The sequence below is a fragment of the Pelophylax lessonae genome, assembly GCF_965119305.1.
Source record: "Pelophylax lessonae genome assembly, chromosome: 11".
Classification (NCBI taxonomy): Eukaryota; Metazoa; Chordata; class Amphibia; order Anura; family Ranidae; genus Pelophylax; species Pelophylax lessonae.
Genome location: NC_138778.1, coordinates 67,736,839 through 67,808,927, shown reverse-complemented (window position 1 = coordinate 67,808,927; position 72,089 = coordinate 67,736,839). Strand labels below are relative to the sequence as shown.

The 72,089-nt window shown below is 44.4% G+C and overlaps 2 protein-coding genes across 5 annotated transcripts in view; both read right to left on the bottom strand.

The window, feature by feature from the left end:
• Positions 1 to 16,451, bottom strand: part of PRPSAP1 (phosphoribosyl pyrophosphate synthetase associated protein 1) — a 68,062-nt gene extending 51,611 nt beyond the window's left edge. The window contains exon 1 of one of the 2 annotated variants that reach the window (XM_082272956.1): positions 16,368 to 16,451. The gene's annotated coding sequence lies outside the window, so the exon portion shown is untranslated. The remainder of the gene's footprint in view (positions 1 to 16,367) is intronic. The other variant, XM_082272955.1, reaches the window with a different exon arrangement.
• A 23,100-nt stretch (positions 16,452 to 39,551) lies between these two features.
• Positions 39,552 to 66,604, bottom strand: LOC309566691 (uncharacterized protein). 3 transcript variants are annotated; one of them, XM_082271954.1, is made up of 4 exons: positions 66,511 to 66,604; positions 66,058 to 66,331; positions 46,074 to 46,270; positions 39,552 to 40,162 (listed from the first exon to the last, which is right to left on the bottom strand). In XM_082271954.1, the coding sequence occupies exons 1-4, from the start codon at positions 66,512 to 66,514 to the stop codon at positions 39,855 to 39,857; spliced, it is 783 nt and encodes a 260-aa protein (XP_082128080.1). In that variant the 5' UTR covers positions 66,515 to 66,604; the 3' UTR covers positions 39,552 to 39,854. The 3 variants fall into 3 exon arrangements, with proteins under 3 accessions (XP_082128080.1, XP_082128078.1, XP_082128079.1); XM_082271952.1 differs by having other exon boundaries at positions 66,531 to 66,593; XM_082271953.1 differs by having other exon boundaries at positions 46,074 to 46,258; positions 66,531 to 66,593.
• Between the last annotated feature and the right edge of the window lie 5,485 nt (positions 66,605 to 72,089).

The window sequence follows — 72,089 nt, the reverse complement described above, 5'->3', positions numbered from 1 at the left end:
CTCACATCCCCTCCGGATGTCTCCACAGTTCAAACAACGGAATCACCTATTAGATTCAAGTACAAGTTGGAACTAGCGGTACCAACCGCCACTGCAATTTCTATGTGTTTTTTCCATATATACTGAATATACTGCATTGTATGAAACTTGTAAAATAAATATAATTGTTTTAATATATGCTTTGCCTATATAATCCCATTTTTTGGCTTGAGGAACCAACACAACATTGTTCTATTATTTAGGGATGACGGCAACCACCCATACTCCTAGTAGTTCCTTAGACCACCTATATATTACCATGCCTATGGGGCTGTCTACTTTTTCAACCCCCCCTTGTTCTAGGTTTGGTGATGACATTTGATCTATGGACATTTGGGACATGTTTACCTCTCCTAGCCCTTTTCAGTGACTTTGGATACCTCTGGGGGCTCACTGGATGGATGAGTATAGCTCACCTTTGCTTTTCAATCAAACTTTGGAGATATTTTAGATATCCAGTTAGTGTTTGCATATACATTTTTTTCTACTTATTTTAAGTGGGTGGTATAGAGTATCAAACCACTTCCTTTTATTTCAGTAATTTCTCATTCGTTTTCCACTGGTATAATCCCCCCTTCATTGTGGCAAAGTTTTCTTTTTACGCCCTTTACACCCATTTTTCACGTGTTTGAGGGACACGTCTTGGAGGGCCTACCGTTTTCACAGCTGTCCCTGCAGGCATACACCCACACACTCTGCTATAGGCTTCAGTTTCGTTTTAAGCAGTGTTTAGAGGAAAAACCCCAACCCACTCAAGATAGAGGGGCGGGTGCTGTGTCTGTCAATTAACTTCAGAGAAAAGGATTTTATGGTAAGACAAAAATCCAGTTCTCTCTTATTCATTGACAGACGCAGCTCCATATAATTCTTGACCATTGGGACGTCCCAAAGCAGTATTTGCGTGAGGGGTGGGAAAAATCGCAGAAAAAGAACATAATTCCCACCATGGCTAAAACTTTAGCCAACCAAAAAAAATATAGAGCTCAACCAGGAACAACAGGAGCTCCCCTGGACAACACCCTCATAGAGACTAGTCTGTCAAATAGCAACCTGCAAAACCATGCAGCCAAAAGAAGCATCCGAGGATGCCAACACATCTACTTTGTAGACATTTGTGAACGTTTTCACAGACGACCAAGTTGCCGCCTTGCAAACTTGTATCACCGACGCCTGATGGCAAAAAGCCCTTTTCACAGGGAAAGGTGGAACCTGACCCTTCAGCTAATAAGCCTGAGCCACCGTCTGCCTGATCCACCTAGAAATGGTCGCAGCAGACGCAGCCTCAACATCAGGTGTTCCCCACGAGCACACAGGAGGAAACACCTCCAGTCACAGACTCCAGGAAATTGGCCGCCCCCTGCATTCCTATGGAGGAACTACCAAAACATGGCCAGCCGCTCATGCAATTCAATGGGAAAATTTGTTATTTGCAGAACAAAAACTACAGAAAAATGATGGCCCCCCAGAACACGGCCTCCAGAACCCCCTAGGGGGGTCGACAGTGGCATCAGGGGGTCCCCAGGAGGGGCCCCCACCTGGATAAATTCACACTCCCCCCCCCCCCCCAGAACCGCCGCAGCGGCCACAATGTATCTGCCCCCATGAGGTAGGAACCTGCTTATGGGTGGGGGGGGGGGAGCCTAAGGGGGGGCCTGGTATCACAGAGAGGCCAGGGAAACTGAGGGATACCCGAGGGTCTGACTTTCCCAGGGAGAGGCTCATGTCCACCCTGAGACCGCCAGAGAAATGGGGGGGTCACTTTACTCACAATACCAACGGCATCAGACGGGCACCACTCCAAACAGACTACCTCTGCACCCGGGATGGCAGTGATGACGGCCAGGGGGAACACTGACTCAGGGTGACCCATGTCCTATGCTTCCCGGCGAGGTGTTTCACTCGCGGGCCAGCCCCCGTCCATCGGGGCTCTGTCATGGCGAGGCCTAGTGCTGAACTATAACCTGTGCATGCTCGCTGGCTGGCCGAGCTGGGAGAACTTAAGGATATAGCATATCCAGGCCGAAACCCAGCCAGCTGTCGCTTGTAGTTCTCTCAGGAACAAAACTAACTAAAAAATAAAGTCTTACAAAAAGGTTCCCAAAAAAAAAAACAGCCAAGACTGAATTCCCAGCAGGGAACTACGTCCTACTCCTAAACTAGGCAGAAACAAACTGGAGGGCTATAGCAGAGTGTGTGGGTGTATGCCTGCAGGGATGGCCCCATAGGCGTGGTAAAGTTTTTTCCTGCCTAGTGCTCTACTCTTGTAGGGGGCAGCAAAACCCAATGGTCAAGAATTATATAGAGCTGCGTCTGTCAAAGAACGATAGAGAAAGCACCAGACATTTTACACGTCAAGATTCAGAAGCCTATAAATTCCCATGTGCATGGGACATAACAGAAGTTTCAAGAAATGGGGTTCTGGTCAGGAAAAAATAAAAATGTAATAAAAATAAGAATTAACACCAGCTGATGCAGGTAATTGGAGTCCCCTGTCAGGTTTGTTAATACTGACTCTGCCAGCAGACTCACACTCTCCTGGTGGCTATCAGTGTCAGAAAACAAAGTCTTGATGGAAATCTTTCAACGTGGAAAACCATTCCAATGACAATAGTTTTAGATAGGACTTCCCCCCTCATTTTACCGCAATTCAACTTTTAGTGTATTCACACTTCTAGGCTCCCATATATCCATATACTCCTCCACCCCCAGCAAGGGATATACTTGGCTGTCCCTACAGCCCCAATATTTTTGCTTTGCGGAGTGCTGGACACCACAAAGAATCCTCCTGAAGATCTATTTTGTCCGGTCCTGCTCTAATCGTGCATATGAGCTACAATGACCAAACATAATGGAAACCCTGTACTTAATGAAATACACTTTTAAAGGGTTATTTCACTTTGGGGAATAAAATGAGCAAATAAAGGAAATTTAGCGTACATTGCAACAAGTCATATTGTAAGTGAATGTTATTAAAAATGACCTTTCGTTTTTCAATCTACAGCCGCTGTAATGTTCTGAAAATGCAATGCAATATGGCTACCTGGAGTTGTTCTGTACACAGAATGTGTACTAAACATCCCCCAGAAATATTTCCTGCTTGTGCGATTGGCTCCCTGATTTTCCCAGAAGTCTGCCTAAGATAGAAGTCAGATTTCAGGCATCCCCTGCAACAAAAATGTCATTTTGGTGGGATACTCCCAATAGGAATACATCTAAAGGGATGCAGACCCAGCAGCTTTCCTCAGTGCCCTGCAGCTTCACAGCTGATTGATAATTATGAAACCACTCCCATTAGACCCACTCAGCACAAGAGGAACAAACAGGGATTTCTTCAGAACAAAAAAAAGGTAGGAATCTGCAACAACGGTTGTTATAATCCTTGTAATGTACATAGATCACCCAAAGTAGAATTTAAAGTGGAGTTACACTTTAACCACTTGCTGACTGCCCCATAGCAGATTTACTACTACAGGGCGGTCTGGCTGTGCAAAATCACACATGTTGCACACATTGTGCGCGCTGGCTTGCTCCCACCGTGCTTTTACTGTAAAGCAGAAACACCGATCCAGGTCTTCCACTAGTAACAGCACCTCCCCCACAGTAGTAAAGCACTGGTCAGGCACTCAGTTAACCCCTTCCCTGCCAGTGTCCTCAGCACAGTGCATATTTTTAGCACTGATCACTAATGTCACTGGTCCCCCCCCCCCCCAAAATAAAAAAAAAGTGTAAATAGTGTCAGTTGGTATCCGACTTGTCCACCGCAATATCACAGTCCCGCTTATAAGTAGCTGATCGCCGCCATTACTAGTAAAAAAAAAAAAGGAAAAATATCCTATAGCTTGTAGAAGCTATAACTTTTGCGCAAACCAATCAATATATGCTTATTGGGTTCTTTTTTTTTTAAAAAAAAATATGTAGCAGAATACATATTGGCCTAAGTTGATGAAGAAATTTGATTTTTTATTTTTTTTTAATCACAGAAGTAGCTGCACTGAATTGGAAATACTTTGGCAGGTAAATAGAATTGGTCAATGTGCCACGTTACTGTGCTGACCAAGAATCGCTCCTTTTCCCAGGTACCATTTCCAAGAAGAAATAAGGCTCAATGAAGATTCTCAATGGTCATCACGGTCACGTGGCTGCACTGACCATCACCACTCTCCATTGGCTGCATTTTGATACACCACCTCCAACCGGGGATCTGTAGTAAAGATTCCAAGTGTGTGGCTCATTACAGCAACTGGCAGGAGCAGTGAAAAAAGTGGCACAGGACTAGTGGGGTGAGGAGGGTTTTTGTAACTAGCAAAAAAAACCTGATACTCGTTCCAATCCCTCTCCACTCTATCCAAAACTAAATAAAAAAAGTTTTGCCTTTAGTGCCCGTTCACATACAAGCGACGCTACTTCGCACCGCGACCTCCGAGATCGCGGTGCGAGCAGCGCGCCGCGACCTAGGAGCGGCTGCCACGGACTTCATAACATTGAAGTCTATGGTGGTCGCCTCCTGGTCGCCCCAAAGAAGCTCCGGACCCTTTTTCTAAGTCGGAGCGACTTGTGTCGCTCCTATTAGAACGGGTCCGCAGCTTTCCTATGGGAGGCGACCTACGGCGACCAGGTCGCCCTAGTGTGAACCGGGACTTAGTTATAGCAGAGTTCCAACTGTTTTTTTGTTTATTAAAAGCCAGCATCTACAAAAAGTGTAGCTGCTGACTTTTAACACACACTCACCTGTCCCATGCTCCAGCCGGCGGGGGACTGCTCTCTCCCTCTGCTCCCCAGCGGTACCGGCATCTCTAGTGTGGGCATCAGGCTATGACAGCTGGCGGCCTTACAGCCAGGTGCGCACTGCGCGTCCTAAGTGGACGGGCAAACTTCTGGGACCTGCGACATGCTCCAGAAGACTGCAGGGAGGGGGGAGGAGGAGAACTTCTGCTCAAGCCACCTAGGTGGTCCGAGCGGAAGTGGGAGCGGGTACCTCAAATCCAGGTATATGACAAGCCAAATTCTTTAAGATGAGAATATTCATACGAAAAATCTTTGTACATTCACTGAATGTAGTTTGAAAATTTCACTTGCTTTTAACATTCAGTAAAATGAATGTCATTTCTGAGAGAAAACCACATACACTGTCTGAAAATTCCTTTGATCAAGAAGTTTTCTGTTCTTGCTCCTTCAAATTTTCCCATCACTGTGGTTGAAAACAAACGCCGTTTTGACCCCACTAACGATAAGAAAATTGAACTAATGTTCCTAAAATGAAAACTTTTTTGAAGGAAGACAAAAATTTTGCCTTATGTTTGGAAAGTCTGAATCGGATGTCGGAAACTTGTGTACGCACTATATGAAAATTGAACAATCGTGCCTTATACAGATTTTCTCAGTGTGTACCCAGATTTACTGAGAAGTTGGCAACTCATTAAAAGCTTGTCAGCAGCTCAAAACCCTTTAATCAATTGTATGCCGTGAGGAATTAAAAAATGGCATTGACCTACCTCTCTGCAGATTTGGGAATCCTGCTTTTGTGATACTTTGCAGCTGTAGTGAAATTCATAAAACGCAACTGGAAGAATAGACTTTTTTTAGTACTGCATCACAGTGATTTGGATAGCCAGTTAGGACTGCAACCTCCATTAGGGCTTGCCCTGGTGCTGTATATTTGAGGAATAAGCGTTGGGGGGGGGGGGTGCAGACTTTTGCGCATTGTTGGAGGTGATGGGCACACCCCTGCCATAGCACATTAGCTGTAAGTTGCTCCTTGCTGACAAATTGGAGCTCCACAGTTAAAATGAGCACATGTTTTTGGCCAGCATAAGTGACAGCAGGAGCAGGTAGCTTTTATCAAGCCACCTGCATATGACAAGGAAGTCTGTCATACATAGTGTATTATAGTTGTCTGAAAATCGGCAAAACAGTCTTTTTTCTTTAAATAAAAAAAGTTTATCTGAGTCTGATGATATTTACCAGATTCAACCTCTAATAGTATATACAGTATATCTCTTCTGTCTGTTATTCTCAGAGTGGATTAGAGATTTTGCTCTCTAACCATATAGTTGGTTATTTATATTTACCACTGCATATAGATATTTAAAAAACATATTGCCTTTTTTCTTTTAAACTTTACATATTAAGTTATACACCGCACTTTAAGGTTATTACCCAATTAATCATAATAAAATGGGCCAACTAACCGAATATGAAAATAATTGTTAGTTGCAGCCCTAGTTTATTACGTTCTCCAGTGTCACTTCTAACATTAGGAATACTTCTAGACCATAAAGCTAAAACTTTAAAGCGGAGTTCCGGGCACAAAAACGATTTTTTTTTTTGTGCCCCTCCGCTAGGTAGAGCTCACCTGAAAAGGAATTGGATAGTTATTTTTATTTTTTTTGTTTACTCACCTTTTTATTGAAGATCGTAAATACTCACCTCTGACTGCTTCCTCCCTCGGAGCCGCGGCTCACCCCGTCACTTCCTGCCTCGCGATGATTCCTGGGAGCTAAACGTCATAGCTCCCAGGAATCAATGCGACGGCACCGGCCCCGCTCGTCATTTCCGGGCGACGCCGCACCGGAAGTGACGAGAGGGGCCGGTGCAGTGCATTCTGGGACACGAAGACGCGGAAGAAGACAGAAGAGGACCGCGCCGGCTTCAGGTGCCCACAACAGAGATGGAAACGCTGTGGAAGAAATTCTCTAAGTAAGTATTTCTTCTAAAACGTAAGTGCGAACCGGGACAGATCAGAGGCTAGCCATTGTGGAATGTACTAGCCCTGACTGTCCCGGGGGTATGTTCAGCAAAAAATAATTTCTGTGCCCGGAACTCCGCTTTAAGGGAAAAAAAAAAAATGTACTCTATACTTCTCTTTTGATGTTGAATTACAAATACACCAAAAATTCTATGCATGTAAAAATAAAACAAAATGTTAAAGCCATTACATGACTGGCATGTGTTGGTTTTCAGTGCAGTCTTACTTTCTGATGTAAAACTGACCATTTTTCCTTTAGATACAGACACCTGGAATCGGTCTCTGACCAGTCAATGAAGATGCATTGGTCTCAAAAACATGTCCTCATTTTAACTGTGGAGCTCCAATTTGTCAGCAAGGAGCAACTTACAGCTAATGTGCTATGGCAGGGGTGTGCCCATCACCTCCAACAATGCGCAAAAGTCTACACCCCCCCCCCCCCCAACGCTTATTCCTCAAATATACAGCACCAGGACAAGCCCTAATGGAGGTTGCAGTCCTTACTGGCTATCCAAATCACTGATGCAGTACTACCAAAAGTCTATTCTTCCAGTTGCATTTTATGAATTTCACTAAAGCTGCAAAGTATCACAAAAGCAGGATTCCCAAATCTGCAGAGAGGTAGGTCAATGCCATTTTTTTATTCCTCACGGCATACAATTGATTAAAGGGTTTTGAGCTGCTGACAAGCTTTTAATGAGTTGCCAACTTCTCAGTAAATCTGGGTACACACTGAGAAAATCTGAAGAAAATTCCTGTATAAGGCACGATTGTTCGATTTTCATATAGTGCGTACACAAGTTTCCAACATCCGATTCAGACTTTCAAAACATAAGGCAAAATTTTTCTCGCACGTGAACAGAACAAATTTTGTTTATTGTGTACTGTTTTCATACATTAAAAATCAGATAAGACTGTGCATGATCAAAAAAAAAAAAAAACATAAGCCTTTTATACATTCTTTCCTTCCTCGGTTCAGACTTGCTGTGAAGCATTGGGAAAAACCGGACAATCGTTCTCCCGATTTTCTTATAGTGTGTACCCACCCTTACATAAATAACATTCCTGACATGTCACAGTACACACCATCTACTGAAAGGAAAAAAGAAGCAGTACCATGTATCACAGAAAAGGAATCCTGCAGCTCCAAGTGAAGTGTCTCTGCATAGGCTGAGATGATGTCCAGCCTGCAGCTGAAGGAATCTTTCCCTCTGTCTAGCGCCCCCCCCCCCCCTCCTTTTGGATGCAACTTTTCACAGTCAAGGCCTGCATAGACATCAGGATCACACTATCAGAGCAAGCATGTCTATACAAAAAGTAGATGCAGACCCTGGAGGATGCCATGAGCTAAGTTGGCTCTGTCCTTTTGTAGATGAAGGTGTCAGCGGGAGCGCTGTGATATCCGAGGTGTAATAAATACCTGTGTTACACCTACACATTACTCAGCATGCTCTCCCTTAACATGAAGGTTGCACGCACGCTGGACTTTTTACACTGCTCTTAGGGGAGTCAAATTTTTTTTCTGCCTCTAAACACCCCTGCACGCAAGCCAGTTTGTCCATGCACACATAGGCGTTAAAAGGCCAAAAAAAAACCACTGCCGGCATTTTCAGGAGCAGCGATATTTTGGTAGAAAAAAAACACTTGACGGATGTAAAAGCATCTAAATGTGCACCAACGCTAGATTTTGGGCTTGAGTCAATTTCAATGGCTAAATTATTATTGCCAATTAAATAAAGGAACGAGCAACTGACGCACCTAAATGCCTCTTGTTTTCCTGTCAAAGCGCTGCTGGAAAGATGTCTAGGAGAGATGGCCAAAGCGTCTAGGGTGCATGAGGCTGAAAAGATACATCTCATACTTGGTCCTCTGATTCGCCTAAAGCATTAGAGAACACTTAGTGCCGGGTCACACTTGTGCGATGCAGGAATTCGCAGCCTGTTCCCGCATCGCAAACGCACATCTGGCAGTTCATACTGCCATATGCGATACGCAGGGGGTGTCAATTAAATGTTAACGACACCCCCAGTTTGATCGCATATCGCAGTGCGATCTGACAGTTCGCACAGGATCGGATCGCACAAGTGTAAACCACTGTGCGATCCGATCCCGAAGCGGCTAAAAAAAAGGGTCATGTGCGACTTTTGTGCGGGTGCAGTGCGAATTTAGCCATACAAAGCGTATGGCTGAATTCGCACTGCACATCCAATCGCATGTAATGAAGGAGCAGTGCGCTCCAATATTACATGCGATCGCCACACACGCTATAGTGTGAACCGGTGTTCCGTGAGAATTACCTACCCGTGAGAAAAACCTACCCTCGTCACTTCCGGTTGCATGGCACTGTTTGTAATGCGGCGTTTACATTAAAACATCTCGGCTGCAATACGAGTGATCTCCACTCCTACCCCTGTCACTTCCCTCATCTCGGCTAGTAAATATAAAAGCGGCGGCGGGTGTATGAAAAGATAAATCACAGAGCCGCCAGCCGGTTTTATATTTACTAGCCGAGATGAGGGAAGTCACAGGGACAGGAGCGGAGTTGACTCATATTGCAGCCGAGATGTTTTAATGTAAGCGCGGCGTGGGTAGGTTTTTTTCACGGAACAGTGATAATTTCATACTAGTGCGCATGCGCACTACTCAGCTCCTCAGCTGTTCCATTACGTATCCGGGGCTGTGAGCATGCGCAGTGCTGCGCTGCTCAGCTGTTCCTGGCCGGAAGTGACGAAGGTAGGTTTTTCTCACGGGGTAGGTAATTCTCACGTTACACCGGCACTAAGTCTACAATCATTCTTCATGACAAAGATGTGGAACCGCTATCATTTAGCTCCTACCTTATCTAAAGCGGACCATGTGCATTACAATCAGATTGCATGTTCTACTGCAGATTTATTAACAACGCTGCAGTACGGCTCGGTTCACATCTATGCAGGTTGCTTTTGAGCCGTTTCTGCAGTGCTTTCTGCAGAGTGTTTTTTTTGCACACGGATTTTTGATGCATTTGTGTGCTTTTTGCCCAATTTGCAGATTAAAAAAAAAAAAAAAAAAAAAAAAACATGGCAAAAACACACTACATGCTTTTTAGCAGCTTCTCTTCATTCACTGCTAAACAGCTTCTGGGCATGCCCAGAAGCTGTGCAGGGATGCCGTGCCTGCACCGGAAGTGACAAGCGGGGACAGTGCAGTACATTGTGGGACTCCGACATCACGGAAGAGGACACGAAGAGAGACGCTGCAGGTTCAGCTGCCCACACCTGAGATGGCAGCGCTGGAGAAGAAATTTCCAAGGTATGTATTTTTTCTTACAGGTAAGTGCGACCTGGGACAGTACAGAGGCTATCCATTATGGAATGTACTAGCCCTGACTGTCCCGGGGGTATTTTTAGCTCAAATTGACCCCCGAGGCCGGAACTCTGCTTTAAATTAACTGTAGTGTGTTTCTGCAAAAAGCACCAAAAAACGCATAGGAGTGTGCCAGGCGTACCTGAGGCCGACTGGCAATAGTTTTAAATTAATTGTTTAGGCAGGCTTCTGCATATATAGCTTCAGTAGATCTTAAAAAAACTACTATACTACCAGACAATATTATGGATGGACAGATTCAGGGAACAATAATGATCAACTCAAACATTTCAGACACTCTAAGCTCCTCCAAAGATTAAGCAGAATGAGGCCCCATTGACACTTGAGCGTTTTGGAACTTTAAGCACCAAAACCCCAAGGTTTTCAATAGTGCCTGTTCACACCAGAGCGTACAAGCGTACATGAGTTTCTTTTAAACTCCGATAGGCCCCAATAGACTTCAATAGAAGTACCAAAAAAAAAAAGTACACTGTATTTTTTCCCCTTAGTAGCTAACTTTCCATTAGGATTCGCTACAGGATTACTTTTAGAGAAGGCGGGAGAGGTGCCCCCTCCTGGTCATTTCCGGGCTTACCAGACCTTTCGGTTAGCCTGGAGCCGATCGGATCCTCTCTGTGGGTGGGCAGGAAGCCGAGTGAGGGCGAGATAGCCTTGGCTCTATGGCCTTGGAGGAACAGAGCGACGGCCGACGTCACTTCCGCATCCCAGTTTTAAAAAGGGATGAATTTTTTCATCTCTTAACCACCTCCCACCCGGCCACTGTACATATACGGCCGGGTGGGAGTCTTGTACTTCTGATCGGACGTTCCGGAACGATCTCGATGTGCCTGTGTCCCTCGGACACAGAGCAACAAGATGCGTCAGGAGCGCACTGTGATTGGCCAGTGCAGCCCTGGGGGGGGGGGGTGCCACTAGAGCCACCAGGGATGCCCACCATGGCCACCAGGGATGGCAAACAGGGGGTGCCCTCCCTATCACTGCTGCCCACCATTGCCATCTATCAGTGCCACCCACCAGCGCCGCCCATCTGTGCCCACCAGCGCCGCCCATCTGTGCCCACCAGCGCCGCCCATCTGTGCCCACCAGCGCCGCCCATCTGTGCCGCCCATCTGTGCTGCCCATCTGTGCCTGTCAGTGCGGCGTTATCAGTGCAGGAAAAAACGTATCTATTTACAAAATTTTATAACCTAAACAAAAAAAATTTTTTTTTTCAAACTTTTATGTCTTATTTGTGCACCAAAACATAAAAAACATGGCGGTGATCAAATACCACCAAAAGAAAAAGCTCTATTTGTGGGGAAAAAAATGACACAAATTTGGTTTAGGTACAGTGTCACATGACCGCGCAATTGTCATTCAAAATGCACCAGCGCTAAAAGCTGAAAATAGGCCTGGGAAGGAAGGGGGTTTAAGTGCCCAGTATTGGAGGTAGTTAAAGACAAAATTACTTTTTTTTGCTTAGAAGTGTAAATGTGAGATCGGAGGTCTTTTTGACCCTAGATCTCGCAATAAAGAGGTCCTGTCGTGATTTTTTTTTATATTACAAAGGATGTTTACATTCCTTGCAATAGGAATAAAAATTACCAAAAAAAATAAGAAAATTTAAAATGGGACAGTGTAAGAAAAAAAGTAAAATAAATAAAAAAAGTAAAGTGCCTCGTTCCTCCGAGCTTGCGCGCAGAAGCAAAAGCATACGTACGTCACACCCGTATATGTAAACGGTGTTCAAATCACACATGAGGTCTCGCCGAGATCGTTTGAGAGCAATAATTCTAGCACTAGACCTTCTCTAACTCTAAACAGGTAACCTGCAAACATTTTTAAAGCATCGCCTAAGGAGATTTTTTTGGTACAGTAGTTTGTCACCATTCCACAAGCAATTTCAAAACATGACATGTTGTTCAGTATCTATTTACTGGGCGTAACATCTTTCACATTATCCCAGAAAATTGGGCTAACTACGGTTATCTCTTTTTTTATTCAAAAAAGTTATTTTAAAAAAAAAAAATTGCGTTTGTAAGACTGCTGCGCAAATACGGTGCAATATAAAAAATTTCAACAATCTTTAATTTATTCTTTAGGGTCTACTGAAAAAAATATATAATGTTTGGGGGTTCTAAGTAATTTTCTAGCAAAAAAAGACTGATTTTAAATTGTAAACAACAAATATCAGAAATAGGCCTGGTGCATAAGTGGTTGAAAAGAAGAAAAAAAAAAAAAAAAACGCTCAAACCTCAGACACCCGCAAAAACTCTCGAACACACCTGTACAGACAACCAGAGTCGCTGAGTTCAAGCATTAATGCAGACTAAAGAAAGAAAGTGCAGTGAGCAATTAGATATTGATATGTTAAAGCATAAAACATTTTTTATGGCACATTTGCACTTGTGTAGCATGTTTGTTAGTGCCAAGTCACGCATTACCATGCACTGCATTAAAACAGTGGGTTCTGAGGCTGATCCCTGCTGAGCAGGCGGTGAAAGGTCCGTGTCAGCTCTGCTATGCGGACACAGACACAGTCCCGCTCTTCTCTATGGAGCAATCAGATGAAAAAGGACCACCCGTCCCTTTCCATCCATCCCATCCGTGAGAAGGATAAGGAATAAGACCACCACAAGTCTGTTTTTGGTGGACAGGGTCGGATGTGTCCCCTGACATCCACCGCTCCATAGAAGAGGCTGGAGGGTCCGATCAGGTCTGCCTGAAAAACTGACAAGCGGACCTGATCGGATTGCCTGTGGGAAAGGGACCAAGGTGTTTTGCAGTGCATGTGCGTTGGAATGCCATTCAAAATGAATGGCACCACAATGCATGTAGTGTGTACTGCAGTAACATACACATCGTCACAAAACAGATGTAACCTAAACCTTAAAAATAACCTTTTAACCATTTCAATGCCATGGCTGCATAATGTTACTGCCATACTTGTAGGCCATTTGCAGCACCCCCCAAAGTAAATCTTGTATGGTTAGCATACCCCTATACTGCCTTGTTGCCAGGACTCTCTGTACCCCCAGGGCTGGCAGCAGGCATTACAGAAGCGAGTAATCTCTAGTTCAAAGTCACACAGGTCTCTCTCTTTCCCCATGTGATTGGTGCTACAGGTGGAGAGAGAAAGCGCGCATGCGCAGATTTTGAACCAAGGAGAGCGCCCCCCTCCTGTAAAGCCAAGGGCCAGCCCTTAGCGTACAATTAGGCAGGATAAGCAATGCTAACAATATGGGAGTTTTTCAGCCAGGGGCATTGCAAACAGCCTACAGGTAAGACAGTTACAGCAACATTCAAACCTATGCAGTGCAGGCCCAGCTCCGAGAAAAATTCTAAATGATCACTTGGTGGTGATGCCCCTGTACTGCAAGTGTTAATAGCTGGTTTTGTCTAGAAGAGGGAAGAAACAGTTTCACCTACCTAATCTTCTGCTACCCCACACTCTAGCAGTGGAGTGTCCCTCGCTGTCACCACATCCAGTGCAGGGCTATGAATCTTGCTTCTGTCTTGAAGTCATCAGAACCCTAGACCCTAGGGAAGAACAAACTGCGGGGGGAGCTGTAAGAGGCACAATAGAACGGGTACATTTTTCTTTTGTACCCCTAGACAAAAACATGCACTTCTCTCTAGCAGTGTGGGCACAGCCCCATTGCTAAGGATCATTTTTTTAGTTGCCCGGAGTTGGGCTTTAAGGGTCCGTTCACACCAGATGCTCTGGCATCTAATTCTAGCACAGCCCCAACACATAGACAAGGCAAAAAGCCCCACTTTCTATCGTGTCAGTACATATGATAACTAAAAAGTGGTGAAAACAGTACCATGTGCACTACTTTTTTGTGTGAGAGGTTGCGATGCTCACCACTACATCACAACGCCGCCGCGGTGCAGAGAACTGTACTGAAATGTCACTCGTCACATTCCACTAAGGGTCTGCTCGCACCAGAGGCGTTGGCACTTTCTTTTAAAGATTGCCAACACAAATACCTGTAAAAAAAAGTGAATAGGAGAAGTTTACACTGAGGGCCGGCCAGATTGCATACAAATTGAAAGTGTTTAGGTCTGACCTCATATTATATGGTTTTGGTAAGTCTGAAGGAAAAATTCTTCAGAAAATCTTATAGTGTGTATGGCCCATTAGACTGGGTTCACACTAGCTGCGGGTGCGGCTCACAGCAGGGGCGAATCAGGCCCAAATTTTTTCCTGAAAACGGACAGACAACGTACAGGACCCTTTTCTACTGCAAACCGTGGCCGCCCCCGGAGCCCCGGAGGTGTGTGAACCCGCTCAACTCTTCTGTCATGTGAATTAGATGCAGGGGAAACCCAGCCTTACCTGTAGGTACAGACAGGTCACTTCACTGACAGAATAAGGGTCTGTTTGGCGGAAATGTCTGGGCGCGGAACCTTTCCGGCTGGTGGAAATCTATGGGTGCAGGAAGGCTCTGATTGGTACAAAATGTATGGGTGCAGGAAGGCTCTGATAGAAATGTCTGGGTGCAGGGGGGCTCTGATAGAAATGTATGGGTGCAGGGGGGCTCTGATAGAAATGTATGGGTGCAGGGGGGCTCTGATTGGTGGAAATGTATGGGTGCATGGGGGGCTCTGATTGGCGGAAATGTATGGGTGCAGGGGGGCTCTGATTGGTGGAAATGTATGGGTGCATGGGGGGCTCTGATTGGTGGAAATGTATGGGTGCATGGGGGGCTCTGATTGGTGGAAATGTATGGGTGCATGGGGGGCTCCGATTGGTGGAAATGTATGGGTCCATGGGGGGCTCTGATTGGTGGAAATGTATGGGTGCAGGGGCGCTCTGATTGGTGGAAATGTATGGGTGCAGGGGGGCTCTGATAGAAATGTCTGGGTGCAGGGGGGCTCTGATAGAAATGTATGGGTGCAGGGGGGCTCTGATAGAAATGTATGGGTGCAGGGGGGCTCTGATTGGTGGAAATGTATGGGTGCATGGGGGGCTCTGATTGGCGGAAATGTATGGGTGCAGGGGGGCTCTGATTGGTGGAAATGTATGGGTGCATGGGGGGCTCTGATTGGTGGAAATGTATGGGTGCATGGGGGGCTCTGATTGGTGGAAATGTATGGGTCCATGGGGGGCTCTGATTGGTGGAAATGTATGGGTGCAGGGGCGCTCTGATTGGTGGAAATGTATGGGTGCAGGGGGGCTCTGATAGAAATGTCTGGGTGCAGGGGGGCTCTGATAGAAATGTATGGGTGCAGGGGGGCTCTGATAGAAATGTATGGGTGCAGGGGGGCTCTGATTGGTGGAAATGTATGGGTGCATGGGGGGCTCTGATTGGCGGAAATGTATGGGTGCAGGGGGGCTCTGATTGGTGGAAATGTATGGGTGCATGGGGGGCTCTGATTGGTGGAAATGTATGGGTGCATGGGGGGCTCTGATTGGTGGAAATGTATGGGTGCATGGGGGGCTCCGATTGGTGAAAATGTATGGGTCCATGGGGGGCTCTGATTGGTGGAAATGTATGGGTGCAGGGGCGCTCTGATTGGTGGAAATGTATGGGTGCAGGGGGGCTCTGATTCGTGGAAATGTATGGGTGCAGGGGCGCTCTGATTGGTGGAAATGTATGGGTGCAGGGGGGCTCTGATTGGTGGAAATGTATGGGTGCAGGGGGGCTCTGATTCGTGGAAATGTATGGGTGCAGGGGGGGCTCTGATTGGTGGAAATGTATGGGTGCAGGGGGGCTCTGATTGGTGGGTGCAGACACTGATGGTAATGCACCCTTCTAGTTAATCCAATGGCATGCACTGGCTGTGTAGAATTACAGGTCGTACTGTCCTGTAGTCCTGATTTGAGAGTGCTTACACAAAAGGTGACAACGCCAATACTGCATTGCAATCAGGGCTACAAGTGGTGTCACCCTCCTAAAGGAAGTGCTGCTGATAGAATTAGGATGGAAACAAAAGACTGTAAATGAGATGCTAGGAGGAGGATGGGGTTAAAGGCATGGAAACAGATATATGCAGATCTGTGTATACAAACAGCAGAGAGTGTCAGAGACTGAACACCACACAGGGCCCAGGAGAAGACGTCCAATGAGGAACCAGGCTGTGGAGGCTGTTATAGGAGAACTGAGAGGCACAGGGGAGCCCTGTGATAATAACCGGGCAGGAGGACAATGCTGGGAAGGCAGTGGGGTGACAGCGGACTCCTCTGAGGTCCCGGGGGGACGGGACAGCGGGAACGGAGCTTTCTACCTACCGGAGTCTGGAGCGCGAGTCCGCCTTGTTTTTCCTGTACGTCTCGAGCCCTGCAAACTTCTCTCAGCCCCTGCAGCGCGCTCACGTGAGGGGAGTTACGCGCGTGACTCAGCTGCTCCTATGCATGCGCCGCGGTTAACGCTGAAGCTCAAGCGGCCATCTCTGAAGAGGGAACTCGGAGCTTCGCATATGGACGACAAAGCCTGGCAAAAAAGACACGTGACCTCCCTCAGAGCAGCCAGGGAGAGAGGGGCGGGACCTTGTCAGTAGACAGTCAGGGAGGCGTGGCCGGGCCCCGGGGGTCACCGACAGCATCGTAATAACAGCCCTGCCACTTCAGCACCTCATCCTCTAATTAAAATTCTAAAGAAAGCAGACGTGCTGTGCTGATAAACATGGCTAGTGCTGTGCTGCCAGCTGAGCTCTGTGTGAATAGACACAGTCATAGAAATATGCTAATTCTAGCAACATGAGCTAATATAGTTTGTGCTGCTTCTCTGCAGTCTGAAATATAAAAGACAACATTTACCTCACAAATCAAAATATTTCAGGACAGAGCAAGGTGCCATAGCTGGAAATCCTGTCCGCCTGCTTAGTGTGGTTAATGGGTGCATTGAAATACAGTTGACCCCCTTTTGACCTGCAGCTGTCCTCCATGTGACCTGCAGCTGTCCTCTATGTGACCTGCAGCTGTCCCCCATGTGACCTGCAGCTGTCCCCTATGTGACCTGCAACTGTCCCCCATGTGACCTGCAGCTGTCCCCCATGTGACCTGCAGCTGTCCCCTATGTGACCTGCAACTGTCCCCCATGTGACCTGCAGCTGTCCCCTATGTGACCTGCAGCTGTCCTCCATGTGACCTGCAGCTGTCCCCTATGTGACCTGCAACTGTCCCCCATGTGACCTGCAGCTGTCCCCTATGTGACCTGCAACTGTCCCCCATGTGACCTGCAGCTGTCCCCCATGTGACCTGCAGCTGTCCCCTATGTGACCTGCAACTGTCCCCCATGTGACCTGCAGCTGTCCCCCATGTGACCTGCAGCTGTCCCCCATGTGACCTGCAGCTGTCCCCTATGTGACCTGCAACTGTCCCCCATGTGACCTGCAGCTGTCCCCTATGTGACCTGCAACTGTCCCCCATGTGACCTGCAGCTGTCCCCTATGTGACCTGCAACTGTCCTCCATGTGACCTGCAGCTGTCCCCTATGTGACCTGCAACTGTCCCCCATGTGACCTGCAGCTGTCCCCCATGTGACCTGCAGCTGTCCTCTATATGACCTGCAACTGTCCTCTATGTGACTTGCAGCTGTCCCCTATGTGACCTGCAACTGTCCCCCATGTGACCTGCAGCTGTCCCCCATGTGACCTGCAGCTGTCCTCTATATGACCTGCAACTGTCCTCTATGTGACCTGCAGCTGTCCTCTATATGACCTGCAACTGTCCCCCATGTGACCTGCAGCTGTCCCCCATGTGACCTGCAGCTGTCCCCCATGTGACCTGCAGCTGTCCCCCATGTGACCTGCAGCTGTCCCCCATGTAACCTGCAGCTGTCCTCCTGAACTGCCGTTGCCCTTCTTTTAACCGGCAAAGATGCTTTGCATGTTTACACCCTCTGCCGCTAACTTTGCAGCTAAGGGGGGCATGAAAGGCATGGCATAACCGCATGATTTTGCTGCTCCCAACTGCAAGTGTAAGCAAGCCCTTATGTGGACAGCCTGCACACAGCGCTTGGAAATTCAAGCCAGACAAACGGCTGATGAGGACCAGTGTGTGGGCTGTAGTGCCTGTATGGATGAGGCCTAAACACAGGTGAACTTATTCTTGGAAGCATAAATGTTGTTTATATTTTCCAGATAATTTCTGTGCCCTGAAAGCTGAACGTACACATTAAAACTTTACTTGTTAAGGCTCCACAACACAATCAACTATTAATATTTTACCTGGCTTGGAAAAAAATAATTGACCTGTAAAATGCAGAGCATGGTAACTATGAAGATTCCAACGGATACCAATATCCATTCGGTATCAATAGGCGCCTGTTAACTGAGACATCATCAGTGAACATCAATTTCATATGCAGGTTGAAACACAGTCAATAACTGAAACAAAAAAACAGCTGTGTAGGAGGATTAAAACTGGGTGAGGAAGAGCCAAACTCTGCTACTAAGGTGAGGTTGTGGAAGACCATTTCATTTCACAGATCAAACAAACATCATGGCAAGACTCAGCACAGCAACAAGACACAAGAAAGTTATATTGCATCAGCAAGGCCTCTCCTAGGCAGAGATTCTAAAGCAGACTGGGGTTTCAAGATGTGCTTTCAGGTTCTTTTGAAGAAGCACAAAGAAATGGGCAACAAACAGGACTGTAGACACAGTTGTCAGCCAAGGAAACTAAATGCAGCAGGTGAAAGACAGGTCATGCTTACTTCGACATTAGAAGTTGTCCAACAGTGCCATCAGCACAGAACTGGCAGAAACCAATGGGAGCCAGGTACACTCATCTACTGTCCAGAGAAGTCTGCCCAGAAGTGGTCTTCATCAGGGGCGTACCGTGGGGTTGGCCAGAACGGTGCCCGCCAGGGGCGCAGGCCGAGGGGGGCGCAAAAACATTGGCAGTGTAGCAGTGAATTACCGCTCCTCCGCTCAGCTTGTGCCCCCCCCCCCCACTCCAATCCAATGCTCTCTGTGCACTGAGGCAGGTGGCGACAGTCAGTGTAGGAGCTCCATGCAATAGGCAGCAGGGCTCCGCCTCTGCCCACATGACATCATCATCAGTCGACTCCTCTAGGCATGAATGTACTGCAGCAACGGAAGGCCTGGCTGGCCTCTCCGGTACCAGAAGCATTCTCTCCCTGTCATCCCCCTTTCGCCCTGTCATCCCTGTCACCCCCTCTCTCCCTGTCATCCCCCTCTCTCCCTGTCATCCCCCTCTCTCCCTGTCACCCCCCTCTTTCCCTGTCATCCCCCTCTCTCCCTGTCATCCCCCTCTCTCCCTGTCATCCCCCTCTCTCCCTGTCATCCCCCTCTCTCCCTGTCACCCCCTCTCTCCCTGTCCCTCTCCCTGTCGCCCCCCTCTCTCCCTGTCACCCCCCTCTCTCCCTGTCACCCCCCTCTCTTCCTGTCACCCTCCCTGTCACCCCCCTTTCTTCCTGTATATAACACAAAATGAAAATCAAAAAGTGCATAACATGCAAAATGAATAGAGTGATAAACAAATCACAACATGTAATAAAGTGTAATATTATGCACTAAAAACTGATATTTAGAGAAAATAAGTATTGAAAAAGTCCATGAAAGTCCATAAATGGGTGAATCAAAATAGTGAACAGATGACTATTAATCCAAAAAAACGTGAATAGTGATGTCCAATTATAAGAGTGTCACCAGTGCGGAATCCCAACAAACAGTATCCACCATTGAGTGCAATGGCCGCTCACCTTAACTTAGGAGAGATAAAGCGTTTTCATATGCAATTATCCTATTCGTGGGGTTCACTCCGTGGCAACGATCATCAAATTGGTTGGAAGTATAGATATGTAACCATACATGGCAGTTTTAATAACTCCTTGGTAGTCAGCTCATGAAAAGACAGCTGGAAGCTCCATAGTGTAATATGTAAAAGCAATTTTATGAAAAAACATATCGGTTCACAGATACAGGTGCTGGTAATCCCATATAGGGCCGAGGGGTCCTGGCATTAAACAGCGTGTAAAACACCAAACTTGCAGGCTCGGTCGTAGACTGGAAGTGACGTCACCCGTCTCCTCCCGACACGTTGCGTCACACTACACGTGGCTTTATCAAGCCCTTCATAAAATCATGTGAGCTTGTGTCCTCAGTATGTGGAAACAGCAGTTGCCGCCCTCTGTCTCCCAATTGTTTGCCTGGGTGAATGATATTCAGCAAATGGAACATCTCACTGCAATCATGACAGATAGGACTGAGGTGTACGGACTGTGCTGGGCCCCATGGGACTTGTTTCATTTTTCGAATGATTATCTATACTACATACATTGATAGTGGTGTGTTTACAGTGTTTCCAGGATACCTTCCTCGAACCTTCATCTGGCTTCCCCCTTTTTTTTTTTTATCTCTTCCCTTTAAAATATCTACTCACAAACAAAAGATGTAAGCCAGCATATCAGATTCAAATGACAGAGTCCATCGTTATACAGTCCACAGTCTTAGTGGAAATAGCGGCTAACGTGTTTTGAGGCTTCGCCTTTTCATCAGAGCCGGATGGCTCTGTCCAATCACAGCTGATCACATGTAAACAAGGAGATGCTGTTTATCGGCTCTTCTCGCCTCACACTGACAGAGTTTGAGGAGAGGAGAGGCAATTTGTGGCCTTTCTTCACAGGGGAGAAATGTATAGGTAATCAGGGCACTGATTACACCCCAACAGTGCCCATCAGTGATGCCACTCTGTGCCCATCTGTGACGCCAACCTGTACCTATCAGTGACACCAGTTAGTGCCCATCAGTGATGCCAGTTTGTTCCTATCAGTGTGGCTAATCTGTGCCCATCAGTGATGCCAGTCAGTGCCACTCATGAGTACCCATCTGTGCTGCCTATCCGTGACACCTGTCATTGCCCATAAGTGCCGCTTACTAGTGCTCATCAGTGCCAGTTATCAGTGCCGCCTATCAGTGCTGCATATCAGTGCCACCTATCAGTACCCATGAGTGCTGCATATTAGTGCCTCCTCATCAGTGCTCATAAGTGCCGCCTCATCAGTGTCCATCAGTGCAGCCTCATCAGTGAAGGAGAAAAATTACTTATTTACATTTTCTAACAGAAACTAATAAAAACTTTTTTTTTTAATTCAAAATTTTCATTCTTTCTTCATTTTTTTTTAGCAAAAAATAAAAAACCCAGAGGTGAATAAATACCACCAAAAGAAAGCTCTATTTGTGAGAAGAAAATGTGAAAGAAAATTATTTTGGGTACAGCGTTGCATGACCGCGCAATTGACATTCGAAGAGTGACAGCGCTAAAAGCGGAAAATTGGCCTGGGCAGGAAGGGGGTGAAAGTGCCCAGTATGGAGGTAGTTAAGGCTCGTTAGGATGAATCTGGAATTCCATTTAACTACCTGCATCCATTTGTGAATCCAGACATCGGAATCTGCTGGACTGCTACAGCGGGCACTAAAATGCTAAATGAATGAGGCCTTATTCCCACTGCTAACACCTGACCTTTAACCTTTACACTACCACATAATTAACCCTGTAAAATCTAACCTAACCCTAAAGTGGTAGTATATTAAAAAAAAAAAAAAAAAAACTGCAAGACAAAGGCATAATGAGCTAGTATGCATCGTAATTAAATGCTTACCTTAGAATGAAGCCCCGACACGGACCCCCGGACACCGCTGTGGGAGCTGACATGATCCCTCGGCGTCTCTTCCAGGTTCGGCGGCTCCGGCGCTGTGAGTGGCCGGAGCCGCGATGGCGTCACTCCCGCGCATGCGCACGGGAGTCATTTTCCGGCACTTCCCGGCAAGGAACACTGAAGGTCCGTCGGACCTTCAGAGCGCATGCGCCGCTCGCGTCAGTGGCTGCATGCAGTGCAAATATCTCCTAAATCGTGCAGGTTTAGGAGATATTAATTGTAGCTACAGGTAAGCCTTATTATAGGCTTACCTGTAGTTAAAAGTCACAAAAAGCGGTATACTACCGCTTTAATTCTAAGGCCAGTTTAACACTTATACGTGTGTGTTGATGTGTATAAGACAAACACATTGTGGATGTATTTTGGGGCCCACACTTTAATTTATAAAGGGACTCCAATGCACCAAATGCATGAGATGGCAACAAGGGACAAATATTACCAAAAGTATGTAGGCATAGGACACACCCCCCGTCACACCCCCTTAAAGGAGAATTATACAAAAAAAAAAGATTATTTAAACCCACAAGTGTTTTTTTTTTATACCACTCTTATTCCTTTATAATGGCTTTTGACATTTACAAATGCAGCAATTTAGAAATTGGATGAAAGGTTTAGCACTGGGAAACATTTTTTGAAAGATAAAAAGTGCATTTTATATACAACTATATAGATCAGACCAAAATGAGGGACAAATGAGGAGGAAAGAGGGACAGAGAGACTTTGCTACAAATCAGGGACAGTCCCTCGAAATCAGGGACAGTTGGGAGCTATGCAAACACACATTACCATTACCACACCACAACACATACATCAGAAAACTCACGCCCTGTGTTGCAATGTGTTGTGAAAAAAGAGACTGGTATGTTGTGTTGTCTTTCCTGTGTGGAAACTCATTAAAGAGAAAGTAAACTCTGCTTTTTATTTTTCCTTACCTACAAAGTAAAGGCATATTGTGCTAGTATGCATCACATACTAGCACATTGTGTGACACCTACCTGCAAATGAAGCCCTCGTCGTCTCCGTTGGAGGCCGCATCCATCGTCTCACATCTTCCTTCCGGGTCTGCGGACTCTGGCTGTGTGACTGGCCAGTAGAAATCAACCGATTATCGGCAAAGCCTATATATATCGAGGGCCGATCTGCACTTTTCCCGATATATCAGAATTGGCCCCTGAGGTTACTGATATTGACGATATTTAGGGAAAGTGCTTGTACCGGAGTGATGCCTGCAGCTAGAGGCATCACCCCGGTACCGGCGTCCATAGCCGACGGTCGGCTGTCTTGTAATGACAACCGATGCGGCTGTCATTACAAGGAGCGGGAGGGGACGCCCCCTCCCCTCTTGCCGCCTTCCGTGGCTCGCCCAGGTCTCCCGTCCCACCGTGAGACCCGGGCATCCTACCTGCGCAGCCGCCGAAGACCCGATTAAAGCCGCATTTGGCTCTGAATGGGTCTCCATGTAAAAAACCCGGAGGTGATGTCATCATGACATCACTTCCTGGTACTCAGCGGCAAATAAAAAAAAAATGCGAACATTCAAACTTGGCATTTTTAATGCTTTTAAGTGCAGAGGAGGGGTTTGGGGCCTTTTAGACCCCCAGATCCCTCCACAATAGTACCTGTGAAAAAAAATAAAATAAATAAAAATTATTTAAATGTCCGAAAATATTGGCCAATATCGGCCGATACTGATATCTGATGACCAAAATATCGGTATCGGCACTAAAAAAACTATATCGGTTGATCACCACTGGCCAGAGCCGCATGATGTCACTTCCGCGCATGCATGTGGGAGCCGCCAGTCATGGCACAGGGCTCTGAAGAAACGGCACTGGAGGCCATTCCTTCAGAGCGCATGCGCTGATGATGTTATCGGCGCAGTATACAGTAAATATCTCCTAAACAGTGCAAGTTTAGGAGATAAGTACAGTACCTATAGGTAAGCCTTATTCTAGACTTACCTATAGGTACAAACATTTGAGGGAAGTTTACTTTCTCTTTAACCACTTGTTAAATATATTTGCATATATACTGCAGCAAAGTGGCGCTATTGCGCAAAACGATGTACCTTATTAAAAATGACATTTCCTTTTCAATCTGCAGCTCTGTCATTTTGTGGAAATGCAACATGGCTACCTGGAGCGGTTCTGTACACAGAATGTATACTGACCACACCCCAGAAACATCATTTCCTGCTTGTGTGATTGGCTCACTGATTTTCCCAGAAGTCTGCCTAAGATACAAATCAGATTTCAGGCATCCTCTGCAACAAAAATTTCATTTTTGGTGAGATACTCCTAATAGGAACACATCTAAAGGGATGAAGGCCCAGCCGGTTTCCTCATTAGTGCTCTGTAGCTGCACAGCTGATTGATGACTCCCATTAGACCCACTCAGCACAGAGGCACAAACAGAGATTTCTTCAGAATAATAAAAGTTAGGAATCTGCAACAAAGTTTGTTATAATCCTTGTAATGTACAGAGATCACCCAGAGGGGGATGTTTTTTTCTCAACAAAAGTGGAGTTACGCTTTATTGTATTGTAGCGTACCAATTCTATTTTCACCTGATGTTTTTCAAAAGAGCAAGCTGTCCTGCAGATTTATCAGTTGCAGGGATCCTCAAACTACGGCTCTCCTTTGGCATTGTAAAACTCTGACATTCACAGACATGACTAGGCATGACGGGAATTGTAGTTCCTGAACAACTGGACGGCCATAGTTTAAAGACCCCTGCGTTACAGGAATGAGAAACATAACACTAGCTGGGGTGCTTACAATGCTCAGATTTTATTTAATAATGCAAAACCTTTATCCCAAAAGAAAAAAAAACTCTTTGCTATCATTTCTTATAAAGTATTAGCTGGAGTTTGGCTTCAGTTTTCTTCATTAGTATATTTAAATTTGCTGGTACATCTAACACTACCTTCCCCAGACTGACAATGTTGCTGTTCAAATGTGCCTCAGTGCTCCTTCATCCAGAGTGGGAGAGGTTTTTTTTACTGGCCAGATCACAAGGTGAACCCAGTGAGGGAAAAGCCTAAATATTAAAAAGGAATGCAGCCACTGCATCTATTGATGATTGGTAAGCTGCAGAATAATACCGTTTTGGTTTAGGGTTTAATACCGCAGTCAGCAACCACCTCATCTAAGAACTGGTTAGCTGCATTATGTTACTACACTGCTCAAAAAAATTAAAAGAACACTTTCTAATCAGAGTTTAGCATCAAGTCAATTAAACTCCTGGGATATTAAGTAGCAGAGGGGGTTGGTAATCAGTTTCAGCTACTTTGGTATTAATTAAATTAACAACAGAGGCACTAGATGGGCAACAATGAGACAACCTCTAAAACAGGAATGGTTTTACAGGTGAAGGCCACTGACATTTTTTTACCTACTCATCTTTTCTTACTGGTTTTCACCAATTGTGCATTTGGCTATGGTCAATGTCTCTACTGGTAGCAATAGGCAATACCTGGACCTTATAGAGGTTGCACAGGCAGTCCAACTCCTCCTCCAACGTACCACTGCCAGAAGGTTTGCTGTGTGTCCCAGCATAGTCTCAAGAGTATGAAGGAGATTCCAGGCAATTACTCCAAGAGAGCTGGACAGGGCCATAGAAGGTCCTTAACCCTTCAGCAGGATCAGTATCTGCTCCTTTGTGCAAGGAGGAACAGGATGAGCACTGCAAGAGCCCTACAAAATTACCTCCAGCAGGCCACTGGTGTGAAAGTCTCTGACCAAACAATCAGAAACAGACTTCATGAGGGTGACCTGAGTACCTGGCGTCCTTTAGTGGGTCCTGTGCTCATTGCCCGGCACTGTGGAGCTTGATTGCCATTTGCCATTGAACACCAGAATTGGCAGGTCTGCCACTGGCACCCTGTGCTTTTCACAGATGAGAGCAGGTTCACCCTCAGCACATGTGACAGACGTGAAAGGGTCTGAAGAAGCCATGGAAAAGGGTATGCTGCCTGTAACATTGTTCTGCATGACTGGTTTGGTGGTGGGTCAGTGATGGTCTGGAGGGACAAACAGACCTCTACAGGGTAGACAATGGCACCCTGACTACCATTAGGTATCGAGATGAACTCCTTGGACCCATTGTCAGACCCTACGCTGGTGCAGTGGGTCCTGGGTTTCTCCTTGAGCATGACAATGCCCGGCCTCATGTGGGGAGAGTATGCAGCCAGTTCCTTGAGGATGAAGGAATTACTACCAATGAATGGCCCCCACGCTCGCCTGACCTAAATCCAATAGAACACCTTTGGGACATAATGTTTCAGTCCACTTGATGCCGCCAGCTTGCACCTCAGTCTGTTCGGGAGCTCAGTAATGCCCTGGTCCAGATCTGGGAGGAAATACCCCAGGACACCATCCGTTGTCTCATTAGGAGAATACCCTGATGTTGTCAGGGATGCATACAAGCACTTAGGGGCCATACAAACTACTGAGTACCATTTTGAGTTGCTGTAATGATATTTCAGCAATGGACTAGACTGCTGCATCATTTTATCACTTTGATTTTTGGGGTGTCTTTGAAATCAGCTCTCTGTAGGTTGATCATTTTAATTTCCATCAAACAATGTGGCATCCTTCCGTTCTTAACACATTGCCCACTCCATATCAGTATAGATATCCAGCATGATATTTTTCCCCATTGAGATCTGATGTGTTTTCAAAGTGTTCCTTTATATTTGAGCAGTGTATTTTGGGGTTTATTTATATACACTTTCACTGGACTCCCAAATTGTATTGTTTATTTTACATTATTGAGAATAAATTGGGAAAATGATTATCAATAAGCTTTGTAATAGCAACAGTTCTGGAAATATTTCATCACGGTAAAACCCTTGCATTGTGAACTGAAATATCAGTTTTGGATGAAACGGACTCTCGGTGTGTTCGCTGTCTTTTCACACTCAGCTGTATATTTTCTGGAGGGGTTGTTGTTGTCTCTGAGTGACATCTCCAACTGTTCTCCAAACCTAAGCTCCAGTGTCTGTTGTGATCCTCAATGCCATGTCAACACATCCTGGAAGCCCAACTATTTACATCTGCATTCTGCTGTGAGTGTGGGGCCTCAACAAACGGATTCGCAGCAACAATAAAATATCCATACAAATGAAAACACACCTTGGTGAAGCAGACTGATTAAAGGACAATGTAGTATATTCATTCATTTCGATAAACTTTACCCAAAAAAGAGATTACATTGATGTAAAAAAAAAAATCTTTTGTTACATATACAGTATTTTGCAACTTTGTATGTAAATGATGGCAGCCTTATTGCTCATTATGTGTGCAGACTGTTTCCTCCTTCAGTCTCACCCAATTATTTGAATTGTTTGCTTCACTTTCAAAAAAGCAAGTCAATGAGTCAGCCAAATACAATGCACCCCCACCCCCAATGCAGTTATCATATGTCAATATAGGTAGAACTTGACGTTAAAGTTATAGAAGACTCTACCTATTGTTTATAAATCTGCATTTTATGACTTTCATAGGAACTGTCTGTACTTACAGAAACATTCAAAGTTTCATGTACAACAGTCAGGGCTGCCATCAGGGAGGGACAGCCCATACACATTTAGGGGACCCAGAGATTCAAAGGGGCCCATCCACCCAAACCCCAACCAAGGAGATTGAGTTGTTGTTGTAGTAACTAGCAGTTGCTAAAGCAGAGCAGCTGCAGAGTAAGCCGATGTAGCAGAAGGGATGTCTCTTTGCTGGATTGGGCTTTCTCTTTGCTGAATATATGAGGCCATCTCTTTGCTGGATTGGGATGTCTCTTTGCTGAACATTTGTATCTTTGCTGGATTGGACTAATTTTCATAAATTAGGTTGTAAGTGTTAAAATAAAATTGCGTGCACTAAAGGACTTGTGGGATGTCCAGTGGGCAGATTTGGCAGGACGGCCAGAGGGTGGGCCCTGGGTCTGTTCCTCTTGGACACAAGCAACTACATCAGCCATCCTAGAGTCCAGTAACCCCCGGCAGGACCACTCATCACCATAGAACCAGGCTTCTTGTTTGGCTTTTGTCCGGTAAGAGTCTAGGGAGCACGAGTGTGTCAGAGTGCCCTCTGTATTTCTGGGAACTTTTCTACCTGGCTGCATGACCTTTGGAGCGGTCATATTCATATATGCCCTTAACGTTTAACTTCTGGTAAGAGGCCAAGCTGGTGGTGGGACTTTGCACCTTCCAATCACAGTTCACCTTTCCCCAAGCTGGAAGTTTTTGTCACCATTTTTTGCACTTTATTTATGGACTTATAATATGGACGTTTATTGCACATTGGTGTATCACTAGTCACCTTCTGGACATTTTTTGTTTTACACGATTTGCATACGTTTTCATTTTTTTGCATTATTATTGCATTTTTGGTTGATTTGTCTACATCATTTTGTATGTTGCACCTATGCACTAGGGCAGCGCACCTGATTTCTTTACCTATTCTACAACATATACTCTAAGGTAGCAGCACACCCTATATTGAATCAGCGCACTTTCCTACCCACCACGGCCCTGGGAATATTGGTTGTCAGGCCGGAGGGGCCCAGGCCTAAAGCTGTGTGAGGGGCCCAAAAGTTTCTGATGGCTGCCCTGACAACAGTATTTCCCTCACTGTTTGTTACTTCACTTTTATGTGTTTTCACGGATGGTAGGGTGTGAGTCCTGAAGTCTAGGGGGAGGATGTGTGGCCCTCAGGTTCCTTCCTCCCCTGCCTCTGGGGGGTCTCTTTTCGGGAGATCCCCCTGACCTAGTATTGGTGGTAGCAAGAAAGGAAGAACCCCTAAGTGCCGGTTCACACTGAAGCGGCACGACTTCGGGGGCGACCTGTGAAGTCGCGTGCACCTCGACTTTGGCACGACTTGCACGGACTTCATAAAATGAATGTCTATGCAAGTCGCTCCAGGTCGCCCCGAAGTAGTACAGGACCCTTTTTCTAAGTCAGAGTGACTTGTGTCGCTCCTATTAGAACGGTTCCTGTAGCAGTCAATGGACCGCGACAGTGCGTGACTTGTCAGGCTGACCAAGTCGCCTAACAAGTCGTACTAGTGTGAATGGAGACTTATTGGGACTATAACGGGCAACTGCTCTTTTATAAAAAATAGTAGTTTATTAATACAAATATTTGAAAAATACAAACATCACTGGTAAATACTCATATAAAAAAAACAAAAGTGAGGCGACTGATAATGCAAAAAAATGTGACCATGTGGACAAAGGAAAACCTTTGGTGGGCCAGAGAGACCCAACGCATTTCGATATTTCAAAAATGCTTATATTTGCTCTTCTTCAGGGGTCTTTTTAGTAATGATCCACTGTAGGGTGTCTAGGATAAGAAATAATATATTCAAATACATATTATATTTTATATCGTTCAGTTGATATCAGAACATCAGAACTAATATAGTCAATGACTAACCATTTATACTATTATAGACATACCCTTATTATGGTCACAGGTGCACAGACAGTCGCTTGCATTTAAAAGTGACCTAGTATTCAGGGTCGGCTGGCCTGAAGAACGGGGTCTGCCAGGCCTTCTGGCTAGGCAGACCATGGAAACCTTAATCCCTGTCAGGAGCCTTGCACCCCGGGGGATAAGGGTAGAAGTCCTACCCCTTCGGGGGGTGGATTAAAGCACACCCTTAAGTGCACTTTTTTGTGTGTGTGTTTCACATGAATGTTTTTTGTTCACTTACTGTTTTTTTTCGTTGTAGGTTTTGCACCATCGCGGACAAAAAAAAGCCAGAAAAAGTCTGAAATCATGTTATGGCTATATTAAATGTAATACAAGACCGTGTCAGATCACTCACAAAATAGCAGTATAGGTTCAATTAACATATTTTATGCTTGCTATTTTCCTTTAAAGCGGAGTTCCACCCAAAAGTGTAACTTCCGCTTTAAGGCCTCCTCTCCGGCTCCCGTTTGTGAAACTGAGCTTTTGGGGAGGATGGGAAAAGCAGGTACCAGATTTTGACAGGTACTGCTCCAACTTCTGTTCCAGTCGCCTTAGGCGATAGGAAGCTAAAGTTCTTCTTCCCAAAGTCTTCTGGGACACATGACAGGACCAGTCAGAGAGCGCAGTGTTGATCGCGTATGCGCAGTGAGCAACCGGCTGTGAAGCCGCAAGGTGTCATATCCGGTTGCCCATAGTAGAGATGCCAGCGCCGCTGAGGGAGGACATGGACACCACTTTTTGTAGCTGATGACTTTTAACCACTTTACGACTGCTCACAGTAATATTACTGCGGCAGAGTGGCTCGTTATCGTCTGACGACGTAGTACTACGTCGTCAGACACTCCCCCTTCTGGGCGGCGCTTGCGCGCCGCCGGAGGCTCGCTCCCGCTGTTTTCATTCACAGCGGGAGTCGGGCCAGGGGAGGAGCAGCGGCGATCGCCGCTGCTCTTACCCGATCGTCGGGGATCGAGTCTGGAGATCCGCCCGCTGTGTGTAAACACAGCGGGCGGATCTCCATAGTGACAGGGAGTGACAGATCGGACTGTTCAGCATAGCTGGACATCCAATCTGTCCATGACTCACTCAGTCACCTCCCCCCCTACACGTCAGTAAGCACCAGGCATACATTAACCCCTCCCTCTCCAATAAAATTAACCCCTTCCCTGCCAGTGTCATTTTTACAGTAACAGTGCATATATATAGCACTGATTACTGCAGTAATGTCACTGGTACCCCCAAAAGTGTCAAAAATGTCAGTCAAGGGTCCGATCTGTCCGCCGCAATGTCGCAGTCCCGCAAAAAAAATCGCAGATCGCCGCCATTACGCGTTAAAAAAAAAACCACCAAAAATGACAGAAATCTTTCCCTTTGTTAGTAAACGCAATAACTTTTGCGCAAACCAATCAAAATACGCTTATTTTTTTTACCAAACATATGTAGCAGAAAACAAATTGGCCAAAAATTTTTAAAAAAATTGGTTTTTACATCTTTTTTGGGGGGAATTTCATATAAAAAAATGTTAAAAATATTGTTATTTTTTCCAAATAAACGCTCTTTTTTTGTTTATAGCGCAAAAAGTAAAAATCGCACAGGTGATCACCACCAAAAGAAAGCTCTGTTTGTGGGAAAAAAAGGACGTAAATTTCGTTTGGGTACGGCGTCGCACGACCGCGCAATTGTCAGTTGAAGTCGCACAGCGCCGAATCGCAAAAAGTGGCCTGGACGGAAGACAGCAAAATCCTCCGGTGGTAAAGTGGTTAATAAACTAAAAATGACTAGAACTCCACTTTAAATGCTTTGCTTGTGACCAAAAGTCCTAAAAATGCTGTTGAGCACCGCTGTCTTGGATTCAAAGTCAGAAGCCCCAGCAGACTCAAGAGAGGTCACTCAAGTAACACTCTACAGCAGTCATTCTCAACCAGGGTTACTCCAGAAACTGCTGGGGTTTCCTCAAGTCCATCACCACTTGACAGATTCAGCAGCATGATAGCAACGATCTATAAAGCTTTCTGTAAGATTGGCCATACACCCTGTTTTTTTTTTTACTTTTTACAGTGTGGACTAATCTTCCGCTGCAGCCAATATTTTCCAAAACCTGGTACCAGCGGTTAGCAGAACACCCCAACATCTGACTGGATGCAGCTTCTATTCACCGATCAGTTTTCTGCCAGGCTCCTTCAATTTCTAATTAAAGGATGTTGGGATCGAGGAGACAACAGGGCCATCCACTAAACATAATTCCAGCAGGTTTATCAGGAAGTAGCCTACATTGGAACAATGTATGACCAGCTTAACCACTGAAGGGCCAGGCCTATTTCTGACACATTGTTTACAAGTTAAATTCAGTATTTTTTGCTAGAAAAATACTTAGAACCCCCATACATTATCTATTTTTAGCAAAGACTCTGGAGAATAAAATGGCAGTCGTTGCAATATTTTTTGTCACGCGGTATTTGCGCAGAGGTTTTTCAAACGCAATTTTTTGGGAAAAAAATACACATCACTGAATTAAAAAAAAAAATTGAACAATAAAGTTAGCCCATTTTTTAGTATATTGTGAAAGATTATATCACGCCAAGTAATTAGATACTGAACATGTTACGGTTTAAAATTTTGCACACTCATGGAATGGCGACAAACTGCGGTACCTAAAAAATCTCTGTAGGTGACACTTTAGAACATTTTAATAGTTATCAGTTTAGAGCTACAAAGAAGGTCATTTGCTTGCATTTTTGCTCTTGCTCTGACAATCGTGGCGATACCTCACATGTGTGATTTGAACATTTCCTGGGCACGAATTACGTATGCGTTTTCTTTGGTGCGAGAGCTCATGGGGACAGGGGCATTTTAAACATTTTTTTTCCTATTTACTCTATTTTATTTATTTTTTTAACACAATATTTAAAAAAAAAAAAAATAAAATAAAAATCTGATCACTTTTATTACTGTCACAAGGAATGTAAACATCCCTTGTGACAGTAATAGGCAGTGACAGGTACTCTTTATGGAGGGATCGGGGGGTCTAAAAGATCCCTCCACTGCACTTCAAAATATTCAGGTTTACTCCCCTTCATGATCAGGCCATTTTTTTGCGATACGGCACTGCGTTACTTTAAGTGACAATTGCGCAGACATGCGATGTTGTACCCAAATAAATTGATGTCCTTTTCTTCAAACAAATAGAACTTTCTTTGGGTGGTATTTGATAACCTCTGTGGTTTTTATTTTTTTTGCTCCTAGGGAGTGCTTAGCAGAAACACAAGATCTCCATCTTCCTCTCTGACAGAACGGTGGTCTGCCTTGTTTACATAGGCAGACTGCCATTCTGCCTCTCCTGTGAACGATCGGCGGGTCCAGGCAGACATTGCGTTTTCCAGACTCACTGATTGGCTCCCGCTGTGTCCAATCACAGAGTTGCCGGTGCCATGCACGCGCCCCATACCCTGTGTACAAAATCACGCACAGGTACGTGATTTTGCGCAGGATAGCCGCACTGCCGCAGTATATCTGCGTGGGACGGTCCGTAAGAGGTTCATTTACAGGGAATTTACTCTCACTTTCTTTTGGCTATGGGACAGGAAGTGAAGGGAAATCTCTGCAATGGGACACAGATGGTGAAAAAAATATGAAGTGTTATAACCCTCCCTTACTCTATCTATAATAAAAAAAAATATTTGCCTATAGTTCTACTTTAAGGGTGGTATTCTGATTATCGTAAATGACACATTCTTCCCACTGACCCTGAATCATTTTTTTTTAGCTGGGGTTCCTCTAGATCTGAAAATTATTTCAAGAGATCTTCTGGGGTACAAAGGTTGAGAAGGGCTGCTCTCTGGTATTCCCCTTTGTTCAATCCCCAGCAGCTACAATCTTGTATTCACTTCTAATGTGCTTTTGAAGTTTGCCTTGAATTTTGAACTCAAGTAGCTGCAAAAAAAGTTTTTTTTTTTTTATTTAAAAACCAGACTAATGTAAGCTCCCCCCCCCCCCAAATGCTTACCTGAGCGCGATCTTGATCCATCGCCGTGCCGTGCCTGTCTTCAGCAGCGCTGCCCTTCTCTCCCTTCTTTCATATGAGACTTGGCGGCGTTGGGAGCCATTTGCTCCTGCTGCTGTCAGTCAAATCCTGTGAGGAGGGAGCAGAGGGCAGGACTGAGCCGCACTGTGTGTGTCAATAGATGCACACAGCATGGCTCCAGATCGAGCCCGCATGAGTGCCCCATAGCAAGCAACTTGCTATGGGGGCACCCGAAAAGAGGAGGAGCCAAGACTTCCAGCAGTGGACCCCAAAAGCACAGGATCATGGCTGCTTAGTGTAAAACAATTGTACAAAGCAGGTAAGTATATGTTTATTATTTTAGAAAAAAGAAAAATTCAGCCTTTACAATCACTTTCACGTGTGTCAGTTCCCTAGCACAGCCCCATCCATCCTTGCACATCATATCCTTCTTCCTTCTCCTCTTCTGGGAGTGTCTGGTTACTCTCTGTGATTTTTAAAGTTGGTGACAGGGTCTCTTTAAAAAACAGAATTTTTGTAAAATCTTACCGTAAAATTTCTTTCTCTGAGTCCTCCGACAGTCGCCTAGCTACTCCTGCGGAGCGGAAGTCAATACCCAATAGTGATGACTTAGAGGTGGCGGCGACTGTCAGAGGACGTAAGAGAAAAGGCATTTTGATAAACAAGGACCAGTTGAGTTTATTTGCAGTAGGCACCAAGAAGCATTCTTCCTTTAGATACATTATATACAAGTCTATATAGTTCAACAAAATATTAATCAGAAAAGCGATTCATTTCTTAAGAATATTTTTATTTGATTTATTTACATTTTGTGTGAGTTGAACATATTTTGTTCTTCGTTATTATAAAAAGTCAAGTAGTCAATGTACTGTATAACATTATTATATATATTATATACAACCTATGGTCTGATTCTCACAAAACCAGTGCCTGAAGGCGGATAAAAAAGAAGCACCTATCCATATGAGCTGCAATTTTGTATATTTACCAGCAAAGGTGTGCCCATTTCTTAAAAAGGGGGGCATTCCAGAGGCCACAAATATTGCTAGCGGTATTTATATGATGACTGTATGATGATTAGCACTATTCAAGGTAGCACAATGTATAAAGTGAAGTGGTGTGGAGCATATAATGTATGGAGCAATGTAGGGAGTATTAAAAGAGGGGGGGATTTGGGACTTTAAATGAGGAATGTGCAGCATGACTAAGTAATGAGCCAAAATTAACAATATATCCATTTATTAGTATAGAAAAGTTGGTAAAAACAGTAGATCTACATATTGTTGTTAACCACTTAAGCCCCGGAAGATTTTACCCCCTTCCTGACCAGGGCCTATTTCGCGATTCGGCACCGTGTGACTTTAAGGGACAATTGCGCGGTCGTGCGACACTGTACCCAAATGAAATTGACGTCCTTTTTTTCCTACAAACAGAGCTTTCTTTTGGTGGTATTTGATCACCTGTGCGATTTTTTGATCATGCGCTATAAACAAAAAAAAGTGACAATTTTGCAAAAATAACAATATTTTTCACATTTTTTTATATGAAATTCCCCCAAAAAAATGTAAAAATCTATTTTTTTTTTACATTTTAGGCCAATCTGTTTTCTGCTACATATGTTTGGTAAAAAAAATTGCAATAAGCGTATTTTGATTGGTTTGCGCAAAAGTTATTGCGTTTACTAAGGGAAAGATTTTTGTCATTTTTATTTTTTTAACGAGTAATGGCGGTTTTTTTTGCGGGACTGGGACATTGCGGCGGACAGATCGGACCCTTGACTGACATTTTTTACACTTTTGGGGGTACCAGTGACATCACTACAGTAATCAGTGCTATACATATGCACTGTTACTGTAAAAATGACACTGGCAGGGAAGGGGTTAACTTTATTGGAGAAGGAGGGGTTAAGTGTGTCCCTAGGGGCGTGATTCTAACTGTACAGGGATGTGGCTGTTTGTGTAACAACAGAGAAATACGATCCTGCATAGCAGGACCGTATGATCTCTGTTCTTACACAGGGGAGAATGACAGGCGGATTTGTTTACATTAGCCGCCTGCCTTTCTCCCTCTCCACCCGACGATCGCGAGTGACCGGCGGACATCGGGTCTGCCAGTCACGCACGGGGGGGTCAGCGAAGGACCGGGAGCGCGCCTCCAGCGGAGCGCGCTTGCCCCCTAGAGCCTCACAGGCTAGTGTCGTACCCCTACGTCACTTTGCCTGTGAGGGGCTGACTGCCGCCGTATATAGTTGTGCGGCAGTCAGCAAGTGGTTAAATAGTAGCTGACATAGCGTATACGCTTGTACAGTATATCCATATATCATATAAAAAAAACAGTGAATGATACAATCATATTGATCCATATGTGAATCTGATGACATATGTATAGCGTATTGGCACACACATGCCACAGAAATGCACAACAACATAGCACATTGCATCCCATAGGTAGCAAAACATAAATCCATGTTGTAATAAGATCAAAGAAAATCAGAGTAATGAGTAAAACTAAGATAAATGAATTGTATAGAACTGTAAAGGTGCATCCAAATATGCCCAATGCGTTCATGGTTAATGAACTCTTCTTCAGGGGCAGATGCATCCAAATCTATAAAACATTGCATAAATAGTGTAAATAAATGTTGTACCTAAAATATAAAAAAATGTAGAGTATGGAAACCAAGGCATGTAAAGTACAGCACAGCATAAGGAATGTTGCAGTCCACAGCACCTAATATACAATGGAGCATATGGAGTATGGCAGTCCAAAGCCGCATAGGCATTACAATGGTCCAAAGCATGTAATGTATAGCACAGGCTTGGTTTAGAATGTGGTGGGAAGTGTGCCAGTCCAGATCATGTGCTTAACAGCACATTACATGAAATGTGGTGTTCTAGAGTATGCAAGACACATCTCAGCATATGGTCTGTAGCAATCCAGAGCTGGGACCATACAGTGCAGAATGTGGAGTGTGAGGTTTCAGAGTATGAAACATGCAGCACAATGTATGAAGCCCAGTATATCCAACACACAACACAGCATATAAAACATGGTAGTTCAGAGTGTATAATGTACAGCAACTAACGGGCCTAGTTGGTTAAAAAAGTTTTCTTCTTTTTGTCATCAGATAGTTGGTTCTTATGATGTGGAATGTCCTTGTTCAAAATTATTGAGTACTAATTAGTTATGAATATGTTGCATATTCATCTGCCTATGTGTAGCTGTAATGTTAGTAGCTTGTCGATTAATTGTTTTGTGACTAGAAGGATTTTTTTTTTTTTTGTAGAAAAAATAAATAAAATCTGATTTAAAAAAGTTATAGCACAGCATGCTGAATGTTTTGGGCAGTTTGGAAATTTGGATTGATAGTACCGTCAAAACTGTACATAGGAGAGCTCCTATCTAAGAGGGGATTGGGTGGGTTCTTATCGGGGTTGTCATACTTTGGTATTTTTTTACCTCTATAAATACAGTAAATGGATTTAGGAGGGGCTATATCTAGTGGAATGTGGCTATTTGATATTATTCTTATTGCTACTACATATGGTATCTGTTAGGTAAAGTCTGGTAATAGTGCGTTTTTTTTTCTTGGTTCTTTCAATATACAACGTAGCCTTTGAAATGTAGTGGTCTGTGCAGCATATGGAGCATTGTGGTCCTCTGTATGTTACATACAGCATAATAACTTGTAGTGATCGACCGTTATCGGATTTTCATTGCCGATACCGATATTCTGGCCATTGAATATCAGTATCGGCCGATATTTTTGTACATTTAAAATGTTGTTATTTTTTTTATTTTTACACTTGACAGGTACTCTTGTGGAGGCATCTGGGGGTCTAAAAGACCCAAAACCCCTCCTCTGCACTTAAAAGCTGTCATTTTCTTTAAACTGGCGCAGAATACCCAGAAGTGATGTCATGACATCACTTCCGGGTTTTTACATGAAGGCCCGATCAGAGCCGAATGTGGCTTTGATGGGGTCTTCTCTTCGGCAGCCGTGCAGGTAGGATGCCCGGGTCTCCTGGTGGGACGGGAAACCCGGGCGAGCCGCGGAAGGCGGCGGGAGGGGGGGGGCGTCCCCTCCTGCTCCTTAATGACAGCCGAGTGGCTTCTCAGCCCATCGGTTGTTATTACAAGACAGCCGACCGTCTGCTATGGACGCCGGAACCGGGGTGATGCCTCTAGCTGCAGACATCACTCAGGTACAGGTACAAGCACTTTCCCGAAATATCGCCAATATCGGTAACCTCAGGGGCCGATTCCGATATTTCGGGGAAAGTGCAGATCAGCCATCGATATATGGGCTTTGCCGATAATCGGTCGATCCCTAGTAACTTGAATGTGGTGGTTCTGCTTTGTCAAATTTTTATAAAAATGACTGTAGGGACTGAGGGTTCTTAGTCCTCTGCAAGATAAGAGCAGTGGCAACAAGCACTTTTAACAATTTCTTAAAGGGGTTACAGCCACCATATTGTGATATAACTGTGTATGTTAGGCCAGAAGGAAATGCCTTTGATGGAACGTTAGCACCGTACATGTCATCTGCCACCATCTTGTGGAAGACAAAGGAGCTGTTGGTTCCAGATCTGGTCTTCATAAATATGGCAGTGTTCGATGGAGTCTTTGTCATTCACCAGACAGAGGCAGAAGAAATGCCCAGATCTAACATTCCTTCAAAGTGAAGCATTTCATGGAATGTTGAGTTCATGTCCCCGCTGCTATCTTGTGTAGAACATCAAAGTCCCCGCTACTATCTTGTGAGCCATCAAATTCCGCCACCATTTCTATTAAGAGCAACAACTGCTTTCATATTGTTTGTCTTCAAGGAAATGGTAGAGGTAACCAACAGCATCCTTTGCAAGATGGCACTAGGGAATAGGTACACTTCTAACATTTAACCAAATGCATTGCTGTTGCCACTGTGCCAAGCATGTTAGCATTGGGTAAATGCTCTGCTGCCACCATCCTGCAGAGGACAAGGATACCATCAGTCACCACCACCAGTTTTTTATGCTTGACACTGTGCTTTAGTTAGGGCTCATTCACATCTTTGTGCTTCAGCAACTTACATTACATGCATTTCTGTGCCATTATTTGAAAGGTACCCAGCACACCTAGGCAACACATGGCGATGCGCCATAGTGCATTACGGTACCTTGTGTTACAAAATTTGTGGCATGTCCTATTTTTGGGACGTTTGGCTACGATGGCAGCTTATTCATTATAATGAGCTGCCTTAATGCGAAGCATGGTAATGTGTGACATAACACGCATTACCCGCAACACAAAAAAATCTAAAAGGGCCCTAAATCTTCAAGAAAATGACAATGGGGACATCTTTAGGAATAGCAGTAGCAGACAAGCCTAGTTGTAACTTTGAGGACTATTACAACTACGTATGTCCCAGCCTCTATCCAATCAAGGAGATTGGAATTGTGTGTTAATAGCTTTCGAATTCTTTAGTAAAGGCTACTGCTGATGTTTATAAAAGGATGATCTTTCTCTGGTTACTCTAGATTTACAAACAGATACAGTATGTGGTTTTACCTGAATGGATACATATTAATTAGATTATTAAGGCAAGCCTTTTTGTTGCCAAATCTAAAAGAGATACAAATAAGATAAAAATGGGAGTACAATCAGATTACAATGTGTGGATTAGTTTTACAACTGGGGGCACGCCTTATGCCTTGTACACACGATCAGATAATCGGACGACTTATTATTCGCATTTTGTTGCATGATACTAATATCGAATGCAACAATACGTACTAAAACGTATGATTTTTTTTGGAAAAGCTTCCTGTTTGCGTAGCTATGTATCGGAAGTGATGTCATATGCGTGTGACCCTTGTGGCTGCCACGCCTTTTGGCTATTTCCGTTAGTATTGAAGATGCATATCAGTGTATTGATCTCCGTACGTTTAATCGTTTTCTCGCATTTATTCGCTCAATCTCATAGTACAAATGGAGAGCTGTACTGAAGGAATGCAGGACCCAGCACTTCCAATTGCCATCTTGGGGACACTGGCTATCATTCTCCCATCTCCTTACGGGTTATGTTCGTGTTTTCGATCACGCGTGGTCTTTGTCTATAGAGTTTTAGTGAACGCATACTGTACTGATTAAACGATTGTCGTTCGCTAGGCTATCGTACGATAAAAGTTTTTGTGTTTGTCCCTTCGGATATTGTTGGTCGGCTGTTGAAAGCTGTGTACTAACGATCAGATTATCGTCCGATCAATTGGAAAAACAATTTTTTGTTTTGATTATCTGATCGTGTGTACGAGACATTAGTTGCAGTCGTACATATTGGTTCACTTTCTCCATTTCCCTTTAACTATATGGCCTCTAACCTCTTGGCTAAATTGGTTTCTCTTTTCTGTTTGCTCTGTGGTCTTGTGTCACTTCAGTCATTATTCATTTTCTCCCCTCCCCCTCCAGTATCTCTCCTTTCACTAATAGCAGAGTGATAGGCATTCCCTATCTGTGACCCCGCCATTCACTCACACACCTGTCCCATCTCTTTTAGCAGCTGTGCTCTTTTATTCTCATTCATTTTGTCACATTTCATTTGTGATTGTGTGGTAAATGCCAGGTTGTCACTTAATCATTTTTTCTCTCAGTATTTCTAATATGACTTGTCTTTCTTCTCTTTCCAGCTCAAACCTCCTCTCCCTCTCCCTCCGCTCGGCCTCCTGCCTCTCTCTCTCCAGCGCGGCTCGCTCCCTCTGTAGCTGCAGTTCTTCCCGTCGCAGAGCCAGTTCCTCTTCTCTTAGGCGCTGCTCTGCCTCTGCTCTTCGTTCTAAGTGTTGCAGTATTCGAGCGTATGCATTGCAGCAGCCTTCGCATTCTTGCTTCTTGACCAGCCTTTCCCCCATATTGTTGTCTTCCTGCTTAGACTCCATTGCTGAAATTAAATATACCACTGGTTAAAAAAATTAATTTGATAAACGCATATAACATAAGTTATAATACTTTAACCACTTAGGGACCGGAAGGTTTTACCCCCTAATGACCAGGCCATTTTTTGCGATACATCACTGCGTTACTTTGAACTCCTTAGCGGTATTCCCGAGTGTGGCGGGGGGTTAAATTTCAGTGCAATTAGCGGTAATCCCAAGCCACACTCGGGGTACCGCCAGGAGCATCGCTGGATCCTGAAAGAGGGGTTACTTACCTTATCCCCAGGATCCAGCGATGTATTCCGGCAGTGTGCTGCGGCCGGATCTTCCGCCCGATGCTTGTCTCCTGCGACATGATGCTGACACATATATCTATATATATGTATACGCACACACACATATATATATATATATATATATATATATATATATATATATATATATATATATATATGTATAAAATATATGTATACATATATGTGTATATATATATATATATATAATATACGTGTATATATATATATATATAATATACGTGTATATATATATATATATATATATATATATATATATATATATATATATATATATATACATACAGTAAAACCTTGGTTTGAGAGTAACTTGGTTTGAGAGCGCTTTGCAAGACAAGCACATTTTTAAAATAAATTTTGACTTGATATACAAGCGATGTCTTGATATACAAGTAGCGTCATGTATAAAAAAGGAGAGGAGCCTCTAAAGTGTAGCAATATGGCTACATTTAATGAAGGTTCAATATTTAGCAACTCACATGGTTGATGAGTAAAACGGGCACATCTAAGAATGCAGGCATCTGGGGTAAAGCGGTCCACATAGACCATCCTCTGCACAGCCATCTTTATCATCCCTTCTCCGCTGCGCTCCACGAGTGATTCAAAGCCTCACTTTCAGATCACTCTACTGCAGGCTATTCTTCCCGGTCAGGATTGCAGACTGACAGTGGTGAGAGCCGGTGGTTCAGAAGATGGTCTATGTGGACAGCTTTACCCCGGATGCCTGCATACTTAGATGTGCCTATTTTAATCATCAACCATGTGAGTTGCTAAATGTTGAACCTTCATTAAATGTAACCATATTGCTACACTTAGAGGCTCCTCTCATCTCTCTTATATTCTGTAGCTCTGCTAGATTTTGCTTCTAATCCCCTTGGGAATGCTGCATATTGTGGATGGACATTTTATGGTTACACAACCTATCACATTGCTATAATCTTTGTATATAGACTATAAACTGAAGGACTTGTGGAACGAATCATCTGAGTTTCCATTATTTCTTATGGGGAAATTCGCTTTGATATAAGAGTGCTTTGGATTACAAGCATGTTTCCAGAACGAATTATGCTCGCAATCCAAGGTTTTACTGTGTATATATATATATATATATACACACATGTACATATATATATATACATACATACTTTAACTTATTTATAGTTATTTATTATTTTATAATTTATGATTTTGTGTTTCAAACTTTATCATACCCGAGATGTTATAAAGAAGGACGCACAGTACAAAAAAAATCATATGTAAATAGTTGGTTTGGGCTGCTCATCATTAAGAATTACATGCAAAATAATGGCACCTAAAATCCGAAACAATCATACCGCCAGGGAGGTTAACTGACAATTGCGCAGTTATGCGACGCTGTACCTAAATAAAATTGATGTCCTTTTTTTCCCACAAATAGAGCTTTCTTTTGGTGGTATTTGATCCCCTCTGTGTTTTTTTTTTGGCGCTATAAACAAAAAAAGAGCGACAGTTCTGAAAAAAAAAAAACAATATTTTTTACTTTCTGCTTTAAATATTCCCTAAAAAAATTAAATATTTTTTCATAAATTTAGGCCAATATATATTCTGCTACATATATTTGGTAAAAAAAAATCCCAATAAGTGTATATTGATTGGTTTGCGCAAAAGTTATCGCGTCTACAAACTAGGGGAAAGATTTAGAGCCGGTCCACACTAGCGCGACTTGTCAGGCGACTTGTCAGCCTGACAAGTCATGCTCCTTCGCGGTCCATTGACCGCTACAGGAGCCGTTCTAATAGGAGCGACACAAGTCGCTCCGACTAAGAAAAAGGGTCCTGTACTACTTCGGGGCGACCTCGGAGCGACTTGCATAGACTTCTATTATGTGAAGTCCCTGCAAGTCGCTCCGAAGTCGTGGTGCATGGTAATGCACAAGTCGCCCCCCGAAGTAGTAAGGAGTCGTGTCGCCTTAGTGTGAACCGACTCTTATGTCATTTTTATTTATTTATTTATACTAGTAATGGCGGCGATCAGCGATTTTTAGCGGGACTGCGACAATGCAGCGGAAAGATCGGACACCTAACTGACACTTTTGAGGGGACCAGTGACATTACTACAGTAGGGAAGCAGGGAAGGAGTAAACACCAGGGGCGATCTAAGGGTTAAATGTGTGCCTAGGGGATGCTTTCTAACTGTGTGGGGGATTTACTTACTGGATGAACAAACAGACCTGTGTTCCTAAATAGGAGGAACACAGGATGCCCGTGTTCATCACGGACAGAACAGGGTCTCCATAATATAGTATACATATTCCATACCTGTGGGACCTCTGTAGAAGCAAAGAATCACTGTAGTAGTCACTGCTACTACAGTGATTTCCATGGTCCTAAGTGACTTTCCTTCTACAGAGCAAACACAGGGTTAACTGCCTCAGCACAGCTGCCATTTACAGAACACCTTGTATTTTTTTAATGAATGCAAAACATTCTCTAAATGGATAAGGTGGAAAGGTGGAGTGACGCTGTCACAAACTCCACCACATCCAATCAGAAAACTCCTTTTACTCAGTGAAAATAATGCAAAATGTTCTGTGTATGATGGTCCTGAGCACCCCCTTGTGTTCAATATGAAGAAGGACACATGCTCAGCACAGGACCCAGAAGTCAGCAGCCATCGCTGTAACAGCAGCTACTACCACAGTGATTCTCTTCTGTCACAGTGGCCCCAACAGTATGGAATTAGTATGCAATATTCTAATGATGATGCTCAATTGAAAAAACTGATGTACAGATGGATAAATGTGCACAATATGTGAAATGGGGAAAAGTTCACATATTGTGCACATTTATCCATCTGTACATTCGTTTTTTCAATTGAGCATCATCATTAGAATATTTCATCATCCATCTGTACCAGGAACGTGCGCCGATTTTTCCTTTCTTCTTTACTTGCTATCACGGTGGTGACACCGATTAGAATTGGCAGCAGTTTCATTGTTGGTACTCATCATTTTTCCAACCTAGTATTGATCATATACCTTAGGTAGCGCATTGGTTCTCCCCCACACATTTAACATGGAATTAGTATACTCACGTTAGCCCAAGCTGGACCAATGTAAGTATGCAAGAAAAACCATACCTGGAGTTCAGCTTTAAAGACCTGGCCTGATCAAAACTGGTATTTCAGTTCTGGGTGGGCCCTAGTAGGCTGAAAACAGTCATTTTATATTTTGTGCCAATACCAGAAATTACTTTTTTGTCACACTGAACTAAAAAATAATAAAAAGACTTCAGTTCTTGTACAAAAGAGCACTGAGAGTTTTCAAGGTGAATCAGCACACTGAACATTGCCTTAGGCGCATATTCCTTAGTACTCGCTGCAACATTCCCTATTAAGTATCTTGCCAATGCATGCCATTGCAAGACAGAAGATGGTCTAATTTATGATCTCATGATTATTATGTCTGGGTGAAATTATTTTTATTAATGTGTAAAGCTGAATTTAAAAGTTGCCATAACTTTTAAAATACAGTACTTGCATCACACATGGTAAATGCATAACAAATCAATTATTAGTAATTATGTACAAAAATATGCCTTTTTCATGAAAGATGTGCATTATTCCCATGCCATTTAAAGTGGTTCTAAAGGCAGAAGGTTTTGTTTTCATGCATTAAGATAAAAAACCTTGCAGCAGCTCCCCTCATACTTACCGGAGCCCAATCTCAATCCAGCGATGTTGCACAAGGAGCTCGGCTGTCCGATAACTCTCCCTCCTGATTGGCTGAGACACAGCAGTGGGTGCTGTTGGCTCCCACTGTTGTAATTTAAAATCAGTGAGCCAATGAGGAAAGAGAGAGGGGTGCGGCCTGGACATGGCTCCGTTTCTGAATGGACACACAGAGCTGCAGCTCGGCTCAGGTGCCCCCATAGCAAGTCGCTTGCTGTGGGGGAACTCGGCAGGAGCGAGGGGCCAGGAGAGGAAGATCTGGGCTGCTCTGTGCAAAACCACTGCACAGAGCAGGTAAGGCCCCGTTCACATCGGGGCGACGCCACGGACTTCATAACATTGAAGTCTATGGCTGTCGCCTCCTGGTCGCCCCAAAGAAGCTCCGGACCCTTTTTCTAAGTCGGAGCGACTTGTGTCGCTCCTATTAGAACGGGTCCGCAGGTTCCCTATGGGAGGCGACCTACGGCGACCTGTGAGGCGACCAGGTCGCCTCACAGGTCGCCTCAGTGTGAACCGGGACTTAGTATAACATGTTTGTTATTTTTAAACAAAAAAAAAAAGAGACTTTAGCATCACTTTAAGGCCTCATGCACACTGGACTTTTGCTAACTCTTCAAAAGTCCCAACCTCCTGGAAGCAGAATTTTGGCAGAAAAAAACACGACGTTTGTAAACTCATGTAAAAAATTATTTATTCTGGCTATTGAAATTAATAAACGCTCAAGTGCCTAGCGCTTAGGCACGTTTAGATGCAGTTACACGCATTTAGGGGCATCAAGCTTTTTTCTGCCAAAACTCTGCTGCTCCTGGACTCATTGGCTGTGGGTTCTTTCCTGACTCCTCTGAAATGCCTATGTGTGCACGGATAAAGGGTGTGTCGATATGTCCAAGGAGTTTGCCAGGCCGTCGGGTCCTGGAAGAGCCCTTAGGCATAACTGAGCATGCGTAGAAAATTTGCTGTGCATGCATTAAGACGGGGAACATTTGTCAGCTCCGTGCTACCAGATTTGCGCAGGCACAGAGGAACTCTTGTGTGCGCAGAGGTGCTGCAAGGCTGTCGAGACCCGTAGCCCTGAGGCCCATCTGTCAGTGCTGTCCTGTTTGAGGGGCTGCTGGAGAGACAATGGTCACCTGCACAAATCGCGGGGTGAAACTTCCCAGTTTGTTAAGACTCGTACACACTTGATGAAAATCGGACGAAATATCCTCCGATTTTTCTCTGTCTTGCTCAGCGTTCATTACCGTTTTTAGTTGACAGTGCATAAATGTTCACAAAATTTCTCCTCCGCTTTTGTTTTTTGGGACATTTGTTCCTAGACTTCCGGGTCGTCAGCAACTTCAGATCATGCGCGGTCTTTCGCATCCGATTTTTCGTGGATGTACTTCATAAACATTAAACGGAAATTGGTCGTGCTGGGGACGGATGATAAAAAATCGGCTGCTAAAAGTTGAGTACACACTAGCGGAATATCGTACGATTTTACCTCGGACGGGAATTTTCGGCAGATTTTCTACTAGTGTGTACCCCACTTTAAAGTATACATTTTGAATGGGATAACAATGCACAACAATGGACCAATAAAAAAAAACAAACACAGACGTGCAGCATTCTTTTTGTTGATGCCCTCTACCATACACACTAGTGTATTACTGTGCGTTGGGGTGCACTGCAAGACATGTGCATTGGAGCTGCTTTGCCTTCAAAATGAATAGCACTGCAAACACACATTAATGCAACACAAAATTGTGTTTCGACCCTAAACTGTAGACTGCTGAGAGCTGCAAAGGATAGAGAGGGCCAGAAAAAAACACCATCGTAGGTTACAATAATATTAGGTATAGTGAAGCGGTTATTAATATCATTAGCATTTATGAAGGTAATCTGGTGTACAGACCAAGTGTCGTGGATGCCTCCTCCTGTGCTCTGCGCAGTGCCTCCTCGCTGACATTCACACAAAGGGTGTCTCTCAAAGAGTCCCTGTGGCGTGGATCAGAGCCAACTTCCCATTTCTCAGACTCCAGTTCCAGAATCTTCCGCAGCAATTCCTCTTTCTCCATGTACATGGCTTCCGTGCCACCCCTGTGTAGAGGGCTATATATCAGACAAGGCATAATAAGGCATAAGAGACAGACGGTACAGGAAAGAAGGGAGTTCCAGATGGCAAAAGCAGGACAGGCATAATGTACAAAATAATGGGTCAGGCCCAACCACCAAGATTCCCATATCCCTTCCCATTTTATATTATTGCATTCCTACTGCTGTATGTATTTTTGTGTTTTACTGTATAAAGTTCATAGTGCTATAAATTAAAGATATGGCCTTACGATAATGCAGAGCATCTCAGTGAATGCCTTCCAACCTTTGGCGCCTTTAACAAAGCATCCTCCTCAAAGAATCATATATCTGGGACTAGAGAAGGTTTGTAGATCATGTATGAAACCATCTAAACTTGCTCTCAATAAGACATACTTTGGAACTTTCTGCCAACCTGGAGAATGTACAAATGCTTCCCACTGTGCTTAAGAAAGGAACCATAGAAGTTCCATATAACGGTAGATGAGTACATTGGAAACAAGATTGAGGTCTGTATATTCAGAGAGTATTCAAAACCTTGACCTTAGCTAGCTAGTGCCTCAAACTTTATCTGCATTATCATTTTGGAGACAGCTAGTCTGTAAAAAGATGCAAACTGTTTCCAGGTTGTGACCACGAAAAACCATTATTGTTGATGCCTTATGCTTTGAAAAAAACAATAAAACACAAAATGAACCTTCAGTCTACGAAAGATGGTAGTAAATAGCAGCAATGAATCAATTATAATTGCAGTCTGATTAAAGAGTAAGTTCTATGAGTAGAGCTGACCATACACATTATATGATTGTACCATCTCTTTTACCTCAACCAACAACTACCGTATGTAGTGTAAGAACCCTCCTGAAAGGAAAAAAAAGTATGGATTGGTTATGAGGCAACTTTCTGGTCGCGGCAGTGTGAATGGGGTCTAACACAATCCTTTGCCTTTTGAATCAGTGTGTTCTGTATTCAAAATGAGCAGTGATTATATGATCTCTAGCTGGCCATACACTGAATAAAATTTGCCTGATACATGCTGGGCCGGCCAAGTTACAATCATTGCGTGGCCTTCCTTGCTCAACAGAAGTCGATTACTTAATCAATTTCTGCCGAAGGGACATGTTGGAATAATTTTCGACAATTTTTAACATTGTTTTTATTTTTTCAGGATATAGAATATATTAGGTCATTTGTGTATAAACTGAATATACCTTGCTCAAATTTAATTTTAGGAACATAGAAAAATTGACAATAATTGAAAGCACATAGAAGAATGTTAAGCATACATACAAGTTACAAAGTTTTATTTTGGGCTTACAAATGGAGAAAAAAAAGTTTTATTTTCTATTTAAAAAATATTTTTAAACTTGTATTAGAATTTTTAAAGAAAGGCATTTTACATGTGTTTTACAAGCTTTGTGCAAGTGTTTTTGCAATGTTATCAAGCATCAGGCATTTGTTTCCTTGGATGGAAAAGGGAAAGAGAGCAGTTTTTGAGGAAAAGAGGACCTGTAAACACATTTATAGGTGCACCCAAAACAACTAAAACTTTTTTTGTACTTTTTTGCATAGAGGTAGAGCATAGGGCAACTCCACTTAGCGTATATATGTGAACAGGGACAATTAGAATGGGATTCTGCAAGCTGAGTATAGTCAGGCGTAGGGTCAGGCTTAGGGATCATGCTGAAAAACGTGTAAAAAAAAAAGTGTGAATTGGGGTGTTAAAAAAATGTATTTTTCCTACAGCAAGTGCACAGAGGTAAAAATACCACAAAAATGTACACAAGCCCCCCCCCCCCCCAAAAAAAAATAGAAAAAACAATTTAATAGTGAGAGGACCTCAACTGTGGCCCCTGAGGTCACAAATGAGTCACACATAATATTCATTATACATAACACTACAAAAGACTGTTAGAGAGACTACAGAATTACTATAGGTAATGGTGAGAATCTACAGATATGGTACAGATGTGGTTGAAGCAATGCTATAGGACAGTGGTCCTCAACCCTGGTCCTTGGGACCCACTAACAAGCCAGATTTTAAGTTTTACCTTGGGGAGATGCAGACTAGGATACTGCAATCACTGAGCAGCAAATGATATCACCTGTGATGTAATTTAGTTATCTTGCAAACCTGGCCTGTTAGTGGGCCCCGAGGACCGGAGTTGAGGACCACTGCTATAGGAGACTGGGAACACGGTAGAGATCCCTTCTATTATATCATCTCCACAAAATCGACACTTCCAAAGGCCGCATGGCAACCATCCTGCAGTTTGGGCACCAGATTATAAATGCTCCTTTCCACAGGGCACTGGTTTCAACGGCTACCTAAAGTTCCCATCAAACTGTTTACCTGGCAACTCCTAACCACAGTTCTTTGACACCCCAATTCCTCACCTTTTCTTTTTTCATCCCTCACCTGTGTGTTTTTTTTAACCACTTTGAATATCATGGGTTAAAACTGGTTCCATTACACCCAACTTCAAGTGCAATGACTTTTCCTGTCTGCAGGCTGTATGAGATACTTAGTGTTATGACAATGTAATTTTCACTGTCAAACACCAGTGCCTGAAATATGTCTAAATAATCTGTTAAGGATATTTTATAACAACTTGGCGAGCCTGTGTTCTCTACTAATACCTAAAATGTCTAATGGATATAAATTAAAAGTTGGTTTATGTAATATAAATCCTAATGCCATTTATGGGTAAGAATGTAAAAGCTTTGGGACATAATTAAAGTTGAATGTATCTAAAATGACGGTGGTACCATGTAAAGTAATATGAAGAAATGAAAAGTAGATATAGAGTTTTGACTCCTCCAATTATGGCTAGCTTCATCAGTACATATTAATCTTTTTGATACCAACATCCTAGAGATCAATACCAATATTGGAAAAGAAAATGGAACATATGGCCATTAAACACTTCTTACTCTCCCGGGAACAATCACAGAGGACCCGGTCCCCATTCATGGGCACACGCGGTTTTGACACTTTCTACGGTCCGGGAGGCATTGCATGTGTTGCCTGTATCCCTATACAAAGAGAAATTTTTGGCCAAAATTTAGATTAATGCTATATGTTATGATATATGTTAATATTCCTCCAAAAAAGTGGACATTGATCTATGAAAGGACTGTGTCAAGGACATGAAAAAAAATTGATGTATTTCATCTTTATAAACTGAAAATACACATAACCTGTTAAATGCATTATGTCTCAGTATATATGAATGTCTTAATGCATATCTAAAGTATATAAAACATACCTGATAACCCTCCCAGAAATGAAGGGGATAGATACACTCTAAATTTGTAGTTAACAGGAATCAAACTCTTGAGGTTTAAACAGTATATATATATATATATATATATATATATATATATATATATATACACAGTATCTCACCCCTCACATTTTTGTAAATATTTTATTACATCTTTTCATGTGACAACACTGAAGAAATGACACTTTGCTACAATGTAAAGTAGTGAGTGCACAGCTTGTATAAGCCCCGGTTCACACTAGGGCGACCTGTGAGGCGACCTGGTCGCCTCACAGGTCGCCGCAGGTCGCCTCCCATAGGGAAGCTACGGACCCGTTCTAATAGGAGCGACACAAGTCGCTCCGACCTAGAAAAAGGGTCCGGAGCTTCTTTGGGGCGACCAGGAGGCGACCGCCATAGACTTCAATGTTATGAAGTCTGTGGCGGCCGCTCCGAGGTCGCGGCGCGCTGCTCGCACCGCGATCTCGGAGGTCGCCCCTGAAAGTAGCGTCGCGCCAGTGTGAACCGGCGCTAACAGTGTAAATTTGCTGTCTCCTGAAAACAACTCAACACACAGCCATTAAAGCGGTTGTAAACCTGAAAAAAAAAACAAAAACAAAAAAACCTGCAAGACAAAGGCATAATGAGCTAGTATGCATGCGCGCGGGAGTAATTTTCCGGCAAGCTCCCAACATGGAAAGCTGAAGGTCCGCCGGACCTTCAGAGCGCATGCGCCGCTTGCGTGAGTGGCTGCATGCAGTGCAAATATCTCCTAAACCATGCCGGTTTAGAAGATATTAATTGTACCTACAGGCAATGTTCCCTCTAATTTTTTACTGGGCTGAGCAAATAAAAAAATTTCTGAGCGCAGTGCTCCCCAACCTTTTTATCGCCGCGGACCGGTCAACGTTTGATCATTTTTCTGTGGCCCCCAATCAATGCAGAGTGCCCACAGCATTGCCCCCAATCAATGCAGAGTGCCATAGCATTGCCCCCAATCAATGCAGAGTACTACAGCATTGCCCCCAATCAATGTAGAGATGCCAGCGTGCCCCTTTTCAATGTAGAGGTGCCAGTGTGCCCCCTTTCAATGTAGAGATGCCAGTGTACCCCCTTCCAATGTAGAGATGCCAGTGTGCCCCCTTTCAATGTAGAGATGCCAGTGTGCCCCCTTTCAATGTAGAGATGCCAGTGTGCCACCTTTCAATGTAGAGATGCCAGCGTGCCACCTTTCAATGTAGAGATGCCAGCGTGCCCCCTTTCAATGTAGAGATGCCAGTGTGCCCCCTTTCAATGTAGAGATGCCAGTGTGCCACCTTTCAATGTAGAGATGCCAGCGTGCCCCTTTTCAATGTAGAGGTGCCAGTGTGCCCCCTTTCAATGTAGAGATGCCAGTGTACCCCCTTCCAATGTAGAGATGCCAGTGTGCCCCCTTTCAATGTAGAGATGCCAGTGTGCCACCTTTCAATGTAGAGATGCCAGTGTGCCACCTTTCAATGTAGAGATGCCAGCGTGCCACCTTTCAATGTAGAGATGCCAGCGTGCCCCCTTTCAATGTAGAGATGCCAGCGTGCCCCCTTTCAATGTAGAGATGCCAGCGTGCCCCCTTTCAATGTAGAGATGCCAGTGTGCCACCTTTCAATGTAGAGATGCCAGCGTGCCCCCTTTCAATGTCGAGATGCCAGTGTACCCCCTTCCAATGTAGAGATGCCAGTGTGCCTCCTTTCAATGTAGAGATGCCAGTGTGCCACCTTTCAATGTAGAGATGCCAGCGTGCCCCCTTTCAATGTAGAGATGCCAGTGTGCCCCCTTTCAATGTAGAGATGCCAGTGTCTTCCCTTTCAATGTAGAGATGCCAGCGTGCCCCCTTTCAATGTAGAGATGCCAGTGTGCCCCCTTTCAATGTAGAGATGCCAGTGTGCCCCCTTTCAATGTAGAGATGCCAGTGTGCCCCCTTTCAATGTAGAGATGCCAGTGTCTTCCCTTTCAATGTAGAGATGCCAGCGTGCCCCCTTTCAATGTAGAGATGCCAGCGTGCCACCTTTCAATGTAGAGATGCCAGTGTCTTCCCTTTCAATGTAAAGACTCTTCAGTCCCGAGTCTAGTAATGGTTCTGCAAGCAAGTTCCTCATTGAGATCCTCCAGAACTGATGAATACACCCTTGTCTGTATGTTAAGCTGCATATAGAGTTACCCACTTTTTCAGTTTTTAATTAATGCAGAGTGCCCACAGCATTGTCCCCAAATCAATGTAGAGATGCCAGCGTTCCCCCCGCGAGTCTACCCCCCCCCCCCCCCGTGCACTTACCTCACGGTCACGGGCGGCAGCTTCTCTTCAGTTCATTCCCCGGCTTCCTGCCTCTCCTCAGTCCTCCTGACTCCCGAGTCCCGGCGCCTCTTCCTCGGCCAATGGCATGAAGTTGGCCTTTCGGCGAATCAGGAAGCGGCCAGGAGGAGGATCCGTGTGACAATAGCGAATTTTTCATTTTATTGTCACACAATGGGCGTGCTCTCGCGGCGCACGCTCTGCTACACGGCCGCCACGTCTGCGGCTGCGCGGTTTGAATAGGTGCTTGCGCGGGACCTTCATTCACACTGCGCGCCCGCGCATGCGCGCAGGCTAAAGGGAACACTGCCTACAGGTAAGCCTTATTATAGGCTTACCTGTAGTTAAAAGTATCAAAAAGCGGTATACTACCGCTTTAATGTTTAAACCACTGGCAACAAAAAGTGAGTACACTCCCTAGGTGAAAATGTCCATATTGGGCCCAATTAGCACTTATCGCCTGCCCACACTGCCAAAAGTACCAATACCTGGTTTATTGATCATGGTATCACTGTGCTACTTTTCTGAGATACTGAATTTTGGGTTTTCACTAGCTGTAAGCCATAATCAGCAAAATTTTAAGAAATGCTTGAAATCTATTACTGTTTGTGTAACATATCTATATAAAATATGAGTTCCACTTTTTTATTTGAATTACTGAAATAAATTAACTTTTTGATGATTTTCTAATTTTATGAGATGCACCTGTGTGTATAATTTTTTTTGTGCATTTGGGAGCTATATGTTTTTGCCAATCTTTTGAATATATTACATCTGTCATATTCAGCAACCAAACAATAATGCCTACTTTCAGATTTATTTAACCTAAAGAGGCACTTCACCCAAAAGGGGAAGTTCCGCTTAAATGCCTCCTCCCCCTCTTGTCCAAATGGCACTTTTTTTGGGGGGGGGGGGGGGGGGAGAGTAGGTACCTGGTTTTGACCCCTAGACAAGTTTGGATTGTCTAGGGGTCTCCAAAGTCGGGCCCACTCCTACATTTTCTCCAGCCCGCAGCTTACTCAGACTCATTTGCACTACCATCGGGTTTGCACTACTTCCTTTTGCTAATCCAGAACCTGCCGGCAGTCTTCAGGGCAAGCCGCAGACAAAGCCCGCCACTATCCCCCCACCATGCCGCTCTGTGGAGTTGGCTGCTAGGACCACCAGTGTCCTAGCAACCAATGACATAATCAGTACATCACTGTTTGGCTCTCGCTTCGCTGTGTGCACAATTATTAGGCAAGTTTTATTTTTAAAGATTAATTTAATTATTGAACAACTTCAATGCTCTAGGTCAATCCAACATTAGTTAATAAACCTCAACCTGAATATTTAAGAAAGTAAAAGTAAGGTTTTGGCTTTCTTAGGAGAATATCAATGTGGGCACAATTATTAAGCATCTATTAGTGTGCAGAATTATTATGCAACTAAATAAAAAATGAAAATGTTTCCATCTCACTTGTTTATTATTCTCACATTAACAGATGAAACTAAACAAAATTCAAAATGTACAAAAAGAACATTTCTGACATTTCAACAAATAAATAATCAGTGACCAATATAGGACTCTTTTTTTCAAGAGTCATTCAGGGAGTCTGTCAGTTTCTTGATCTGTTGATGATCAACTTTTTGTGCAGCAGCAACCACAGCCTCCCAGACATCATTCAGAGAGGTGTACTGTTTTCCTTCACCATAAATCTCCTGTTTAAGAAAGGCCCACAACTTCGCAATAGGGTTTTGGTCTGGTGAGGAAGGAGGCCATGTCATTATTCTTTCATCTTTAAGTCGTTTACTGGCTAGCCACGCAGTGGAGTACTTCCATGCATGTGATGGAGCATTGTCCTGCATAAATATCATGGTCTTCTTGAAAGATGCAGACTTTTTCCTGTACCACTGCTTGCTGAAAGTGTCTTCTAAAAACTGGCAGTAAGTTTGGGAGTTGATTTTGAGTCCATCTTTAACCCAAAAAAGTCCAACTAGCTTATCTTTAACCACTTCAGCTCCTGAAGATTTACCCCCTTCATGTCCAGGCCATTTTTTGCGATATGGCACTACGTTACTTTAACTGACAATTGCTCAGTTGTGCGACACTGTACCAGAAAAAAAAATTAATGTCCCTTTTTCCCACAGAGCTTTTTTGGTGGTATTCGATCACCTACATTTTTTTTGCGCTATAAACAATATTTTTTACTTTCGGCTAAAAAAAAAAAACACCCAATAAAAAAATGTAAAAAATCAAATGTCTTCATCAGTTTAGGCAAATATATATTCTGCTACATGTTTTTGGTAAAAAATCCCAATAAGCGTATCTTTGTTGGTTTGCAAAAAAGTTATAGGGTCTGCAAACTATGGGATAGATTTATGGAATTTTTGTTTTTTTTACTAGTAATGGCGGCGATTTTTAGCATGACTGCGACATTGCAGTGGACACATCTGACACTAAGTGACACTTTTTGGGGACCAGTGACACCAATACAGTGATCAGTGCTAAAAACAAATGCACGGTCGCTGTACTAATGACACTGGCAGGGAAAGAGTCACCATCAGGGGCATTCAAATTGTTAAATGTGCTCCTATTGGGTGATTACTGCGCGGGGGTGCTTTGGCTGTGAGAAGACAGATATCTGTGTTCCTGCATAGCAGAAACACAGGATCTCTGTCTCCTCTACTAGCAGAATGGCGATCTGCCTTGTTTACATAGGCAGACCGCCATTCTGCCTCTCTCGTGAACGATCGAGGGTCCCAGAAGACATCGGATCTGCCGGACCCGCTGATTGGCTCCTGCTGTGTCCAATCGCAGTGGGAGCTGGTCGCAGATGGCGCGCCGCAGATCCGAAAGAGTGAAATCATGTACCTGTATGTGATTTAGTGCCCCGCAGTATATATACATGGGGTGGTTGGCAAGTGGTTATTAATACCAGCCCATACCAGTAGCCCACCTCCAAATTGCTGGCATTCGAGTCGAAGTGGAGCTACTGATCCAGCCACAGGCCCATCCATCAGGTCCGTCAAGAGTCACTCTCATCAGTCCATAAAAACTTTGAAAAATCTGTCTTCAGATATTTATTGGCCCAGTCTTGACATTTCAACCTACGTGTCCTGTTCAGTGGTGGTCAGGTTTCAGCCTTCCTTACCTTGGCCATGTCTCTGAGCACTGAACACCTTGTACTTCTGGGCACTCCAGGTAGGTTGCAGTTCTGGAATATGACAGCACTGGAGGATAATGGGTTCCTGGTAACTTCATGTTTGATTCTACTCAAATTTTTGGCAGTTAATTTGCGTCTTTTTTTCTCAACACATTTCTTGCAACCCTGTTGACTATTTGCAACAAAACGTTTGATGGTTTTGTGATCACGCCCCAATATCTTCACAATTTCAAGACTACTGCATCCTTTTGAAAGACTTTTTAAAATTTTTGACTTTTCAGAGTCAGTTAAATCTCTTTTTTGGGCCCATTTTGCCTGAAAAAAAGAAGCTGCCTAATACTTATACACACCTTGATATAGGGCGTTGATCTTTTTAGGCCGCACCCTCTCTCATTACACAAATACACTTCACCTTATATGCTTAAATCCAATAAGCATCAAAGTTTATACAGTTTGGAGTTGGAAAATATGCATAAAAATGATAATTTGGTCAAAATACTCACTTGCCTAATATTTGTGCACACAGTGTATGTCAGTGTTCCATCCGCATACAGCGGGAGGTGCAGGAAACCTGTACTGTGCTGTTACTGAGGTACATTGGAGAGGTTTAAAAAAGACAGTCATGTAAGAAGCAATGTGCTGGACATAAAACTGCTGGGGACATGGGACATAAATGCAGGGAAACTGAGTGGGACACAGATGTGGGGGAGACTCTGATGGGGACACAGATGTGGGGGGGAATCTTGATGGGAATGCAGATGTGGGGGAGAATCTTGATGAGGACGCCGATGTGGGGGAGACTCTTGATGGGGACACAGATGTGGGGGAGAATCTTGATGAGGACGCAGATGTGGGGGAGACTCTTGATGGGGGCACAGATGTGGGGGAGACGGATGCAGATGTGCAGAAAGGCTCTGTTGGGGACGCAGATGCGTGGAAAAGCTCTGCTTGGGACGCAGATGCGTAAAGAAGCTCTGCTGGGGACGCAGATGTGCAGAAAGGCTCTGATGGAGATGCAGTTGTGTGGAAAGGCTCTGATAGGGATGCAGATATGTGGAAAAGCTCTGCTGGGGACACAGATGTGTGGAAAGGCTCTGCTAGGAAAGCAGATGTGCTGAAAGGCACTGCTGGTGACACAGATGTGCAAAAACGCTCTGATGGGGACACAGATGTGGGGGAGAATGGGATGGGGACACAGATGTGGGGGAGAATCTTGATGGGGATGCAGATGTGGGGGAGACTCTTGATGGGCACACAGATGTGGGGGAGACTCTTGATGGGGGCACAGATGTGGGGGAGACGGATGAGGACGCAGATGTGCAGAAAGGCTCTGTTGGGGATGCAGATGTGTGCAAAAAGCTCTGCTAGGGACGCAGATGTGCAGAAAGGCTCTAATGGAGATGCAGTTGTGTGGAAAGGCTCTGATAGAATGCAGATGTGTGGAAAGGCTCTGATAGGGACGCAGATGTGTGGAAAAGCTCTGCTGGGGACACAGATGTGTGGAAAGGCTCTGCTAGGGATTAAGATGTGCTGAAAGGCACTGCTGGGGACACAGATGTGTGGAAAGGCACTGCTGGTGACACAGATGTGCAAAAACGCTCTGATGGGGACACAGATGTGCGGAAAGGCTCGGAAAAGGACACAGATGTGTGGAAAGGCTCTGATAAGGACACAGATGTGGGGGGAGACTCTTGTGGGGACAGAAATGCGTGGAAAGGCCCATTTCAGTAAGATTTTGAAATTAAAATACCAGTTTCATCATTTACATTAAATTTGTCAAAGAACACGAAGATGAAGCCCATCATTTTTTGCATTATGTTTTGCTGTTTACTCAAAACTGCCAGATCTGTGTTGAAAGGTGCAGACCAAAATTAATTTTTAGCATGCTGACTAAAAAAAAGTTCCATGTAAAATATATTCATTTATTTTGATTTTATTGATTCATTTATAAATAACCGATTTTATCAGCCTGCTAAGTGCCGGTTCACACATATGCATTGCGGGAACTCTGCGAATCTACTGCGGGTTACCGCATCGCACTAGACTCGCAGGCAGTTCACACTGCCATATGCAAATCGCTGGGGGTGTCAATACAAAGTTAATGACACCCCAAAAGCAGTTCGCCTATGGCAGTGCAAACTGTCAAATTGGACATGAATCGGATCGCAAAGGTGTGAACACCCATGCGATTCAATTCTGGTGCGGACCAAAAAATGGGGCCTGTGCGACTTTGGTCCGAATGAGATGTGATTTGCAGAGCAGTGCGCTGCAAATCACATGCTATGTCTGACATTGCATATGTGTGAACCGGCACTAAAACTCATAAAATCTACGAAGTGGCACTCATAGTACTGAAAAGTTTGGAGACCGACAGGAAGTTTTCCTCTCTTCCTTGCTCCAAGCAGTCATCTGGGACACGTCACAGATTCCAGAAGACTGCTGGACCATTCACAGCTTGCGTATGCATAGTGAGCTCCCAGCTGTGGAGCCGCAAGCTGTCACAGTCGGGTGCCCACAGTTGAGATGTCTGCGCTGGTGATAGAAGACCAAGGGAAGGGACAGCTCGGGTGAGCACATCGCTGGATCCAGCAGCTGACTTTTAATAAAACAAAAATATTACTGGAACTCCTCTATTTTTCTTTTAAATCTCTTAATTGATCTTTCCAAGTAAAAAACTTCACTCACACAGGAGTAACCTGGGTGGACCGCCGGAGCTCCGCGCAGCCGCCAACAACTAGAGTCCAAAACAAAACGAAAAAAAAAAAAAACTCCAGAAGTGTGTGTGAATGACTCACCCCGATACATACATGTAATACATTCAGAGTAACAAACCCAACAGGCTGGAACCGCCCCACCTGCCCTCTCACGGTTATAGGATGACATACCTGGAAAATAGAGGAAAGTCTTAGCCCTTTAGAAGGAACATCAGATATGCATGCAGTAGAGTCCTCTTTAAGCCATTTACCCCAGACTTTGTTAAAACTTCCATGGGCAACCCCTGTTATAATGGGTATCCTTATAAAGAGGTATGGCAGAGTTGACCAGGTTCATGCACGGTGAAACTGTGGCGGGGAGTGTAGTATGTTTTCAGGCCAGGGTTATTGATTTTCTAGCATAAAATAAAAGAAGTCCTAACAATTTACGTTCCGCCACTGTAGGAGCCAGCTCCTCAGCCGGGCCCAATAGACAGACCCACAGGGAGGGGGAAAGGTCTCTTCCCGAGACTTTGTGAATGATACGGACCACTTCCTCCCAGTATTGAGCGATGGCAAAGCAGGACCAGAAAATATGTGTTAAGTCCCCTCTAGGGTGGGAGTATCTCCAGCAGTCAGGTGGTACACTTGGAGCCATTTTGTGAACTCTATATGGCATATAACAAGCACGTTGCACAATTCTGAACTGGACAGTCTCTAATGGCTTTTTTTTACTGCATGGAACCGAACGGTTCAGCTCGCTTTTGTGCTTTTCCACTGCTGGTACCGCATGGTATGGTGTAGGAACGGTTCGGTACGATACGGTACGGCGGCGCTTTTCCACTACATGGAACCGAACGGTACGGCTCGCTTAAACAGTGCCACCTCAGTTGTGGTTCCAACAGGGCTGTACCGATACCATATCCCACAATCCTTTGTATGCAGCCTTGACTGTTTGTCACTACTAGCCACTGATTGGTCAGAGAATCATTGTTATCCCACCCACTTACTTTAGTACTACTTTAGTGGAAAAGCAAACCATACCGTACCGTACCGAACCGTTCCAACACCATACCATGCGGTACCATGCAGTGGAAAACCAAACAGGGCCAAGCAGGGCCGAGTAGAGCCGAGCCGGTACTTGCAGTGGAAAAGTGCCAAAAGGGAAAAAAAGTTGTTTAAATGGGAAATCCCAATTGTCCGACCAGTCATCCCCATCGAGATCTGGAATGTCCAATAACCATTTATCCCATAGAACTGACAACACTCTGAGATTAACTAAACACAAGTGATTATAGAGGACCGACATAAAGTTTGGATGAACAGTCAGACCGCACCGTCTCCTCCAGCATAGACATGGAGAGGCACACCGTAGAGGCATGAAAGGGATATGAATACTTTTTCAAGGCACTGTATATCTCTTCTGTCTGTTATTCTCAGAGTGGATTAGATATTTTGTTCCCCAACCATATAGCTGGTTATATATATTTACCACTGCAAATAGATACAGTATTCAACAATAAATTGTCTTTTTTTAAACTTTACATAATAATTAAATTATACACTATGCTTTGAGGTTTTTATCCAATTAATCAAAACAATAATCGGCCAACTAATGAATTATAAAAATGATCGTTAGTTGCAGCCCTAGGTCAGATTAAGTAAATTACTAGGCTATAAAACCTTGAATGACAACAGTAAAAATCTCAGCTGAAAGGGCAGAGGAACCAACCACACCCGACTGAGCTAAAGAGTATGGTGATGAAATACTCTAGAAGCAAAGGGCAACAGGATTAAAGGCTGCAGACATTGGCACTATCAGTATGCACGCTGCAAGTAGCATCTGAGCCTTTGTTACAATGAGCCCTGGGGGCACCCAGTAAAACAGGAGGGATATCCCTTTGCCTAGAATAGGCTATGCTACAGCTATGTGTTAGTAAGGGAACACAAGGTTCAAGGTATGAGGCAAGGCCTCATGTGCTCACAAAGCCTGGGCAGCTGGTAGCAGAGGAGGGCTGGATACTGAATAGTGACTAAAGTCGCTGTAGGCAGGCAACAGGAACAGATCAAAGATCAGAGTTCCATGTGGCTCTTTGCAAGCAAGAGCATCAGAGATTGTTCCTCAAAGGATGCATTGGGAGTGAGAGCGCTGAATGTGCGCTCGGCACACCACCTAGCAGATGATGTCAGGGCTCCGTCCTACAGATTTCACCACTTTTGCATTGAAAAATGGGAAGCCTAAGATAATGAAGTAGCACCTGGTGCTCGGCCGGACCGGAACCCAGTGTGTGAAGACTGGGTGAGATGGGGCCACTGGTTCTGGACCTTAAAAAACACTCTCTGGTTATTTTTTAACAGAAAAGAGTCTGGAAAAGTGCTTTACATGGTGGAACACTGAACTTGAAGCTTACTTTTAGGCTATCCCCGCAACAAGCAGTCCAGCTGGATCTAGACTCAGCACTCCAAAAGCCAGGCTTAGAATGACTGTGCGGGATAGCTGCAGTCTAAGAGACAAGGCTCCAACAGGGATGTAGAGAAAGAAGAGAGCTGACTGTGGATCCGACTCCTTCATATCTGCTGTGTTCTGTAATGACACCAGGGTTGGCAGATGGAACCATGAAGTGCAGACAGGAACCAGACATCAGACACACCGGAAGTGTCAGATGCTGCAGGCTCTTGAAAGCAGTGAAGATCAGAGTCAGCAACTGCCAAAGAGGTAAGTATTAAAAGGAGAAATACAGCCAGAGCTTGCCTGGCTGTATTTCTCCTGCGGATCAAAGGAATGCAGTTTGTTCTGCACTCCGGTGACCCGCTTTCAGCTGACAGAAGGTTAAAGCCAGCTATCGGCTGACGTCACAGAGTTGGTCCAGAATGCGGAAAGAACATGACCATATAGTCAGGATCCACCTAGGAGCCTGGACGGGCACCTGGTTTAGCTTCTCAGCTGAACCGTTGAGAGTCTGATCCAGCTGCTCCCTCCCCTCCCAAGACTGGCGCTCCAGTGGGTGCCGAAGGGGCAAAGCAGAGAGCCAGTGACTGACGGACATGGCTCTCTGCTCAGAGTGGCATGGAGAACTTAGCAATCAGTGTTGTTTGATTGCTCAAGTCTCAGCCTTAGAGCCGGGGGGGGGGGGGATGGACAAATGGTAAGTATGAGTAAAAAAAGAAATCCTAAACCTCTTTTTTAAGTATCTTCTGTTAAAAGGAAACTTTTTTTACGGTCTCTTTTTTTTTTTTTTTTTTAACGATATCTGGATAGTGCCAGAATTATTTGACATGGGCATTGTATGTCATTCCTGCCAATAAAGACTCCTTCCCCTTTTTGTTATAATTTTTTCTTTGAATTTACACTGCCCACTGAGCACAAATTGTACATAGTTATCCCCCACATCCATAGGATGCCAAAGAGTGAAGCCAAGTGCCAGGAAAATACAAGACCGCATATTTGGGTGAACTGCATCATCACTCCATGTCAAAAAGGCTAAAGGAAGAAGTATCAGAGTAGAGGGCAGGGGGACTAAGGAGAGCATAATGTTTGCTTTTCTGGAACAGAGCAAAATAAAGAGGTAAGTCTGCCTTAATGTGTGGTGGATATTTGCACATTATAACAAGTACCCTGTGGCCCCACTGCACCACATGCGGGAAAAGCAAAAGTGGACTTTTATCTCTCAGGGAAAGCTTTATATGTGATTACATATGGAAATCAATAAGGCTACATTCACACCTGAGCGTATTGTTTTCGCGCGTTTTTTACAGCGATTTTACAGCGATTTTTACCACGATTTACAGGCGTTTTTTGTGCAGGCGTTTTTTGATTGAATAGATACCAATGGAAAACGCCTGTAATCTGCCCAAAAAGAAGCTCATGTACTTTTTTGAGCGTTGGGCGTTTTGCTTACAGCGTCAAAACGCTCAGATGTGAACAGAGGCCATTGAAATGAATAGGATTTGTCTTGTTGGGCGTTTTGAGAGCTGATCCTAGAGCAGAAAAACTCCCCAAAAACGCCCCAAAACGCCTAGATGTGAACGGAGCCTAAATCTGCTTAGAACTACAGTAAGGCATGGAAGCATACAGCAGCAAGATGCAGACTCGATGACTGATTAACGCAAGGTGGGGCACTATTTATCTGATTGCTTCCTTTGTCCTTTATAAAGATGGAGTCCGATCACCATGCATGGATGTGTATATCTTAGGTAAAATGGCCTTTGTTGGATATTACATTGGACTCCTTCAAAATAGTGCCTGATGTGGTATCACAATATGGATACAATACAAGCCACAACAAATTTGCATGGGCTACAACAAAATGGCGCTAATGAAATAGGTTTATATAAGTGAGTGTGGAGGTCATCAAATCATTTTCCCCTGATGAAGTCATGTGACCCTGTGAGGAAACATGTAGGGACTATATGACACGTTGACTTATTGAAAATCTTTACAGCTGCATATGCTTATAATTGTTTGTTTGACTTAGCACCCACACAATGAGAGTATTTTTTAATCTAGGATTGGAATAAATGTGGGTTTTAAAGGTAAATACACTATTCATTTGTTATATGAATAAAGCCGGCACACGAAAAGTCTTCTTCCAAGTAAAATACTTTATTCCAACATGGATAGCGGTGACAACATGACAGATGCTGACGCGTTTCGGCTTTACGCCTTCCTCATAGCATCATTGATGCTATGAGGAAGGCGTAAAGCCGAAACGCGTCAGCATCTGTCATGTTGTCACCGCTATCCATGTTGGAATAAAGTGTTTTACTTGGAAGAAGACTTTTCGTGTGCCGGCTTTATTCATATAACATTTGGTTTGGACGTTCAGCCTGAGCACCGACACTTAGCTCTTTATTTTCACACAGTGCGGTGGAGCTAGGGTGAGTTACTGTTAAATACACTATTCAGTTCTTTCCTTCTGAGGTTGGCTGGAGTCTTAAAGGGACAGTGTTGGGAAATTAGATGAGGAGGAAACCTTTGCTGTAAAGCAGTGTATCCAGCCTAAAGGGTATCTTAACTATCATGTGGAAAAAAATAGCAAATAGAGAAAAAATAATATAGCGTGTACAATTGCGTCACACTCATATTGTAATTGAGTGTTACTAAAAGTTACCTTTTCTTATCAATCTGTAGCTGCTGTAATTTTCTGGAAATGCAATATGGCTACCTGGAGTTGTTCTGTACACAGAATGTATACTGACCACACCCCAGAAACATAATTTCCTGCTTGTGTGATTGGCTCACTGATTTTCCCAGAAGTCTGCCTAAGATATAAGTCAGATTCCAGGCATCCTCTGCAACAAACTCATTATTTAGTGAGATACTCCCAATAGGAACACATCTAAAGGGATGCAGACCCAGCAGCTTTCCTCATTAATGCTCTGCAGCTGCACAGCTGGTTAATAATTATGAAACCACTCCTATTAGATACACTCAGCACAGAGGAACAAACACTGATTTCTTTAGAATAACGAAAGGTAGGAATCTGCAATAAAGTTTGTTATAATCCTTGCAATGTATATAGATCACCCAGAGGGGAATGTTTTTTTTTTTCTCAACAAAAGTGGAGTTACGCTTTAAGGATTCCAGAAGGAGCTGAGGGGGACACGTGCTATTTTGACCTTACATTCAGTTGGGGGTGAAAGCTGTCAGTTGAGAGTACATCAGTGAAGGGCAGCACTGTGGTGTGTAATGTGGATGCATGCATGGCATTGGTGGTTGGGAGAAGCATAAAGGAACCATTGAAGAGATGTTTGATAGTTCTTCAATAGAGACTTTTATGATTTAATTTGTTTTATTTTTTTGATCAATCAATCACATATTTGCAAATCAAGTAAATGCATACACGTTACTGGTGGTTGAAACAAGTATGAGAAGCACTGTTGTAGACACGTTGGATATTTTAGTTGTTAGTGACAATTAGGATTTTTTTTACCTTCAAAATTGGTTTGATTGATTGCTCACAGATTTTTGTTTGTTTTGCTTCATTTTTATTTATTTTCATTTCATTTTATGTTTATATAAATGATGTAATGTTGGTTTGATTTTACACTAGATTATAAAATAGCGCCACACTTTGTGTTAATCAATTTTCAGTGAACACATATGAGAGGGTTTGTAGGTGGGGGCTGCTTAAAAATTTTAAAATAAGAATATATCAGCATAGCAGACTCAGGGATGAGTGGAGAGGTAGCAGTGCAGGAAGAGGGGAGAAGACGGGCAGGATGTAGGATGTAGAGCAGATAGGGTCAGGAAATACAGGAGACTGGGGAAGAAAATAGAGCGGAGGGTCAGGAGGTGGGGCAGAGAAATAGGAGGTGGAGCCAAGGATCGGGAGGTGGAGTTTACGGTCAGGTTACAGAGCAGAGACTCGGGAGGCAAAGAGGAGAGTCAAGTTGAAGCGAAAATAGTCGCAGGTAGGGCGGACACTACAGGTGGCAGAACGGAGGGTCAGGAGGTAGAACAGATAGCTGGGAGGTGAAACAGAGGGTCTGGGTGGAGCAGAGGGTCAGGAGGTGGAACAGAAGGTAAGGAGGTGGAACGGAATGTCAGGAGGTGAAGTGTAAGGTCAGGTTGTAGAGCAGAGGGTCGGGAGGTAGAGCAAAGGCTCAGGAAGTAGGACAGAGGGTCAGATTGAAGTGAAAATAGTTAGAAGGTAGGACGGAGTCTACAGGTGGTGGAACGGAGGATCATGAGGTGGAATGGAGGGTCAGGTGGTAGAGCAGAGAGTTGGGAAGTGAAACGGAGGAACGGGAGGTGGAACAGAGAGTCAGAAGGTGGAATGGAGGGTCAGAAAGCAGAACATAAGGTCAGGAAGTGGAACAGAAGATCAGAAGTGGAGTGTAGGTTTTAGGAAGTGGAACGGAGGGTCAGGAAGTGGTGTGTAGGGTCAGGTTGTACAGCAGGGGTCAGGAGGTAGGACGGAGGCTTCAGGTGGTGGAGCGGAGGGTGAGGAGGTAGAACAGAGTGTTGGTAGGTAGAGCAGAGAGTTGGGAGGTGGAGCAGAGGATCAGATGATGGAACCGAGGGTCAAGACGAAGAACCAAGTATCAGGATGTAGAACAGAGGGTCAAGATGTAGAACCAATGGTCAGGATGTAGAACAGAGTGACAGGATGTAGAACAGAGGATCAGAATGTAGAACCTAGGGTCAGGATATAGAACCTAGGGTCAGGATATAGAACAGAGGGTCAGGATGTAGAATGGAGAGTCAGGATGTAGAACCAAGGGTCAGGACCAAGGGTCAGGATGTAGAGCAGAGGGTCAGGATGTAGAACTGAGGGTCAGGATGTAGAACCGAGGGTCAGGATGTAAGAACCGAGGGTCAGGATGTAAGAACCGAGGGTCAGGATGTAGAACCGAGGGTCAGGATGTAGAACCGAGGGTCAGGATGTAAGAACCGAGGGTCAGGATGTAGAACCAAGGGTCAGGATGTAGAATGGAGGGTCAGGATGTAGAACGGAGGGTCAGGATGTAGAACCAAGGGTCAGGATGTAGAATGGAGGGTCAGGATGTAGAACGGAGGGTCAGGATGTAGAACGGAGGGTCAGGATGAAGAACAGAGGGTCAGGATGTAGAACAGAGGGTCAGGATGTAGAACAGAGGGTCAGGATGTAGAACTGAGGGTCAGGATGTAAGAACTGAGGGTCAGGATGTAGAACGGAGGGTCAGGATGAAGAACAGAGGGTCAGGATGTAGAACGGAGGGTCAGGATGAAGAACAGAGGGTCAGGATGTAGAACAGAGGGTCAGGATGTAGAACTGAGGGTCAGGATGTAGAACCGAGGGTCAGGATGTAAGAACCGAGGGTCAGGATGTAAGAACCGAGGGTCAGGATGTAGAACCGAGGGTCAGGATGTAAGAACCGAGGGTCAGGATGTAAGAACCGAGGGTCAGGATGTAGAACCAAGGGTCAGGATGTAGAATGGAGGGTCAGGATGTAGAACGGAGGGTCAGGATGTAGAACCAAGGGTCAGGATGTAGAACCAAGGGTCAGGATGTAGAATGGAGGGTCAGGATGTAGAACAGAGGGTCAGAATATAGAACAAAGGGTCAGAATATAGAACAAAGGATCAGGATGTAGAGCCGAGGGTCAGGATGTAGAACCGAGGGTCAGGATGTAGAACGGAGGGTCAGGATGTAGAACGGAGGGTCAGGATGTAGAACAGAGGGTCAGGATGTAGAACAGAGGGTCAGGATGTAGAACGGAGGGTCAGGATGTAGAACAGAGGGTCAGGATCTAGAACGGAGGGTCAGGATCTAGAACGGAGGGTCAGGATCTAGAACGGAGGGTCAGGATCTAGAACGGAGGGTCAGGATGTAGAACAGAGGGTCAGGACGTAGAATAGAGGGTCAGAATATAGAATAGAGGGCCCCACCTGCGCAGCATGGCGAAGTTCTGCCTCTTGTAATAATCGAGCAGTAGTGCGGTCCTCTCTCTGCACCTTCTGCCATCCACCTCGAAGCCTTCTCCCTGCAGGGCGGTGCTCATCCTCTCCGCCACCGCTGCCCACACCTGGCCGAACTCCCGCACCCAGAATGGATTATGGTGGATGACCTCCCGCAGCAGGATGATATCATGATGGGCTGCAAAACGGATGTGCCGCTTCCGAGTGGATCCAGGGGGAGAATAAGCTCCAAAGTCTGCCCGCACTGATCACAGGAGAAGAAGAGTTTATTAGACTACCCATGCCAGCAGAATAATGCATGAATGCTGCTCTGTGTACTATACAATGTAACAAGAATACTCATCATTACTTCATGTAAGTGACAGATTAGACACGGCCATTATATAGACAGGATTATCTAAAATAATATTATATTGTAGCTACCCATCTGCTTCCACTCTCACCAGCAGCAGCACTGCTCTGGACTTGTCCCGGAGACTCCATCCGTCTGACCCTGACGTCCCCACTCTGATTCCGGCACAGGAAGCAAATCACAACGTGACATTCTTCAATCAGCCACTAGGTGGAGCCAGAGAGCAGAGATATTTCCCTGGATGTGTGTTATCATAGGGAACTTGTGTATAAATATAAGAAGAGCAAAGAAATAACTCATAACCAGAGTGCATCCTAGTCCATCCTGTGAGTGGATCAAATGGAGGCATATATAGGTGTAGCAGGTACTTTATCCATACCTTCAAACTTTGTGAAATAAATAAAATAAGGATATTTAGAAAAAATACTCTTGCTATGCACAAACACTTGTCACTTAGACTATGAGACATTTTAAAGTGGAATTAAAGTTGAAAAATAAAAAAAATTCTGAACAGGTATGTTCTTTCCTGCAAAAAAAAAAGACATGCAATACACTTACCTGCCTGTTTGGAATTCCCTATAGAATGTGCGCATGCACGGTGCAGCTTACATTCTGGCACACTGCCTGAGTACCAGGATGGCTGTACTCCTGTGCAAAAACAGGAGTGACATCATTCAGCGCTGGCCAATCAAGACGACTGAAGACCAGTACGCAGAAGAAGCCATGGACAAGATGCCAGCACCAGCGAGACCAAGGTAATTTTGCCTTTAGTTCCGCCTAAATAACCATTAAGTGTATTTCCACTTTTGCAGTCACAGTGAGAACCATAACCATTACTTTATATTTGTTACATGTCCCCATTCACATAGCACAGCTTAAAGTGTATGCATTCAGTTTCACTTATTTTCTCCTATTTGGTCTGTTGTTAACCCTTTTGCTACCAGAGCTGTTTTTGCATTCATGATTAAAAATCATTTTAGGCCTGAAGATTACATAAAAGCCCCCAAACATTACATATTTTCTGAAAGCAGACGCTCTAGAGAATATAATAGTGGTAGTTCTAATTTTTTTTATGTCATACGATAATACTGCAAAGGTCTAGGAAACGCAATATTTTAGTAAAAAATACACTAAAGTTAATTTTAGGGCACACAAACACAATAAATTACCCAGGGGCGTAACTACAGGGGTTGCAGGGGTTGCGATTGCTACCGGGCCCCATGCTCCAGGGGGCCCAGTAGCAAACCAGTGGGTGAACTTCCAGGATTGCAAAAGTCACACTTGCGACCGGGCCCTGGCATTGCACCACTGTGGGGAGGCCCCAAGATTGCAGGAAGGGAGCCCACTACAGAACTTGTGAAAGGATCCTGCTGCGGGACCATAATAAAAGGCCATGCAACGAGAGTAAAGAGGCCCAGGATTAGTGGGAAGAGCCCTGGGCTTGAAGGGAAGGGCCCCGGCCAGGGATCTGGGGGGGCCCTTCATGGTTTCTTGCATCGGGGCCCTGAAGGTTCTAGTTACGCCTCTGAAATTACCAATTTTTTTTAGTAAAATATAAAAGATGAGGTTGCACTGAGTAAATAGAAACCTACCATGTCAAATCTTAAATTTGCATGCGCCTGTAAAATGGCAATACATTTTGTATAGGTGAAGCTTAAAAGCCCCCTATACGTCATCAAGTTTAGTGTTAAGGACAGTGGTAGCTGGTGCTCCATCAGTCAGAAGGGGGGGAGGGGGGCGGGGGCGTCAGACGGACCCCCCCCCCCAATCACTCCAGCCAGCACCACCATATTTTCCCTCCCCCCGTGCCAGTTTACTTACCTTGCTCTGCGGGACTGACAGGCAGCAGCGGCAGTGGCGGCAGCGGCTTCCCCCTCAGTCTCTATGTTCCCTCTTGATGGCCATCTCCTCCCTCCTTCTTGGCCAATAAGATGCCTTCTCCTTTCGGCCAATCGGGAAACAGGTTTTAGGACCGGCTTCCTGCTTGGCTGGGAGGAAAATCAGTGGGGCAATAACGAATATTCATTCGCTATTGTCACATGACTGGGTGGGCTCAGTGCTCTGCGCCCCAAGCCCACCCTTTTTTGAAGCCTTTTTTTTTTTAAGCCTCTGGCTCTAATCACATACTTAAAAAAAAATTAAATAAATCCCCCATTAAAATCCATGCATCCAGTGCCCTGCATGTAGATTAGGGGGCAGGATGCATGGATGGGGGGGCGGCGCCCCTGCGCCCTTAATGGACGGGCCGCCACTGGTTACATTGCTCTCACTCCAGCGTGCGTGTTGATATGTAATATGTGAATCACAATCAGCGTTTTAATGTGTAGGCGCCCCAACACATGTGTTTACATCCATACGTGTGTATATGTATGGGTGGGAAACCTTAAAAATTTTTGGGTGGGAATTTTACATGCTTGGATGTAACTTACATTTTTTAGAATTTTAATTTTTTTTTTAACTTAACTCCTTTTCATTACATAGGAGACAAAAAGTCCCCTATGTGATGATTTTTTGGTGACAGGTTCTCTTTAATGAGACATCTTCCATAAATGTAATGCAATGTATATCAATGTATATCGCATTGCATTACATTCTTTTCCAGCCAAGCAGTCCAGGGACACAGAGAGGCGGACATGGTACCCAGGGTTATCCCCTCTATATGTCATATGTGCTCAGGCTAATAAATGATTTGGAATTAGAATGATTGTAATAAATTGTATGATCTGAGCAGTTTGATGTGTCTGCGTTTTATATGTTGCTCTAAGTACTGTGTACTTATATAGCTTGTATAACTGCAAGAATTGATCAGGGCATAGATATATTGGCTATCAGCATGGTATAACTGTGGGCAGGTCAGATGGGTTACGTGGTGGGCACATCTGCTTGGGTGACGTATCTGCGCATGCAAGGTATGTATTAAAAGTGTTTTTGTTTTGTTTTTTCAAATTCATTTCAGTGATGCTTGAAGTTAAACTTTAAAGCGGAGTTCCACCCTGGATTTTTTTTTTTTTTTTTTTTAATACCCCCGGGACAGTCAGGGCTAGTGCATTCCACAATGGCTAGCCTCTGATCTGTCCCGGGTTGCACTTACCTGTTAGGACAAATACTTACCTTGCAAACGTCTTGTCCAGCGCTGCCATCTCAGATGTGGGCAGCTTGAAGCCAGCGAGATCCCCTTCGGCGTCTTCTTCCGCCTTCTTTGGTCCCACGATGCTCTGCGCCGGCCCCGACGTCACTTCCGGGTCGCGCGCGTCATCCCTCTACAGCTTCTGGGCATGGAACTGACGTCGGGGCCGGTGCAGGCGCAATGATTCCTGGGAGCTATGACGTTCAGCTCCCAGGAATCATTGCAAAGCCAGGAAGTGACGACGGGCCGCGGCCGAGGAAGGAGGAAGAAGGAAGTAAGGTAAGTATTTTTTCTTCGCTACGAGGTAAGTAAAAAAAAAAAAAAAATATGCGATTATCCATTTCTTTTTCAGGTGACCCGGAGCGAGAAGATGGAGGTAAGTATAAAAATAGGGTGGAACTCCACTTTAAGCCCCCGTTCACATGCAGGCGACGCTACCTCGCACCGCGACCTCCGAGGTCGCGGTGCGAGCAGCGAGCCGCGACCTCAGAGCGGCCGCCACAGACTTTATAGCATTGAAGTCTATGGCGGTCGCCTCCCGGTCGCCCCAAAGAAGCTCCGGACCCTTTTTCTAAGTCGGAGCGACTTGTGTCGCTCCTATTAGAACGGGTCCGCAGCTTCCCTATGGGAGGCGACCTACGGCGACCTGTGAGGCGACCAGGTCGCCTCACAGGTCGCCCTAGTGTGAACCGGGGCTAAAGCAACTCTATCATGGTAAAATAAAAAATAAATAAAAGATGAAACCCAGGTATAAAGTGCACAAACTTCACATATCTGAAGTCCCCACTGGTATGCTTGTAAAAAGGCAAACAGTGGATGGAGTTTAGTTTGCCCACTAGAGGTCTTCCTTTGCTCACAGTTATAGGCCATGAATAGAGCTACTAGGGTTGTGAAAGTGGAGAGAATGTGCAGGTAAATTTGTTGAGGTTTCCTGCTATGGCCCCTTTCACATGGGCTTTCTGATCAGGTCCGCCTGTCAGTTTTTCAGGCGGACCTGATTGGATGCTCCATGTACCTCTATGGAGCAGCGGATGTCAGCGGCGACATGTCAGCTGACACCCGTTGCTATCCAATCTGATCCTGTCTGTGAAATCTAGATGGATGGAAACCTTTTTTTACATCCGTCTGGAGGATCGGATTGGATCAGATCAGATCGGATGAAAACAGACAGGCGGTCTGTTTTTATCTGATCTCTGATAGAGGAGAGCGGGGATCTGACATGTATGTCTCTGCAAAGTAAGCAGAGACCAACCTGTCATCTGCCTGCTCAGGGGGGGATCGGTGGATCGATCCTCGCTGAGCAAAACGGAGTCCGCCTGGCGGAAAGCCCATGTGAAAGGACCCTAAAATATGCAGCTATTCTGGAAAGTGGCTTTCTTTGTCTGGGGAACACCTCAAAGACTTTATCTCTAGTGGGCTATGCTCTGGGAAGAACACAATATGTAGGATGCCATGCCTTTGTTTGAGCATACCCCCAAACTTTCTGAGATGGGAATTAGGGACACCTATTAATAAAAGTATGTAGGCAAAGGACATACACCACTGCCACACCTCCGTTAAAAGAGAAATGTGCAAAACAAGTGATTACGACCAGGCCTATTTCTAGAACTTTTTGTTTACAAGGTAAATTAGTATTTATTGCTAGAAAATTACTTAGAACCCCCAAATATTAAGTGCCGGTTCACATATGTGCGGCTGCGGCGATCGCATGTAATTTCGGAGCGCACTGCTCCTTCATTACATGCGATCGGCTGTGCGGTGCGAGTTTAGCCATACACTTTGTATGGCTAAATTTGCACTGCACCCGCAGCAAAGATGCACAGGACCCTTTTTTTCAGAAGCATCAGGATCGGATCGCACAGTGGTTCACACTTGTGCGATCCAATCCTGTGCGAACTGTAAAGATCGCACTGCGATATGCGATCAAACTGGGGGTGTCGTTAACATTTCATTGACACCCCCAGCGTATCGCATATGGCAGTGTGAACTGCCAGGGGTGCGTTTGCGATGCGGGAACAGGCTGCGAATTCGCAGCCTTCCCGCATCTCATAAGTGTGAACCGGCACTAAATACATGTTTTTTAGCAGAGATCCTAGAGAATAAAATGGCTATTGTTACAATATATTATGTCACACTGTATTTAAGCAGCGATCTTTCAAATGCATTTTTTTTTTCTAAATACACTTTTTTGAATAAAAAACAAAACAGTAATTCTTTGTATAATGTGAAAGATGATGTTACACCGAGTAAATAGATACTTTTTTTTTTTCTTATTTATTTTACTTTTTTTTTTACCGTTCCTTGAATTTTTTATTACTTTTATCTCTATTACAAGGAATGTAATAGAAATAAGCATGACAGGTCCTCCCATAGCAACGGTCTGTAAATCTTGTCACTCTATCACTTGGCTCAGACAATGAACAGTCCAGGAGATTTGTTTTTTTGTGTTTTATTTTAGAACTTAGATGGGAGAAGGGATGAGTGGGATACTCCAACTTGAACTATGCACAACCTCTGAGGACA

Coding starts and splice junctions, on each gene's coding strand:
- LOC309566691 (XM_082271952.1), bottom strand. CDS start 66,570: ATGGAGTCTCCGGGACAAGTCCAGAGCAGTGCTGCTGCTG. Junction 46,271..66,057: donor AACTTCGCCATGCTGCGCAG/GTGGGGCCCTCT, acceptor TCTGATATATAG/CCCTCTACACAGGGGTGGCA. Junction 40,163..46,073: donor GGAGGCATCCACGACACTTG/GTCTGTACACCA, acceptor ATTTAATTTCAG/CAATGGAGTCTAAGCAGGAA.